The following is a 72,089-nucleotide window of genomic DNA, read 5'->3' on the forward strand; positions in this document are numbered from 1 at the left end:
CATTACAAATAGAGTGAACTATTTCAAGTATTTATTTCTGCTAATGTTGACAATTATGGCTTACAGCCAATGAAAACACAAAAGTCATTATCTCAGTAAATTAAAATAATTAACAAAAAACACCTGCAATGGCTTTCTAAGCATTTAAAAAGGCCCCTTGGTCTGTTTCAGTAGGCTCCACAATCATGGGGAAGACTGCTGACTTGACAGATGTCCAGAAGGCAGTCATTGACACACTCCACAAGGTCCCAGAGTTCCAATTTTCATTTGGAAATCAAGGTCCCAGAGTCTGGAGGAAGAGTAGAGAGGCATACAATCCAAGCTGCTTGAGGTCTAGTGTGAAGTTTCCACAATCAGTGATGGTTTGGAGAGCCATGTCATCTGGTGGTGTAGGTCCACTGTGTTTTATCAAGACCAAGGTCAGCGCAGCCATATACCAGGAAATTTTAGAGTACTTCATGCTTCCCTCTGCCGACAAGCTTTTTAGAGATGAAAATTTCATTCTCCAGCAGTACTTGGCACCTGTTTATACTGCCAAAAGTACCAATATCTGGTTTAAAATCAACAGTATCACTGTGCTTGATTGGCCAGCAAACTCGCCTGACCTTAACCCCATAGAGAATCTATGAGGTATTGTCAAGAGGAAGATGAGAGACACCAGACCCAACAATGCAGACAAGCTGAAGGCTGCTATCAAAGCAACCTGGGCTTCCAAAACACCTCAGCAGTGCCACAGGCTGATTGCCTCCATGCCACGCCACATTGATACAGTAATTGATACAAAAGGAGCCCTGACCAAGTACTGAGTGCATTTACTGAACATACATTTCAGTAGGCCAGCATTTAGATTTTAAAAACATTTTTCAAGATGTTGTTATAAAGTATTCTAATTTACTGAGATAATGACTTTTGTGTTTTCATTGGCTGTAAGCCATAATCATCAATATTAACAGAAATAAACACTTGAAATAATTCACTCTGTTTGTAATGACTCTATATAATATATGAGTTTCACTTTTTGTATTGAAAAATGGAAATAAATTAACTTTTTGATGGTATTCTAATTTAGTGAGAAGCACCTGTATACAGTGAGTACGGAAAGCATTCAGACCCCTTTAAATTTTTCACTGTTTGTTTCATTGCAGCCATTTGGTTAATTCGAAAAATTTAATTTTTTTCTCATTAAAGTACACTCTGCACCCCATCTTGACTGAAAAAAAAACAGAAATGTAGAAATTTTTGCAAATTTATTAAAAAAGAAAAACTGAAATATCACATGGTCATAAGTATTCTGACCCTTTGCTTAGAAACTCACATTTAAGTCACATGCTGCCTGCAATAAAACAAAGAGTGAAAAATTTAAAGGGGTCTGAATACTTTCCGTATCCACTGTATGTTTTAAGCATAATCTTATAATGGATGAAATCTTAGGCCAAAAGGGATTTTATCCACGGACATTCAGCACACCAGAAGCATTGCTGGAGAAACAAGTTTGCAGCGTGTGCCAGGTTTGCTGCTGTCTGTGCTGAGTTGTTCTGTACGCAAGGTGGAGCTTCATCAATGGCATTTTCCAGTGTCTTATGATAATGTGACAATGCTAAGACTAGACAGGGGAGGGAGAAGATTGAAACTAATGATGACTGTAGATTGTTCGTAACTACTGAGTTTTGTAGATTTCTGTATGTGTGGTAAGTGGGAGTTTCCTGAACAGTTCTTGACAAGTTCTTGACAAAGAATGAAAAAAGGTTGTGGTCAGAAAGCAGGAAAGAGGAGTTAATAAGATAATGCACTGAGCAGAGCTGGGAGAAGACCGAGTCCAGTGTATTCCTATCTTCATGTGTATGACAGTTAGTAAGCAGTGAAAGGCCAAAAGAGGAGGTTAGAGACAGAAAATGAGTGTCAGATAGGTAGAGGGGAATCATCAATTGGTATGTTCAAGTCTCCCAGGATGAGAGTGTGGATGCCCAGGATAGAAAGTGAGGAAGCCTGGAACTGGTCGAAGGGGCCCAGATTACGGTACACAACTGCCACTCGCAGGAAGAAGGGGTGAAAAAGTCTGACAGTGTGAACCTCAAATGAAGGGAAGATAAGTGAGGGTACTAGTAGGGTTAACCGGAAAACCACATTTTGATGAAATAATCAAACCAACCTCCACCTTGTGTGTTCCCAGATCTTGGGGTATGTGAAAAATGTAAGTCACCATACAAGAGAACAGCAGTGGAAATGTCGGAGTACTGGATCGAGGTTTCAGTGAGAGCCAGAAGGTTATGAGATTTTAAAAAAAAATCATTCATCTAGCAAGGGTTGAATAATTGGCATCTAAAAGATTGTCAGAAGTTAATTATAGTGTTGTACAAAATGTATGGTAAAACAAAAAGTGTCAATGACAATGGACGGGATAGTGTAAAAGGAAAAACATCGCTCTACCATGGCTAAAAATTTGTGATCTGCTAGCAGCAGAAGCACCACCACCAACACTGACACCAGTCATCTGAGCAGTAGTAATGACAAACACAGGCCACAATTGGCCTCATTGCTTCCAGTAAGTATATTACTGGGTAGGAAACAGAGAGCGTTATGGAATATATGGCACCTCATGTGTGTCAGTCACAGCAGCATGATGTTACCTCTATTTGCGACACCATCAGTTTGAGTCAGTATTCTAGACAGAATGATCCATCTAATCAAAAAATGACAAAATTTTTAATAAAAAACATGAAAAGTTTCAGTGAGCTGTTTTATTAAGTGGGCTTCTGGCTACCTTTAGTATCTATGGTGAGTCACTTTGCCTTAAATAAGGCCGTGTTTGTATTAAAGAACTTGAAAGTGTTAGGCTATGTGCCCACGATGCAGAAATGCTCCGGATTTTTCCTGAGTGTTTCTGCATCTCCCTGGTAGAAAAAACGCATGCGGATTTCACATGAGTTTTTCCTGCCAGGGACATGTGGAAGTGAAGCGTTTTTCACATGTATTTCCGCATGCGGGTTGTCAAGCGCTTTCCAAGCGATTTTAGCATCACTTGGAAAGTGCTTGACAACTTGGTCACACTATATAAATCCATTCAAACGGTATGGATTTATATAGTGTGACCGAAAGTGGTAAAAAATAAAAAATAAATATTATACTTATCTTCTGATGGCCCCTGGTGTCCTTGTCCTGGCTTGCCGGCAGCTCGCGGTAGACTAAAAGGACCTGTCATGAAGTCATTTAGTCATGTGATGGGTAACGCGACCACCGGCGTCAGTGGTCGCGTGACCCGTCACATGACTAAATGATGTCACCGCAGGTCCTTTAGTCTACCGCGAGCTTCCGGCAAGCCAGGACAAGGAGACCGGGGGCCATCAGAAGGTAAGTATAGTGTATATTTTTTATTTTATTCTTTTTTTTTTTACAGGTACTATGGTACCCGAGTCTGGAGGAGAGTCTCCTCTTCTCCAAACCCGGGTACCATCCGCACATTGAAATGCATGTTATCCGCATGTACAGATGCAGTGATGCGGACAACATGCGGTCCAATGCAAGTCAATGGCGGCGAAAACGCCGCGATTCAGCAAAATAATTGGTAGTGCTGCGGATTTTTCCGCAATGATAATCCGCAGTGGAAATTTCCGCAGCATGTGCACAGCACATACGGATTATCATTGGGGAACATGGCAGACCTTCTACCAAGCATGTTTTAAGCATTTCTGCAGCAGAATTGTCGCTGCGGAAACGCTTAAAAAACGCATAGTGGTCACACAGCCTTACACATGTCTTTTCAAGGTGGTTGGAGGCTTTAGGCTATGTGCCCACGATGCAGAAATGCTCAGGATTTTTTCCTGAGCGTTTCTGCATCTCCCTGGCCGAAAAAACGCATGCAGATTGTACATGCGTTTTCCTGCCAGGGACATGAAGAAATGAAGCGTTCTTCACTTGCATTTCCGCATGCGGGTGTCAAGCGCTTTCCAAGCGATTTTAGCATCACTTGGAAAGTGCTTGACAACTCGGTCACACTATATAAATCCATGCAAGCAGCATGGGTTTATATAGTGTGACCCGAGAGAATGTCAAAAAATAAAAAATAAACCTAAACTTACCTTCCGATGGCCCCCGAGACTTGCTGCGCTCCTGTGCTGGCTGTCGGCAGATCGCGGTACGTGTCACATGACTTTGACGTCACCGCAGATCCATCAGTCCTGCGCGATCTGTAGGCAAGCACAGGGAAGGAGTCCGGGGGCCATCGGAAGGTGAATGTAATCTTTATTTTTTATTTTATTCTTTTTTTCAGCTTTTATGGTACCTGGGTGTGGAGGAGAGTCTCCTGTCCTCCACACCCGGGTACCATCCGCACATTAGAATGTGCCAATTACGCAAGTACAGATGCAGTCTTGCGGAATTGGCACTTTCTAATGCAAGTCAATGGCGGTGAAAATGCAGCACTTCCGCAAAATAATTGGTAGTACTGCGTTTTTTTCCGCAATGATAATCTGCAGCGGAAATTTCCGCAGCATGTGCACAGCACATGCGGATTATCATTAGGGAACATGGCATGCCTTCTACCATGCATTTTTTAAGCGTTTCTGCAGCGCTTTTTGCTGCTGCGGAAACGCTTAAAAAACGCATCGTGGGCACACAGCCTTACAGTTATGTGATTAGTGACATTGTCTCAAGCAAAAAAAAGAAGAAAGAGACAATGTAATATAGAAATGCACACCTATGAGTCAATAGTGTTAAATCAAAAAATTCCAAAATGTATTAATGTGCACTGACACAAACATGCTAAAACCAATTAAAAACAGAAACCAGACAAAAAGACCATGTCCACAAGTAATCAATAACCTGAAAGTACAGTTAATGACATAGATCAATTGCTAGGTACACTCTCCCATAACAACATGTTACAAATAACCGCCATACATCAAATACTGCAGTTTGGTTAAACAAAATGGCAGGTATAGAGGCTCATATAGGCAGAAACATGTAGGTATATAGTATAATAAAGATATAGAACTCAAAACCAGGCGTCCCTGGAGAAAATATTTAACCTCAGTATAGCACCTATATAATGGCTCATATAACACATATATAACTATACAAATCCAGTGTGTGGGCAAAAAAACTGAAATGCAGACTAGTGTAGCCATTCCAACCTGTCAAAGGCAGTGTTACTCATATAGATCCCCTTTCACCTTTTAGGTGCTTCACAGGAATAAATGTAATATGGAGGAAAAAATGAAAATTTAACTGTGTTTCACAAAAATATTACTTTAGACTCAATTTTTTATTTACACAAGGGCAAGTGGAGAAAATTAACCACAAAATGTATTGTGCAATTTCTCCTGAGTATGCTGAAACCCAATAAGTAGAGGAAAACTACTGTTTGGGTGCACGGCAGGGCTCGGAAGGGAAGCATCATTTGACTTTTTGAACTGAAAATATGCTGGAGAGCCTCTGATGTGCCTAAACAGTCAAAACCCCATTTTGCAAAGTAGACCCATGAAGGAATATATTTAGAGTTGTGGTGAGTACCTTAAACCACCAAGATTCTTCAAAGAAGTTTGTAACGTTGAGCTGTGGAAATAATAATAACAAATAAATAAATAAATTACATCATATTTTTTCCACACAGATTTTATTTTAGCCCCAATTTTTTTAATTTCACAAGGGTAACAGGATAAATTGCACCATATACTTTGTTGTGCAATTTCTCCTGAGTTCCGCTATGCCCCATTTGTGGTCAAAAACTACTTTTGAGACACAGTGCAAAGCTCAGAAGGGAAGAAGTGCAATATTGGAGCTCAGATTTTGCTGGAATGGTTTGAGGGTGCCATATAACAGGGTTCCCCAACTCCAGTCCTCAAGGCCCACCAACAGGTCATGTTTTCAGGATTTCCTTAGTATTGCACAGGTGATAATCCCATCACCTGCACAGGCAACAATCCCATCACCTGTGCAATACTAAGGAAATCCTGAAAACATGACCTGTTGGTGGGCCTTGAGGACTGGAGTTGGGGAACCCTGCCATATAACATTGGCAGAGCCCCTGAGGTGTTAGGACATCAGAATCCCCAATAAGTGAAGTCATTTTACAAACTACACCTGTAAATGGATTCATCTAGTGCAGTGAGCAAGCTCACACCACGTGCCTCACAGAAATTAATACAATTGGGCGGTCAAGAAAACATAATTACATTTTTGCCACTAAAATGTTGATTTATTCTCAATTTTTTTTATTTTTATAAGGGCTAATAGGAAAAAAATGGACCTCTCAGTTTGTTGTGCAATTTCTCCTTAGTATGCCAATAGCCTACATGTAATCGGGAAGGGAAGGAGTGCCATAATTTGGTGCAGATTTTACTGTTATGGTTTATGGGTTCCATGACCCACTAGGAAGAGTCCCTGAGGTATCAGGACAGAAGAACCCCCATAAGTGACCCCATTTTACAAACTATACATCTCAATGAATTTATCTAAGGATGCAGTGATCATATTGACATCACAGGTGTGTCACAGAATTTTATACCAATTGGGCAGTGAAGAAAAAATAATTACATTTTTACACCAAAAATTTTGTTTTAGCCACAGACTTTACATTTTCACAAGGGGAAATGGGTAAAAATTGCACCAAAATGTGTGGCAAAATTTCTGCTGAACATGGAATTGCTCCATATGTGGCTGTACAGTGCTGCTTACCCACACAGTGAGACTCTGCAGGGACGGAGCGCAATTTGTGGCCTGGTGCACTATTTGCCTCCTGGAATGCTGATTTTCCTAGAATAGTTTGCAGACTTCATATACACAGCTCCTAAGTGCTAAAAGAGCAGTGATGTCATTTTGGAAATTATACCCCCTTGGGCACTTATGTACAGGTTTAGTGATGATTTTGACTCCATGGGTGTTTTTCAGAAACAAGCAGCAGTGGATGTTGCTGAGTGAAAATTGCAAATCTGCTATTGTAGTGCCAATACAATATAGTGCCCAGTACATTGTAGTGCCCAGTATGTTATGCTCAGCTTGTGCTTCTGAATGCATGCACCCATAAATTAGGCGGGCTTTCATCGCTACAGAAATGCCAAACATGTTGAAGCTAAATGTTGTTTAGGCACACTGTGGGGTTCAGAAGGGTGGCGGGCATTTGGATTTGGCAGTGAAGAATTCACTGGATTTCTTTTGGGGGGGGGGGGGGCCATAATGCTTTTTCATAGCCTTTGTTCTACCTGTAACGTGGAACCCCCTATATTTCTGTTAACCGATGACAGACCTGAGTGGGGACTTGTTTTTTCGTGGATTGAGTTGAAGCTTTTATTGGGAACATTTTACATAACAGTTTGGATCACATTTATCCGGCGCTCTATGTTGAGCTTTTATGTTGGAGTTTACATCCAAATCTCTGAATGATGTGATTCAGATGAAACCCTGAGGAAACCATTCACTAAAATGAGGCGGCAGAGCTACTATGGACTCCGTTTGGTCATTGTTCAGCGGGGTGCTTCTTTTCAGAGGAGCACAGAACTGTGGCAGATGACGCTTTTATGAACGCCTAAAAAGACGGACACCGCCAGATCATAGGCCAGACGGCATCCACAGTGTCCCCATCTGCCTCATTATAGGAAATCTTCCATCAGGGTTCCGTCTGAATCATGTATTTCAGAGATTTACACAGAAACCCCGGTGTAAACGCTCAGCTCAGAGCGCATGATCAATGTGAGCCGAGCCATACTGCGATCTATGGGAGGCAGAAAGAACAAATCAACATCAGGTAAAAATTAGTTTTATTTATTTTTACGCTGTTCCTTGTGTGTTATAAGTGATTACATGACTTTATTCTTTGGGTTAGTGTGATTACAGCGATACCAGATTTATTTCTAGTTTTTATTTTTGACTGCCGTCACACACTAAAAGACGCTTTTTTTCTGCAAAAACAAGTTTTTTGCATCATCGTGGTTTGAGAGCTATAATTTTTTCCATATTTCTGCCTACAAAGTCATGTGAGGACTTGTTTTTTGGGGAACGATTGACGTTTTATTGGTACCATTTTCAGGCACATGATATTTTTGCTTTTTATTCCAATTTTTGGAAGGCAGAATGAACAAAACCAGCAATTCAGGAAGGCTTTTTTTTATGCTGTTCCATGTGTCGTAAATTGATAAGTCAACTTTATTCTTTGGGTCAGTACGATTACAGCGATACTACATTTATATTTTTTTATGTTTTGACGCTTTTACACAATAAATACTATTTTATAGAAAAAATAATTATTGTTGCACAGCTTTATTCTGAGATCTATAAGTTTTTTATTTTTCCACTTATGGAGCTGTATGGCTGCTTGTTTTTTGCAGGACACAATGACACTTTCAGCAAAACCATTTTAATTTACACTAGGTTTTATTTATCACATTTTATTCTACTTTTTGTTTGGTAGTATGATGAAAAAGCATAGTTTTTGCCTCGTATTTTATTTATTTTTTTACGGTGTTCACTGAACGGGTTAACTAGTAGGACAGTTTTATAGGTTGGGCCATTCTGAACATGGCGATACCAAATATGTTTACTCTTTTTTTTCACAAAAATATTTATTTATGGGTGCAATATATTTTTATTTTATTATTTTGTGATTTTTCAAAAAATATTAACTTTTCTTTTTACTTTGTCCCACTATGGGACTTTAATTTTTTGCAGTCTCATTGCAGATATAAAGCATAACAGTGCAGAAACTTTGCTATGCTTTATAACTAGTGTTGAGCGAACATGCTCAACACTGCTCGGTACTCGCCCGAGCATCACGCTACTTGGGATGTTCGGCGAGCACCGAGCATTTCCGGGTTACTCGGGCGGGAGCTCGGGTCTCCGCCCTGCATATTTGGCGCTCTTTACAGAGCCAGTGAACATGCAGGGATTGCCAGCCAGTCACTGGAATGCCGCAGCCATGTTGTTTGTGGGCATTACAGTGATTGGCTGGCCGCACAGCGTCACCTCGAGTATTTAAAACCAGGCGCCGCCATCTTGGACACAGTCGCTCCAGATCAGACAGTGTAGGGACAGCGCTGCTGATTTAGGGAGAGATATATCCTGCAAAATAGTTAGTGTAGGGTCTGTAAAGGCTGCCAGATCAAACAAACAGTCCTTCTCAGGACTAATATCCATCCCAGGTATATCAGGCAGGCAGGCAGGCAGGCTGTATAGGAGACGCAGTGGTTATACCAGCAAACGCTGCATTACAGTCCTGTGTGCTGCTCCTGTTGCTGAAATTGCTGGACTTAGCTCCAGGTCCCGGGGGCCAGGAAAAATCCTTTTTTTTTATCTAAGTCCTCTTTTTTTTTCCTCCTTCACAATGTACAAATACCCATCTTATTAACCTTTTGGTGCCCCCCCCCCCCCCCAAAAAAAAGGTGTGCCTCTGATTTTTCAGACACAAATATATCTGTTGAAAATAGTCTGGTGTAGGCCCGAGAAATACAAGTGTGGTTTTGCAGTTCTATGGGCCATTTGTATCTAGAAAAAACAGTTTGGGTGTGTCGCTCACTGTTCAGCCGCAAATATATATATATTTTAAAAAGCCTGGTATACACCAGTAAATTATTACTGTGGTTTTGATGTTCCACGGTAAAACATCTCTATTATCCTGTTTTTGGCATTTTTTGCTGTATAAAAATAATAATAGTGTCTCCCTGATTTTTCAGACACAAATATATCTGTTGAAAACAGTCTGGTGTAGGCCAGAGAGACAGAAGTGAGCTTTTGCTGTTCCACGGTAAAAAATCTCTATTATCCTGCTTTTTGCATTTTTTGCTGTAAAAAAAAAAAAAAAAATAGTGTCTCCCTGATTTTTCAGGCACAAATATATCTGTTGAAAATAGTCTGGTGTAGGCCCAAGAAATACAAGTGTGGTTTTGCAGTTCCACGGTACAAACCTCTGTATTATCCACTTTTGGGCCATTTGTATCTAAAAAAAACAGTTTGAGTGTGTCGCTCACTGTTCAGCCGCAAATATATATATATTTTAAAAAGCCTGGGATACACCAGTAAATTATTACTGTGCTTTTGCTGTTCCACGGTAAAAAATCTCTATTATCCTGCTTTTTGCATTTTTTGCTGTAAAAAAAAAAAAAAATAGTGTCTCCCTGATTTTTGAGACACAAATATATCTGTTGAAAATAGTCTGGTGTAGGCCCGAGAAATACAAGTGTGGTTTTGCAGTTCCACGGTACAAACCTCTGTATTATCCACTTTTGGGCCATTTGTATCTAAACAAAACAGTTTGAGTGTGTCGCTCACTGTTCAGCCGCAAATATATATATATTTTAAAAAGCCTGGTATACACCAGTAAATTATTACTGTGGTTTTGATGTTCCACGGTAAAACATCTCTATTATCCTGTTTTGGGCATTTTTTGCTGTATAAAAATAATAGTGTCTCCCTGATTTTTCAGGCACAAATATATCTGTTGAAAATAGTCTGGTGTAGGCCCGAGAAATACAAGTGTGGTTTTGCAGTTCCACGGTACAAACCTCTGTACTATCCAGTTTTGGGCCTATGGTATCTAAAAAAAAAGCAGTTTGAGTGTGTCGCTCACTGTTCAGCCGCAAATATCTCTATTTAAAAAAGTGTGGTATACCCCAGTAAACAATAACTGTGGTTTTCCTCTTCCACGGTTCTAATCTACTCTTTATTACCCTTTTTCCATTGATAGTGCAAGTGTAAGCTATTTTACTTCATTTACAATGGGCAAGGCGCGTGGCAAGGGATGTGGAAGTGGACGTTCTGGTGATGGTTCGTGCAGAGGACGGGGCTGTGGCCAAGGTGAAAATATGCCACAACCAACAGCCACATCTTCTCGCTCCCACTTCTTGACCGAATTACTAGGGAAGCACAGAACAACACCAGTATTGAGAACTGATCAGTGTGAACAGGTTATTAATTGGATAGCAGACAATACTTCCAGTTACATGGGCACCACCACCTCCGGTCTGTCTTCCACACGGTCAACTCTTAGTAGCCGTGAGTCTCGACCGCATACTCCTCCTCACCCTGATGCTCCTTCCTCCCACCATGCCGAGTGTCGTCAGACAGCAAGTGATCCCACACTTGGACACTCTGAAGAGCTGTTCACTGGTCCATTTCCATATTTGGGCCCCTCGCCTGATACGCTTGAAGTGGTGGAAGAGGAGATCCCATGTTGCGATGCCCAAATATTTGAACAGCCACGGCCACAGGAAGTCGACATTGGCAATCTGTCACAAGAGGTGGACGATGACGAGACACAATTGCCAGGAAGTGAGGAGGAGGATCGTGGTGCGCAAGTGGAAGAGGAGGAGGTGGTGGATGATCTAGTAACTGACACAACGTGGAAGGAGGACATGCAGAGTGAGGCCAGCAGCACACAGGGGGAGGGAGGCAGAGTACCCCAACAGGCAGGAAGAAGCAGTGTGGTGGCCGCAGACAGAAGGCAGGCAACCGTTCCCCGTAACACCAACACGAGGGACGTTGCCAGTACAAGCGGTAGGTCTCCCAGAGTCTGGAATTTTTTTAAAGACTCTGCTGATAACCCCAAAAAGGCCATATGTTCCACCTGCCATGCCAGCATCAGCAGGGGTGACAAAACTACCAGCCTGACCACCACCAGCATGATCAGGCACATGGCAGCAAAGCACCCGACTTTGTGGGGAGAAACCCAGGGTCCACGACCAGTGTCAGCGGATGTCACCACTGCTTCTTCCACTGTTGTGCGTGCAATAGAACCCCCTGTTGTGTGTGCAAGGCAATCCCCTGTCCATACTGGATGTAAAGATGCCCCCTCCTCTCAGTCTTCACTTGTTATGGCAGTTTCTCAAGAAACAGCATCAACGTCCACGTCCACGTCCACACCGCAGTGTTCAAATGTCCATATCCCTGACCTTTGAACGAAAGAGGAAATTCGCAGCTAACGCCCCACAGGCCACAGTCCTAAATTCGCACATTTCACAACTGCTTGCATTGGAAATGCTGCCTTTTAGGCTGGTGGAGACGGAATCCTTCCGCAATCTTATGGTGGTGGCCGTCCCTCGGTACTCGGTCCCCAGCCGACACTGTTTTGCCCGGTGTGCCATCCCCGCACTACAAAAGCACGTGTCCCAAAGCATCTGCCGTGCCCTCAACAACGCAGTTACTGGGAGAGTCCACCTGACAACGGACACGTGGACAAGTGCTTGTGGCCAGGGACGGTACATCTCTCTGACGGCACACTGGGTAAACATAGTGGAAGCAGGGACCCAGTTGGACCGTGGGACGGAACACATCCTCCCCACACCGAGGATTGCGGGCCCTAAGTCAGTCAGAGTTGCCCCCACAATGTACAGCTCCTGCGCATCCTCCTCCTCCTCCTCCTCATGTTCAGCCTCCATCTCAGATATCACCACATCAGTTACAAGCTGTAAGCATTGCAGTACTGCCTCCGCCAAGCGGCAACAGGCTGTGCTGAAACTCATAAGCTTAGGTGATAAACCTCACACTGCTTGTGAGTTGTGGACAGCTGTGAAAGAGCAGGCAGATCTGTGGCTGAGACCGCTGAACCTACATCCCGGCATGGTCGTGTGTGACAATGGCCGTAACCTGGTGGCGGCTCTGAGGCGAGGTGAGATCACACAAGTACCATGCCTGGCTCATGTGCTTAACCTCGTGGTTCAGCGGTTTCTTAAATCGTACCCCGAGTTGCCAGATCTGCTCGTGAAAGTACGCCGCCTGTCAGCTCATTTTCGCAAGTCGGCTACAGCTTCCGCCGCCCTTGCTGTGTTGCAGCAGCGTTTGCAGCTTCCGGCACACCGACTGGTGTGTGATGTCCCCACAGGTTGGAACTCTACCCTCCACATGTTGCAAAGGATTTGTGAGCAGAAGAGAGCAGTTGTGGAGTACCAGTTGCAACAAGGCCGTCGATATTCAAGTCAGACTCCACACATAAGACCTCAGGAGTGGACCTGGATGTCTGACATATGTACCATCCTGACAAACTTTGAGGAGGCCACCAAGATGGTGAGTGGCGATGACGCCATCATTAGTGTCAGCATCCCACTTGTCTGTCTTTTGCAACGCTCTCTGCAGAGAATTAAAGAGGAGGCATTGCTGCCAGAGTATGATGAGATGGATCAAGAAGCCGTAGCAGGCGATTACACACAGCCCAGCCTCATCTCATCCCAATGTGCATTGGGGGACAATGAGGGAGAGGAGGAGGAGGAGGAGGAAGAACAGGAGCTGCTATCATGCGTTGTAGACGGTAGTACCTGTACAAGTGTCATACCGTCGGTTCAGCGTGGGTGGCCTGAGGACAGGGGGGAGAAGGAAGAGGAGGAGGAGGAGGAGGAGAGCATGGTCAGTCGTCATCTTGGTGAGGACATGGAAATCTTGCCCGTTACCAGTCTGGCACGCATGGCTGACTTTATGTTACGCTGCCTTAACCGTGACCCTCGCGTTGTCAAAATGTTGGGTGACAGTCATTACTGGTTGGTGACACTTGTAGACCCCCGCTACAAGGAGAACTTTCACTCTCTTATTCCTGAGGTGGAGAGGTCTACAAAAATGGGGCAATACCAGAAGGCCCTTGCTGCAGAACTTCCCATCTGAACACGCTAGCGGCAGAGGTCACAGTTCGTTGCCCAACCAAGGCGTACAGGCGAGAGAGATACAACTTCAATCCAGCAGAGGCAGGGGAACAATGTCAATGTTTTGGGACAGTTTTCTGACACCCGCCCAGCCTACAGGCCCTGAGGCGCAGGGTACTCTCACAAGGAGTGGAAAGTTTCAAAAGATGGTGAGGGAGTACATTGCCTATCGTACCAGCGTCCTCCGTGATTCCTCTGTGCCTTTTAGTTATTCGGTATCCAAGCTGGACACTTAGAATGAACTCGCTCTGTACGCCTTGGAGGTCCTGGCCTGCCCTGCCGCTAGCGTGTTATCGGAGCGTGTTTTTAGTGCCGCTGGGGGAATTATAACTGATAAGCGCACTCGCCTGTCAACTGACAATGCTGACAGGCTGACCCTTATCAAAATGAACAAGGGCTGGATTGGGCCAGACTTCTCATCACCACAAAATGAGAGCAGAGTAACATAAAGTCAAATCCACTGTGTTATTTCGGGAGGTGTATTCCCATGCATCGCTTCACACCCACACATGGGTATACGCTTCCTCATTTCGGCTGTTTTTTGCTCTTCTCCTTATCCTCAGCCTCCACGACCACTATACCACCAGGGTGACCGTGGTCCATGTTGCCAGCATTGCAATTTCCTCTGTCCTAATTTTTGGCAGCTTTTGCTTGGAAGGCATAGGCAAAGAGTATGGGAGACCCACTCCCCAATAATGAGGATAATGTTTTTAATATGCTGTACTGCATGGCTCTTGTAAGGGACATTGCAAGTTCCCCCTTCCTAATTTTTGGCAGCTTTGCATTCACATGCACCGATTCGCACCCACACATGGGTATACGCTTCCTTGTTTCGGCTGTTTAATCTTCTTCTCCTTATCCTCAGCCTCCACCACCACTATACCACAAGGGTGCCAGCATTGCAAGTTCCTCCGTCCTAATTTTTGGCAGCTTTTTCTGGGAAAGCATAAGCAAATACCATGGGACACCCACTCCCCAATAATGGGACTTATGTTTGTAATATGCTGTACTGCATGGCTCTTGTAAGGGGCATTGCAAGTTGCTCCGTCCTAATTTTTGGCAGCTTTTGCTGGGAAAGCATAAGCAAATACTATGGGAGACCCACTCCCCAATAATGGGACTTATGTTTGTAATATGCTGTACTGCATGGCTCTTGTAAGGGACATTGCAAGTTGCTCCGTCCTAATTTTTGGCAGCTTTTGCTTGCAAGGCATAAGCAAATACTATGGGACACCCACTCCCCAATAATGGGACTTATGTTTGTAATATGCTGTACTGCATGGCTCTTGTAAGGGGCATTGCAAGTTGCTCCGTCTTAATTTTTGGCAGCTTTTGCTTGCAAGGCATAAGCAAATACTATGGGAGACCCACTCCCCAATAATGGGACTTATGTTTGTAATATGCTGTACTGCATGGCTCTTGTAAGGGGCATTGCAAGTTGCTCCGTCCTAATTTTTGGCAGCTTTTGCTTGCAAGGCATAAGCAAATACTATGGGAGACCCTCTCCCCAATAATGGGACTTATGTTTGTAATATGCTGTACTGCATGGCTCTTGTAAGGGGCATTGCAAGTTGCTCCGTCCTAATTTTTGGCAGCTTTTGCTTGCAAGGCATAAGCAAATACTATGGGAGACCCACCCCCCAATAATAGGACTTATGTTTGTAATATGCTGTACTGCATGGCTCTTGTAAGGGGCATTGCAAGTTGCTCCGTCCTAATTTTTGGCAGCTTTTGCTTGCAAGGCATAAGCAAATACTATGGGACACCCACTCCCCAATAATGGGATTTATGTTTGTAATATGCTGTACTGCATGTGATGCACCCCCTGGGCCGTGTGTACACGTGTGTGGGATACCCGGTGCCGGGTCTCTTGGGTCTGTAGTCTCCCGTGGCGGTGACCCGGTCCCGTGGCTCAGGCTGGTCAAACCAGTGGCAGCCTTTCTTAGGTTTTGAGGTTAATTGTCCGACTGCGCCACCCGTGGATTGCGATCAGGGAGTACCACCGCTGCGAGGCAGACTGCTGAGGCTGGTGTTGTGTGCGCAGCATAGAATGGGATAACTCCCCTCGGGAGGAGTATAGCCTCAGGGCAGTGAGTGTGGATGATGGGGGTGATGGTGCACGAGCGCAGCAGGAACGACTCAGAGTCTTTGCAGTGCAGTTCAGGGTCTTTACTGATGATTATAAGGTAGACCCTCCCGGGAGTACTGGCTAGCATAAGAGGCCTGGTCAGTCTGTGAGCAAGCAGGAGTTCCCCTGGCCAGGTGGAGTTGTAGGCCTCCCCGTCTGTCTGCACTCTTCCTGGCTACCTTGCTGTAAGCGGGTAGAAGTAGCCCACGTCCCTGAGTGTACCGTGTAGTGCTCACCCATATGGCTGGTGACTTGGGGCCTTCTGTTAGCCTCCGCTCCACGACGGCGGTGCTGGTCCCTTGCTTGTGACTGAGCCTCCGGGCTTCTATGGCCAGAGGACCTGAAATCCCCTGCCGGCTGGTTTCTGCTGCTGGATATATAAGTCCTCAAAGCTTCGGACTCCTGTGTCCGGTTCCTATTGTCTTCTGCCAGGGCGAGCTCTGCTCAGCTTCCAGCCCCTGGTCTTTAGCTCCTAGCTCCTACAGAGCTCCTTGCTGTTAGTTTCCCTTGCTCTCACTCTGACTCTGACTGTTCTCTGACTCACTCAACCCCGCCCCAGATCCAGTTTATAAGGGCAGAATTCTCCCCTCCCAGGACTGGGGCAGGAGGATGTTGCATGTTTAAGGGATTCAGACCAGGAAACCTCCCACTTGCTCTCCGACGTAATATCTCTATTACTGTGGTGAACAGACCCCTGGGGTGCCACACATGGCTCTTGTAAGGGGCATTGCAGTTCCTCATAATTTTTGGAAAGCCTTCCATTCACTGCTTAGGACAACAGTGCACGGGAGACCCAGTTGCTATAAATCGAAAAAAAGGTTTAGTTAACGCCCTCTGACCTCCATGTCATTTCCAAGGGGCATTGGAGTGGCTCGAAATTTTTGGTAGGCATTGCACTCACTGTATGCCCTATAACAGTGTAGCCGAACTGCTCCTTTTGTTATAGAAACATATCCTACAAGACATATCTGGTTGACTGGCCTGATATTGATGTGAATGGTCCCTGTTCCTCCTGCTCTTTCTCCTTTGCCACCACCTCATCCATCATTTATCACATGAAGCTTTGTTTTAACGGGAGTCATAGAACTGGGATAGTAGCAGGAAAACATCCAGCAATCCTCGGAGGAGGTAGGATATGCGCCAAAACGCGGACCACCTCAGGCCTAGCCGCTACTACATACATGCGCTTGCATTCCAAGAAAACAAAGCAGATGCTAACTTCTATCATCATCATGATGCTCCTCACCTAGGCACTCTCAACTCCCCTGATGGAGAAGCCAGGGCCCACCGGAGGAGTCTGGTTCTCTGGTGGGCTCGTCCAATGCTGCCCTAAAGCAGGCCAGGCTAAGAAAAGTGTGGGGGAAGGTGACAGGAGAAATCAGGGCGGCTGGGGACCGAGTATGGACACCTGGCCGCCACCTGGCGGCTGGGGACCGAGCGTGGACACCCGGCCGCCGGGCGGCTGGGGACAGAGTATGGATACCTCGCTGCCGAAGCGGCCATGAGGTAGTGGCCAGCTTCGGCCTCCTCCAAACTAAAAGGCCCCATTTCAAGTGAAAGCTAGCAGTATGGTATTGCAGCCTGTGGGTGGGTGGGTGGTTGGCTGCATATTTTCGCTTGCATTGCAAGGAATGGGGGAGGTACAATTGAACACTGCCCTGGGACAAGGACTTGCACGGGGATAGTTGCAAGTCTGCATCTTCTGATGCGGCAAGGATCACTTCTAATGGGCACACTTTTAGACAGTGACCTGGGGGTCAGAGATGCTTCCAGGGGTCTTCCCCATGCTGATCCCTTGTCTTTTCAGCACTGTATGCATGTGTCACACAGCACATGGCCAGATAAGGTTGTAAAATGTTAAAATGACATTTCCCGGTGAACGCATTTGTCACGGTTGAAAGCAATACAAAAGTGCAAAAACGCATGAAAAATGCTACTTGTGAACATAGCCCAAGGTGTGGAGGAGTATATTTGTTTTTGGTTATTTATTTTACCTTATACACAAGTTTTTACCCTGGAAAGGAAATTCCTTAACATATTTCACAGGAAAACCGTTTCAGTTTCGTTTTTGAACGTTTTATTGTGAGCCCGCAAAAGTGGCTTAATACCTCTGACCACGTTGTTGACAGCAGTGACCTGGGGGTCAGAAATGCTTCCAGGGGCGATCCCCATGCTGCCCCCATGTCTTTTGAGCACTGTCACTATCGTTTTGGGCACTTTTTAGGCTTTCTACAGACTGCCGGGGGTGCTGCCGCAAAAATGCTCGGGTCTCTCATAGACTAACATTGGGCTCGTTGCTCGGGTCGAGCATCCGAGTATCACGGTAAGCTCGGCCCAAGCTTCGAGTACCCGAGCATTATAGTAATCGCTCAACACTATCAGTCGTCATCTTGTTGAGGACACGGAAGTCTTGCCCGTTACCAGTCTGGCACCCATGGCTGACTTTATGTTACGCTGCCTTAACCGTGACCCTCGCATTGTCAAAATGTTGGGTGACAGTCATTACTGGTTGATGACACTTTTAGACCCCCTCTACAAGGAGAACTTTCACTCTCTTATTCCTGAGTTGGAGAGGTCTACAAAAATGGGGCAGTACCAGAAGGCCCTTGCTGCAGAACTATTAAAAAAATTCCCATCTGAACACGGTAGCGGCAGAGGTCACAGTTCGCTGCCCAACTAAGGCATACAGGCGAGAGAGACACAACTCCAATCCAGCAGAGGCAGGGGAACACTGTCAATGTTCTAGGACAGTTTTCTGAGACCTGCCCACCTTACAGGCCCTGAGGCGCAGGGTACTCTCACAAGGAGTGGAAAGTTTCAAAAGATAGTGAGGGAGTACCAGCTTCCTCCGTGATTCCTCTGTGCCTTTTAATTATTGGGTATCCAAGCTGGACACTTGGAATGAACTCATTCTGTATGCCTTGGAGGTCCTGGCCTGCCCTGCCGCTAGCATGTTATCGGAGCGTGTTTTTAGTGCCGCTGGGGGAATTATAACTGATAAGCGCACTCGCCTGTCAACTGACAATGCTGACAAGCTGACCCTTATCAAAATGAACAAGGGCTGGATTGGGCCAGACTTCTCATCACCACCAAATGACAGCAGAGTAACATAAAGTCAAATCCACTGTGTTATTTCGGGAGGTGTATTCCTATGCATCGCTTCACACCCACACATGGGTATACGCTTCCTCATTTCGGCTGTTTTTTGCTCTTCTCCTTATCCTCAGCCTCCACGACCACTATACCACCAGGGTGACCATGGTCCATGTTGCCAGCATTGCAAGTTCCTCTGTCCTAATTTTTGGCAGCTTTTGCTTGGAAGGCATAGGCAAAGACTATGGGAGACCCACTCCCCAATAATTGGAATAATGTTTTTAATATGCTGTACTGCATGGCTCTTGTAAGGGACATTGCAAGTTCCCCCTTCCTAATTTTTGGCAGCTTTTGCTTGGAAGGCATAGGCAAAGACTATGGGAGACCCACTCCCCAATAATGGGAATAATGTTTTTAATATGCTGTACTGCATGGCTCTTGTAAGGGGCATTAAAATCGTCTTGTTAAGCTACTGTGACCTCCACGTCTCTTCCAGGGGTCGTTAATATTGTCTTTTTATTCCACTGCGACCTCCACCACTCTTCCAAGGGGCATTAAAAGAGTCTTGTTAAGCTACTGTGACCTCCACGTCTCTTCCACAGGGCGTTGATATTGTCTTTTTATTCCACTGTAACCTCCACCACTCTTCCAAGGGGCATTGATATTGTCTTTTTATTCCACTGCGACCTCCACCACTCTTCCAAGGGGCATTAAAACTGTCTTGTTAAACCACTCTGAACTCCACGTCTCTTCCAAGGGGCATTAAAACCATCTTGTTAAGCTACTGTGACCTCCACATCTCTTCCAAGGGGCATTAAAACTGTCTTGTTAAACCACTCTGAACTCCACGTCTCTTCTAAGGGGCATTAAAACCGTCTTCTTAAACCACTCTGAACTCCACAGCTCTTCCAAGGGGCATTGACATGTTGTTTTTAATTACCTCTAACCTCCATGACTCTTGCAACGGGCATTGCATTTCCTCCTAATTTTTGTCAGCTTTTGCTTTTCAATGCATAGGCGAACACTAAGGGAGACCCACTCCCCAATAATGGGTAGAAGGTTTTTAATACGCTGTAATCCACGTCTGTTTCAAGGGGCATTGCAGTGCCTAATAATTTAAGGAAAGCCTTCCATTCCCTGCTTAGGCCAACAGTGTACAGGAGACCCAGTTGCTATAAATGGAAAAAACGGTTTAGTTAAGGCCCTCTGACCTCCATGTCACTTCCAAGGGGCATTGGAGTGCCTCGAAATTTTTGGCAGGCATTGCATTCACTGTATGCCTTATAACTGTGTAGCTGAACCGCTCCTTTTGGTACAGAAACATATCCTACAAGACATGTGTGGTTGGCTGGCCTGATATTGAAGTGAATGGTCCCTGTTCCTCCTGCTCTTTCTCCTTTGCCACCACCTCATCCATCATTCATCACCTGAAGCTTTGTTTTAACGGGAGTCATAGAACTGGGATAGTAGCAGGAAAACATCCAGCAATCCTCGAAGGAGGTAGAATATGCGCCAAAACGCTGACCACCTCAGACCTAGCTGCTACTACATACATGCGCTTGCATTCCAAGGAACAGAAAGCTACGGAGGTGGATGGCCTCATGATCATGAATAATTTACTCGTTGTGTAGGAGGCCGACCATTGCTGCTGTCTACCTTCTGAACTTTGTGTTGAAGCCTGATTGACCCAGGACCCGCAATCCTCTATGTCTGGAGGACGTGTTGCATCCCAGTGTCCAACTGTGTTCCGGCTTCCACAATATTAACCCAGTGTGAAGGCGTCAGTGAGATGGACCATTCCTGGCCACATTCACTTGTCCACGTGTTTGTGGTTAGGCTGTCCTTTCCACTAAATGCACTGGGGAGGGCACAGGTAATGTTTTGGTATGCGCACTTGTGTATAAGGCACACTGGGACAAATAGGGGCGGCTGGAGACCGTTTATGGACACCCGGCCACCCCCACGCGGCTGGGGACTGTGTGTGGCACCCGGCCGCGGGGCGGCTGGGGACTGAGCATGGACACCCGGCCGCCCCCTGGCGGCTGGGGACCAAGCGTGGACACCCGGCCGCCGGGCGGCTGGGGACTGAGTATGAATACCAGGTTACCGACGCAGCCATGACGTGGTGGCCAGATTCCACCTCCACATGCCTAAAAGGCCCAATTTCAAGTGCAAGCAAGCTAGCAGTATGGTATTGCAGCCTGGGGGTGGGTGGGTGGCAGGCTGCATACTTGCGCTTGTATTGCAAGTTATGGGGGAGGTACAATTGAACACTGCCCTGGGACAAGGACTTGCACGGGGATAGTTGCAAGTCTGCATCTTCTGATGTGGCAAGGATCACTTCTGATGGGCACACTTTTTGGCAGTGACCTGGGTGTCAGAAATGCTTCCAGGGGTCTTCCCCATGCTGTTCCCATGTCTTTTTAGCACTGTATGCATGTGTCACACAGCACATGGCCAGATAAGGTTGCAAAATGTTAAAATGACATTTCCCGGTGAATACATTTGTCACAGTTGAAAGCAATACAAACATGAAAAAACGCATAAAAAATGCTACTTGTGAACATAGCCCAAGGTGTGGAGGAGTATTTTTGTTTTTGGTTATTTATTTTACCTTATACACAAGTCTTTACCCTGGAAAGGATGTTCCTTAACCCCTTTCCGACCTGGTCAGTAATAGTACGCACCAGGTCGGGAAGGCCGGTTCAGAGGGGGCTCCGGCGGTGAGGCCGCACTGAAGCGAGCACATGTCAGCTGATTATTGGAATCGCAATCCATCCGCGGCTGTTAACATGTTAAATCTCTGACAGTGGCATTTAACTCGCGCTTCCGGGAGTCCTAAGCCCCGCCCATCAGTGACCCCGTCACGTGATCGCGGGTCACCAATGGGTGGGCATGACAACTCAGGGTCTGCAGCAGACGCCTGTGGTTGTCATGTCTCAATTGCTATGAGTGCCACCTAGTGTTCAGCGCTCATAGCAAGAGAGCATTTCTCCTGCATACAAGCGATCTGCTCATCGCTTGTATGTAGTAGAAGCAATCAGACAACTGCTGCTTCTAGTCTCCTCTGGAGACTATAGAAGCAAGCAGAAAGTGTAAAAAAAAAGTTTTTAGAAAAATAAAAAAAATAAAAAATATATAAAGGTTTAAGTCACCCCCCTTTCGCCCCATTCAAAATAAAATATATATATATATAAAAAAAAAGCCACATACACATATTTGGTATCGCCGCGTTCAGAATCGCCCGATCTATCAATATAAAAGAAGAATTAATACAATCAGTAAATGGCGTAACGAGAAAAAAATTTTGCAATAAAATGCAATAACGGGCGATCAAAACATTGGATCTACCCCAAAATGGTATCAATAAAAACGTCAGCCCGGCACGCAAAATATAAGCCCTCACCTGGCCCCAGATCCCGAAAAATGGAGAAGCTAAGGGTCTCGGAAAATGGCGTCATTTTTTTTGTTTTTTTAGCAAGCTTTGGATTTTTTTTTCACCACTTAAATAAAAAAGAACCTATACATGTTTGGTGTCTATGAATTCATAACGACCTGGAAAATAATCATGGCAGGTCAGTTTTAGCAATCTGTGAACGTGGTAAAAAAAGGACCCAAGAAACAACTGTGGAATTGCATTTTTTTTGCAGTTTCACTGCACTTGGAATTTTTGTTCCCATTTTTCCAGCACACGATATGGTAAAACCAGTGACGGCGTTTAAAAGTACAACTCGTCCCGCAAAAAATAAGCCCTCACATGGCCATATTGAACGAAAATTAAAAAAGTTCTGGCTCTGGGAAGAAGGGGAGCTAAAAAGGAAAACACAAAAACAGAAAGACCCATGGTCGTTAAGGGGTTAATATATTTCACAGGAAAGCACTTTCACTTTCGTTTTTGAACGTTTTATTGTGAGCCTGTAAAAGTGGCTTAATACCTCTGACCACGTTGTTGACAGCAGTGACCTGGGGGTCAGAAATGCTTCCAGGGGCGATCCCCATGCTGTCCCCATGTCATTTGAGCACTGTCACTATCGTTTTGGGCACTTTTTAGGCTTTCTACAGACTGCCGGGGGAGCCGCCGCAAAAATGTTCGGGTCTCCCATAGACTAACATTGGGCTCGTTGCTCGGGTCGAGCACCCGAGTATCACAGTGAGCTCGGCCCGAGCTTCGAGCACCCGAGCATTTTAGTGCTCGCTCAACACTATTTATAACCTATTAGTGCTGCAGACACAAGTTAGTTAGATCATGCACTGCGCATGATCTAACTAACTTGCTAGTGCCTTGTGACCCGGATGTCATCATGGTGACATCTTGTTACCATGGCAACGATTGGGCCTCTGCGGTGACGTCGCGGGGGTGCTGATCCGAGAACAGAGTGAGCCCCCTCCCTTTGTCTAACTTCTACATCCTGTGATCAATATTGATCACGGCATTTGCAGGGTTAAATTGCCAGGAGCGGTGCAGGCTCTGCTCCTGGTAGTCAGTGTCGGGTGTCAGCTGTCATGTCAGCTGAACACCCTGTTGCGATCGCGTGCGCACACCCTGTGCGCGCAAAATCGCTATGATGTATCTGTACGTCCAAGGTCGGTAAGTACTAGAGATGAGCGTTGTTCTACTCGAACTGTTCGCCAATCTCAAATTCGAGCTGTTTTGGGCGGTGTTCGAGCCGTTCGGCGAACACGAACGATTTGAGAAAAATTCGGCTGTTCGAGGTTATGTTCGATAACTGTTCGTGCACCAAAATCGTAACTGGATTTTTTCTCAGTAATGATTAAAATTAATGTTAATACGCAGTTTGAGTGTACTCCGGGGTGGGGGGAGGGGCAGGGGATGGATCTCTGCAGGAATAATGAAGATCTCCATTTTTTTTTCTCTTTCCCACATTTACAGTGGGGAGGTGCAATCTGTCAGCCTATCAGCAGCGCACACACAGAGCGAAGTGCTTTTTTTCACACAAGCAAGGGCATGTGTCATTGGCAGTGTATGTCACATGTCCTTGCCCTATAAGACCAAGCCATTTTCCCCGTCGCCACCATTTTCTCACTGCTGCAGCTGCGTGTTAGACGGCACCGCTGTTGCTGTGTGCGCTATACCTTGTTAATTTCAAGCCAATTTTCGCACAAATCTACAGATAGCTTGGGAGTAGGGAATAGTTGTGATTGCAGTCCTTTTAAGGACTAGGTTACAGCATTTCCTATGACTTTTATCAGGCAGGTCTGTGCTCTTAAATAGATAGGTTGTGGGAGTAAAGACTAATTGTAATTGGAGTCCTTTTCAGGACTAGGTTACATCAGTTCCTATCAGTTTTTGCCAGGCAGGTCTGTGCCAGTGCTGTGCAAGTTTTTTTCACAGCATTTGGCTGAATCTAGCAAAGCTAATCCTTTTTGGCCTATTGCAGAGTGTGTTAGTTAGTGGAGTAGCCTATCTGTGTTGCAAGATTTACCACCTGTGTATAGAATACCAATTTTTTTACTGCACCTAGTGAAGTAAAATCTTTTGGGCATAGCATCATTCTATTAGTCCATCTATACTGACCTCCATCAGGTTGCAAATTGAATATAATTTTTTTCTGCATCTAGCTCTGAAAAAATATTTGGCCTTCTAGCAGTGTGTGGGACTCTCTCTATTAGTCCATCTATACTGACCTCCATCAGGTTGCAAATTGAATATATTTTTTTCTGCATCTACCTCTGAAAAAATATTGGGCTTGTAGCTGTGTGTGGGACTTGTTCTATTAATCCATCTATACAGACCTCCATCAGGTTGCAAACTGAATATAATTTTTTTCTGCATCTACCTCTGAAAAAATATTTGGGATTCTAGCTGTGTGTGGGACTTGTTCTATTACTCCATCTATACTGACCTCCATCAGGTTGCAAATTGAATATAATTTTTTTCTGCATCTAGCTCTGAAAAAATATTGGGCTTCTAGCTGTGTGTGGGACTTGTTGTATTAGTCCATCTATACTGACCTCCATCAGGTTGCAAACTGAATATATTTTTTTCTGCATCTACCTCTGAAAAAATATTGGGCTTCTAGCTGTGTGTGGGACTTGTTCTATTAATCCATCTATACAGACCTCCATCAGGTTGCAAACTGAATATAATTTTTTTCTGCATCTAGCTCTGAAAAAATATTTGGCCTTCTAGCAGTGTGTGGGACTTTCTCTATTAGTCCATCTATACTGACCTCCATCAGGTTGCAAACTGAATATAATTTTTTTCTGCATCTAGCTCTGAAAAAATATTTGGCCTTCTAGCAGTGTGTGGGACTTTCTCTATTAGTCCATCTATACTGACCTCCATCAGGTTGCAAATTAAAAATAATTTTTATCTGCATCTAGCTCTGAAAAAATATTTGGGCTTCTAGCTGTGTGTGGGACTTGTTCTATTACTCCATCTATACTGACCTCCATCAGGTTGCAAATTGAATATAATTTTTTTCTGCATCTAGCTCTGAAAAAATATTGGGCTTCTAGCTGTGTGTGGGACTTGTTGTATTAGTCCATCTATACTGACCTCCATCAGGTTGCAAACTGAATATATTTTTTTCTGCATCTACCTCTGAAAAAATTTTGGTCTTCTAGATGTGTGTGGGACTTGTTCTATTAATCCATCTATACAGACCTCCATCAGGTTGCAAACTGAATATAATTTTTTTCTGCATCTAGCTCTGAAAAAATATTTGGCCTTCTAGCAGTGTGTGGGACTTTCTCTATTAGTCCATCTATACTGACCTCCATCAGGTTGCAAATTAAAAATAATTTTTATCTGCATCTAGCTCTGAAAAAATATTTGGGCTTCTAGCTGTGTGTGGGACTTATTCTATTACTCCATCTATACTGACCTCCATCAGGTTGCAAATTGAATATAATTTTTTTCTGCATCTAGCTCTGAAAAAATATTGGGCTTCTAGCTGTGTGTGGGACTTGCTGTATTAGTCCATCTATACTGACCTCCATCAGGTTGCAAACTGAATATATTTTTTTCTGCATCTACCTCTGAAAAAATATTGGGCTTCTAGCTGTGTGTGGGACTTGTTCTATTAATCCATCTATACAGACCTCCATCAGGTTGCAAACTGAATATAATTTTTTTCTGCATCTAGCTCTGAAAAAATATTTGGCCTTCTAGCAGTGTGTGGGACTTTCTCTATTAGTCCATCTATACTGACCTCCATCAGGTTGCAAATTGAATATAATTTTTTTCTGCATCTAACCCAGCCAATAGTTTTGGCCTAATACCACAGTTTGGCCACTCAGCTGTGCTCGGTTCCCATCCATTGTTTTTTTGTGCAAACAACTCCAGAGTTGTGAATTAGTTAACCACCAAAATGAGTGGAAAAAGGCCTGCTGCTGGTGGAAAGGGGAATAGGCGTGTTGGGAAGGGGAAAAAAGGTTGTGTCCGTGGGGTAGGTGTTAAAGCAACAGTAACATCTGCAGAAGAAAGACCATCTTCCAGCCAAACTAAAATGTCTACTTCTTTTAGCGGACAATGTGATAAGATCCCTTTCTTACGGCCACGCCAATCGCTACAAATTCCAGATGAGGCACAAAAACAGCAGGTGCTTCAACGGATATCAAGTGCTCCTTTAAGTGGGCTCTCCTCCACATCAACTTCAACATCACAAATACTCCAGTCCTCAAAGGTGTCACCCCAATCGCACTTGCTTCCTCACAGCTCCCAAATCTCCAGCTGCCCGTCTGAGTATGAGGTAGAACAGATGGTTGAGTCTGCAGAGCTGTTTACTCATACTATAGCCTGGGAATCAGAGGTCGACTCCAGCGCTTCTGTGAATCCAGACGAGGAAATGATCTGCACTGATGCCCAGAATCTTTATGAGTCGGATCCAGGACCAGACGCAGAAGGTTCTGACCATAATGTAGACCCTCATTCCCAAACTGTAACTCCTGTTGGTGGAGACAATGAGGAAGACGATGATGAGACTCAAATACCTGATTGGAGCGACAACTTTAGTTTTTTGTCAGGGCAGGAACAGGTTGGCTCTGAGGACGACGGGTGTGATAACGCACAGGGTGATGATGATGAGGTTGGAGATCCCACTTGCTGTCAACCCACAGTCAGCCAAGAGATGAGGTCAGCAGAGGAGGTGGAGGAAGATGCTAGTGACGACGAGGTCAGGTTGCGCCTTCCTGGACAGAGACGTAGTAGTGGAAGCACGTCAACAACTGCATCCTCAAACACAACTCTGCCTCTCACCACAAGTCGTGGTGGCTCTTCAGGTCGCATGGGTGCTAAGCCTTGCATAGCCTGGGCATTTTTTCAGATCGATAAAGATGACCCAACTCGTGTTATCTGTAACATTTGTCAGCAAAAGCTAAGTAGAGGCCAAAAAATACATAGTTTGAGTACTTCATGCATGAACCGACACATGGACATGAAGCATAAGTTGCAGTGGGAAGCTCAGTGTGCTACAATGCGTCCTAGCCGGCCGGGCCAACCACCGTCTGCCATATCTTGTGCATCCGCGGCCTCTTCATCCTCTGTGACTGGGGGGACAGCAGTCACACCTGTTTTGGGGCGCAGACCTGCCACCTCTATACCCGCAACAGCCAGCGTGATTGGCAGGTCATCATTTTCTTTGGAGGTGGTAACACCAGCTGGTGTTGAGCGCTGTCCGACATCGATAGCACCACCTTTGGATCAAGGCAACCTAACATGTCTGCCTGCATCTTCCTCTCAGACCGGCAGTTTGCCGGGGACACCCTTATCAACCCCGTCTAAGCACAATAGCCAGCCCTCGGTCCCTCAGATGTGGACAAGTAAAAGACCATTTCCTCCTAGCCATGAGAAAGCTAAGAGGTTGAATTTCACCATCTGCAAGCTCTTGGCTACAGAAATGCTGCCTTTCCGCCTGGTGGACACAGAGGATTTTCGAGACCTTATGTCCGTCGCAGTGCCCCAGTACCAGATGCCCAGTCGGCACTACTTCTCAAAGAAAGGTGTGCCTGCGCTCCACCAGCATGTCGCACACAACATCACCGCTTCTTTGAGAAACTCTGTGTGTGACAGGGTGCATTTCACCACAGACACTTGGACGAGTAGGCATGGACAGGGGCGTTACATGTCGCTGACTGGGCACTGGGTAACTATGGTGACAGCAGGACAAGGGGCTGCTGCCCAAGTCTTGCCGTCCCCACGAGTTGTGCGTCAATCCTCTTTATGTCAAAGTTCCTCCACTGCTTCTGCCTCCTCAACCTCCTCTCGGTCTTCCACCTGCACCCAAAGCCTGTCTGGTCATGCCACAAGCTTTCTAACTGCGCAGAAGGGATCCTGCACACCTCCTTACTATGCTGGCAGTAGGGCTCAACGTCATCAGGCGGTTTTTACTTTGAAATGTCTGGGAAATGTGAGTCACACAGCTGAGGAGTTGTGGTCAGCTCTGGAGAACCAATTTCATGAATGGTTGTCTCCACTGGACCTGAAACCAGGGAAGGCCGTGTGCGACAATGCTGCAAACCTGGGTGCGGCCCTTCGCCGGGGCAATGTCACACACGTGCCTTGTATGACTCACGTGTTGAACCTGGTTGTCCAGCAATTTTTAGCCCACTATCCCAGACTAGATGGCCTTCTGCAGAGGGCACAGTCGCTGTGTGCTCACTTCCGCCGTTCGCATCCCGCAGCTCAGCGACTTACATCTCTACAGAAGTCGTTGGGCCTGCCACTTCACCGGCTAAAATGCGATGTGCCTACCCGGTGGAATTCAACTCTGCACATGTTGCAGCGACTGTGGCAGCACCGACACGCCCTGGTGCAATACGTTCTGACGTATAGCCTGGGCCAACGAGATCCAGACGTGGGGCAAATCACTCTGGAGGAGTGGTCTCAGATCAGGGGCCTATGCACCCTTCTGCACAGTTTTGAAATGGCGACGAAGATGTTTAGTGCTGACGATGCCATTATCAGCATGACTATTCCGGTGATTTACATGCTGGAGCACATGATAAACAGAATTCGGAGTCAGGTGGTGGCACAAGAGGAGGTGGAGGAAGTAGAGGAGGAGGAGTGTATGCGGAAGGGCTAACATCTGCAAGGTCCAGACGGTCGGCAGCACCAAGGCGGCAGGCATGTGAGGGTGGGGGAGATGGTTTTACCAGGGCGCATGGTAGCAGCCAAACTAGTGAGGAAGGTGCAGGAGCCCAGGAAGAAGTGGAGGACGAACTGATGGAAGACTCATCAGGTGAGGGAGACCTTGATCACATTTCTGTTGTGCGAGGTTGGGGGGAGAGGACAGAGGAAGGAAGCATGATTGTTACCTCGCCACCAACACAACAGGGACTTGGTGCTCCTGGATGCGCAACACACATGAGTGCCTTCTTGCTGCACTACCTGCAACATGACCCTCGAATTGTGAGAATTAGAAATAATCCTGACTACTGGGTTGCCACACTGTTAGATCCCCGGTACAAAAGTAAATTTGCAGAAATTATTCCTGCCATAGAAAGGGATGCACGCATGCAGGAGTATCAGCAGAGACTGTTGCAGAATCTTACATGTGCTTTTCCACAAAACACCAGTGGTGCACGTAGTGAATCTCACAGTTCCAACTTGCCAACCGTGGGACCGTCAAGTGTTCAGCACTCAAGCCATAACAGAACCACAGTATCTGCTGGTAACATCAATTTTGCGCAATCATTTCACCACTTTTTTAGCCCATCCTTTGCAAGGCCACAGGAGACAAGAAGTCTGACACATAGTCAACGCCTAGAGACGATGGTACAGGAGTATCTCCAAGTAAACATTGAAGCCATGACTGTGTCACTGGACCCTTGCTCTTTTTGGGCTTCCAATCTGGATAAATGGCCGGAGCTAGCCACTTACGCCTTGGAGATCTTGTCATGCCCCGCAGCCAGCGTTCTGTCTGAACGTGTGTTCAGCGCTGCTGGTGGTGTGCTGACAGATAAGCGCACGCGGCTCTCCACTGATAATGTAGACAGACTCACGTTCATAAAGATGAACAAATCATGGATCCGAAACGACTTTTCTACCCCTGTGTCATCCTGGGGAGAGTAAAAGCTTGATGATTGGTTAAAATCACCCTACCAAGCGTTTTAAACTTTCAAATTACTAATCATGTTTATCTGTATCTTGGCTGGAAAATAATTTGGGCTTTGTAGCAGTGTGCAGCACTGATTCTATTAGGCCATCTATAATAAGCTCCACCAGATTTAAAATTACTAATCATGTTTATCTGTATCTTGGCTGGAAAATAATTTGGGCTTTGTAGCAGTGTGCAGCACTGATCCTATTAGGCCATCTATACTAAGCTCCACCAGATTTAAAATTAATAATAATTTTTAGCTGCATCTAGCCCGGAAAATAATTTTGGGGCTCCGAGATGCGCAAGACACATAAGTGCCTTCTTTCTGCACTACCTGCAACATGACCCTCATATTGTCAGAATTCGAAGTAATCATGACTACTGGGTTGCCACACTCTTAGATCCCCCAAACTTTTCGATCAACCTTTTCATTTTAATAAAGACCAAAAAAATGGTAATTTTTGAAATTATAAGCATTAGCAGATTATTAGAAACTGAAATCAAACAGTTTTCAACTCAAAACTTTATTCTAGGTGATGTTACATTTTCACATAGGACCCCTTGTTCGAAAGGAGCTTCTGAACTCTCTCGTCCATTGAATTTGTCAGGTTTTGGATGGTTTCTGCTTCAATTGTTTTGCATGAGGACAGAATACCCTCCCAGAGCTGTTGCTTAGATGTGAACTGCCTCCCACCATCATAGACACTCCTTTTGATGATGCTCCAGAGGTTCTGAATGGGGTAGAGGTCAGGGGAGCATGGGGGTCACACCATAAGTTTGTCCCCTTTTATGCCCATATCAGCCAGAGATGCAGATGTTTTATGTGCAGCATGAGATGGTGCATTATCATGCAAAAAAATGATCTTGCTGTGAAATACACGGTTCTTCTTCTTGAACCATGGCAGGAAGTGCTGTTTGAGAAAATCCACATACATTATGGAGTTCATCTTTAGCGCCTTCAGGGATCCTAAAGGGGCCGACAATCTCTCTCCCCATGATTCCAGCCCAAAACATTACTCCACCTCCTCCTTGTTGGCTCTGTAGCCGTGTTTGCATGGGGTGTCCATCAACCAGCCATCCTCCACTCCATCCATCTGGACCATCGAGCGCTGCACGGCACTCATCTGTGAACAAAACAGTTTTGAAATCAGTCTTCATGTAATGTTTGGCCCACTGGAGCCGTTTCTGCTTGTGTGAAGTGGATAGAGGAGGTCGACAGGATGGCGTATGCACAGCTGCAAACCTCTGAAGGACCCTGCATCTTGTTGTTCGGGGGACGTTGGAGGCACCAGCAGCTTCAAAAACTTGTCTGCTGCTATGACAAGGCTTTTTTGCCGCTGCTCTTTTAACCTGACGTAATTGCCTGTAGGAAAGAGTCCTCAATTTGCCCTTATCAGCACGCACACGTGTGTACTGTGAATCAGCTACATACTTCTTGATTGCCAAGACACTTCATCCTGATCATCGCACAATGTTGATTGTAGTCATGCCTTGACCTAAACACTCCACAATTTGTTGCTTCTCAGCAGCCGACACATCCTTTTTCTTTCCCATTTTGGCATAAAATGTAGGCTGCTTAATAATGTGAGACAGCCTTCTTAAGTAGTCTTGCCTTTCATTGGACACACCTGCCAAACTAATTAGCACAGGTGTCTGCAATTGCTTACAGTGATATAAAGAGCCCTGACACACATCACCATCAATGAGTTTAACTGACAAACAAACAAATTCTTCCCTTATCACTCCTAAACACTTTTTGCATAATAATTTGGAACACAGTGTACATGTGCTTTTCCACAAAACACCAGTGGTTCACGTAGTGAATCTTACAGTTCTAACTTGCCAACCGTGGTCTGTATGGAGTTGTTCAATAAAGGGCCCAAAATTAAGATAACATAGATGGGAGAGGTCTCTATGAATAGGAATTCCTAAGTATTTGATACCCTGTGAGGGCCAGGCAAAGGGAAAGTTGGACTGGATGGAATCCTATATGGATTTGGGGAGGGAGACATCGAGGGCCTCAGACTTCGCTGCATTGATTTTAAAATTTGACCATGTAACAAAGTGATCTATTTCAGCCATAACAGCATGGATGGATATATGTGATTGAGTGATATATACTAGGACATCATCAGCAAATAGAGAGCACTTGTACTCGGTGCCTCCCACCTCAATCCACCTAATATTGGGGTTATGGCGAATTGATGAGAGCAGGTGCTCCGTCACTAGGATGTATAAGAGAGGGGACAGAGAACATCCCTGCCTTGTCCCATTGGTGATTGTGAAAGGTGATGAAAATGTTCTGACGCGCCCCCTGGGCCTTGGGACACCCGGAGCCGGACCCTTTTTGGTGGATGCTGGTGGTTGTAGTCTCCGTGGCGGCGACCCGGTTCCGTGGCTCAGGGCGGTCAAACCAGTGGCGGAACTATTTATGTGGTTTTGATGTTTAAATGTCCGACTACGCCACCCGTGGATTGCGGTCAGAGTGAACCGCCGCTCCAGGGCAGACCGCTGAGGCTGGTGTTGTGGGTGCAGCAGAGCGTAGCATAACTCCCCACGGGAGGAGTATAGCCTCAGGGCAGTGTATGCGGAGGATGGGGGTGATGGTGCAGGGCAGCAGCAGTAACGACACGGAGTCAGTGATGCAGTCCAGGGCCTTTACTCTCCCTCTTCCAGGCCTGGGCCTCTGTTACTAGGCCCGCCTCCGGAGCAGAGCTCATGCAGAGCCCCTGCTCCCTGCCACTTCTGCTCAGACTTCTCTGCACTGAACTAAGATGGTGCCCACCTTTTATACTCCCTTCTCAATGCACCCAGGAACTGCTTCCACCCTGCTCCTGCACTACAGGGTTCCCCTTCCTCAGTGTTCCCTCCCCCCACTCCAGCCAGGGACAGGGACTGTCGTGCCCATCTCAGGGGCATATTGGTCGCCCTGCCCCACGGCAATGTGGTGTAATGCATGCAGGTGTCGGGTCCTGATCCACACTCCATCCTTACCTGAGAGTGAGATATCACACCTCTGGGTGAGGTGCAATACCTCTGTAGCAACCGAGCACTCAGGGTAATACAGTTCCATTTATCTTCAGCCTAGGTGACGTATTGCGATACAGGGCCGTGATTTTGGCTATAAAAGGGTCCCCTAGACCCCTACCCCAAGCTTTTTAAGAGAATCATATATGGCGTGCCAGGAGACTCTATGGAATGCTTTCTCAGCATCCAACGAGAGTATCTAATTACAAATTTTTAACTGCATCTAGCCCAGGAAATACTTTGTGCCTAGTAGCAGTGTCTGCTAGCCAGCGGATTAAGCAAGCTACACCACCTGTAGTTTGGACACTTAATTTTTTCAAAGGAAATGCTTCGGGACCGCGGGATACTCAGTGAAGAGCATCAGGAGGGACCCCAAGGCATAGGGGCTGGGACTGGCAGTAGGATGCCTTGCGGTGGACAGCCGAGCTCGATCCTTATAAAAGCTTTTTAACTGCAGCAGCTTTAGTGGACGCTACTGGAGCTGGAATTACGCGGCTGCTGGCATGAGACTTGCCCTCCAATAGATCCTTGTAAATGGATTTAAAGTGTATTCATTCAAATTAGAGAGACAATTTAAATTAAAAAGCTTAGAGCTGCCTCCACCACAGGGGGGCTCGCTCGACCCACCAGCGGACAGGCACCAGTATTGGGAGAGGGGGGCTGGCCGTCAGGGTTCACCGCGGCTCTGGCACAAACCCGGCGACACGGAGGTGGCACGGGCAGGAGCGGACTGAACGTGTCGGCTTCTCACTTTTTGGATTTTAGAAGGGCATGACATGTCTATATCTGTGTCTCCCCCTCCTTTTACTCCTCCACCTCTTTTCTTTTCGCATGACTATATGTACTTGTCACTTTTCCATGTGTTAGTTGTGTCTTCAGAGCAGTTTGTCAGCTTTTGGACACCTTTGAAGGTGTTTTCTATGTGTTTCTATGTGTTTTTGTTTGCCTGCCATTGGTTTTAACGGTGTTCGAAGGTGTTCGACGAACAGTTCGGCGAACACACGGGTGTTCGACGAACCGAACTGAACTCGAACACTACGGGGGTGGCTCAACACTAGTAAGTACTTACCAACCTGGATATATGGATACATCCAAGGTTGTGAAACCATAAAAAAAAATATATATACTGTATATACCCACTGCTCAAAAAAATAAAGGGAACACTCAAATAACACATCCTAGATCTGAATAAATGAAATATTCTCATTGAATACTTTGTTCCATACAAAGTTAAATGTGCTGACAACAAAATCACACAAAAATCATTGATGGAAATCAAATTTATTAACCAATGGAGGCCTGAATTTAGAGTCACCCCCAAAATTAAAGTGGAAAAACACACTACAGGCTGATCCCACTTTGATGTAATGTCTGTAAAACAAGTCAAAATGAGGCTCAGTATTGTGTGTGGCCTCCACGTGCCTGTATAACCTCCCTACCATGCCTGGACATGCTCCTGATGAGGCTGCGGATGGTCTCCTGTGGGATCTCCTCCCAGACCTGGATTAAAGCATCCACCAACTCCTGGACACTCTGTGGTGTGTTACGCTCGTGTCTGGACTGACTGGCGTGAGCATGATTAGTGATCCCACTGTACCATGAACCGTGGAGTGCCTGGAGGGGCGTAACTAAGTATCAACCCGATCCGACCAAGGTCACACGGCGGCTCAGTCAACTCCGTGAACCAGGGAGGAACCGAGTAGAGGGACCAGGTGCTACTCCAGGTCAGACCCTGGTCACAGCTGTTGACCCACACCGGGAAATGCAGGAACAGGCAGGTTAGCTGGTATGCAGACAGGTGGGCACTGGCAGGCACGGCTGGTATGAAGGCAGGTGGGTACTAGCAGGCACGGCTGGTATGAAGGCAGGCGGGTGCTGACAGGCATGGCTGGAATGCAGACAGGCAGATACTGGCAGGTATGAACGCAGGCTGGATAGGGACCAGTACAAACTGGGATACAGGAACAGAGCCGCATGTGCGGAAGACCAGCAGGGCAAAACCGCAGAAGCGGTGAACAAGCAGAGCGGAATAAATCTGCAGGTGCGGTGAACAATCAGAGCGGAGCAAAACCACAGGTGCGATGAACAAGCAGAGCTGAGCAAAACTGCAGGTGCGGAGAACAAGCAGATCGGAGCAAAACTGCAGGTGCGGAGAACAAGCAGAGTGGAGCAAAACCGCAGGTGCGGTGAACAAGCAGAGCTGAGCGGAACTGCAGGTGCGGTAAACAAGCGGAGCAGTGCGGAACCGCCGGAGCGGTGAACAAGCAGAGCAGAGCGGAACCGCAGGCGCGGTAAACAAGCAGAGCAGAGCGGAACCGCAGATGCGGTAAACAAGCGGAGCAGAGCGGACCGCAGGTGCAGTAAACAAGCAGAGCAGAGCAAAACCGCCAGAGCGGTGAACAAGCAGAGCAGAGCGGAACCGCAGGTGTGGTAAACAAGCGGAGCAGAGCGGAAATGCCGGAGCGGTGAGCAAGCAGAGCAGAACAGAGCAGAAGGTGAAGGCAGACAGGACAGGGCTCTGTTCAGATGGAACGGACTGGAAGATACAGGAAGATCGCTAGAACACAGAAGGTAAATACGGAGGCAGGGAAACAGAATGAGCAGAACCAGATACACACAAGGTACTTACAATGAAGTAGAGAGTGGACACAAAACTCACAGACAGAAGTACAGAGACAACGAGTTGGAGTTAGGTGCAGGTTCAGACACTGCAGGAAAAGGGAAGGTACAAACATAGAAACAAACAAGAAACGGGCTAGGACACTGTTCAGACAGGAACTGAAACAGAAACAAAATACAGAAACGATCCTGGGAACTCCGCCCCCAGGGTGGCGGAAACAAACAGGTAACAGGCCTGGGTATACAGCCCCCAGGGTGGCAGAACAGACGGGTAACAGGCCTGGGTATACAGCCCCCAGGGTGGCGGAACAGACTAGATACAGGACAGGACCTGGTAATTCAGTTGCAAAGGACAAACTGAGAGAAAGTGTTGCTCAGGCCCCTCCTATTGGGGGAGGGGGTTTAAGTATCCAGTGACTCACAGCAATAGGCAGGGGACGCATTAGGACTGTGCACACAGTAGCTATAAGAAACAAGCAGAAAGCCACGCCGACGCCCTAAGCAATCAGACAAGAGACATGGACAGAGCAGGTACTGGAGCAAAGAGTGCAGCATGGACTGACAGGTAAGATTGTAGTCTTGCATGGTGGGAGGTGGTGCACCATGCAAGCATGCCGGCAGGGATGTTACAGTACCCCCCCCCCCCTTTACGCCCCCTCTTCCTCCAGCCAGCAAGGATTTTCTGCGGAGAATTTGGAGGCCGATCCTTCTCCTCAAGAAGATTTCCTCTTCTGTCCACTAGAGGGAACAAAGCTGGTCTCATCATCCTGGTAACTAGGATGCTTCCTTCCATCGGGCCATCCTCAGCAACAGACGAAGTGGGTGAGGTACCAGGAACAGGACACAGGAAAGTCTCTCTCCACTTATTAATATCGGGTAGCACCCCAAAGGATTCATGGGACAACTGGAGATCCTCCACCGGGTTGGAGGGGTGCAGAGACTTGGGGGAGACCACCGCTTTAACGTACACTTTGCCAAGCTTACTGGATGAAGTGGGCGAAGTACCAGGTACAGGGTGCAGAAAAGTCTCTCTCCATTTGTTATCAGGTAGCACCCCGGAGGATTCAGGAGACAACTGGAAGTCCTCCACCTCGTTTGAGGGGTGCAGAGACTCGGGGGTAACCACCGCCTTGACTGACACTTTGTCAAGCTTACTGGATGAAGTGGGCGAAGTACCAGGTACTCGGTGCAGAAAAGTCTCTCTCCATTTGTTATCAGGTAGCACCCCGGAGGATTCAGGAGACAACTGGAAGTTCTCCGCCTGGTTGTAGGGGTGCAGAGACTTGGAGGTAGCCACCGCCTTGATGGACTTATTGCCAGATTTGTTAGAGATGGAGGATCCTTGCTTAGGGACCAACCTCAGTCTGGTCTCTGAGATGACACGTCTGCGAGGCGGGGCGGTGACTAAAAAAAGCCAGATCATTGGTACAATCGTCGAGACTGTGTGGGGACAATGCCTCCGCTTCCCTTCCTTCGGAGACTTCAGCGCACAGCGAGTCAGAGACTAGCAGATCTGGTGAAGAAGAAGATGCTGCTGACTGTCCTGCAGATATGGGGACAGGACACTCCTTGCACCTCAGCAGTCCCCCAGGAAACACCATGCAGGATTTCCAGACCTGAGCGGGCACTAGATCTCTCGGCTCTGGACGAACTGTGGGTAAACCAGACAGCACCTGGAATGTGAACTTCTTCATTTGTAATGCTCCAATCTGTAGCTTAATTTGTACAGACATATTTTGACTGTTTCTGAGTAGGGCTTGTCCTTCCGCAAACAATGCCAAAACCAGCTTCTGGAGTTGTCGGACGGGAATCAGACACTGACTCTTCAAGGCTTTATGCCCGAAACTTCCAGTTAATCCGAGGGCTTCACTTGCCACGGAGACAGTCATGGTCATCTGTGGAAAGGAAACACTAACGCCAAGGGCAGCCTCTCCTACAGGTCTAATGTCTTGGGATTCTCCAACCTTCGCTGGACAAAGACCATCAGGGGGTCCCAAACAACCGCAGCGGGACCGCAATCCGATTTTGTGACTGAGTTCTGGCCTCTACTTTGCCTGACGAACATAGTCATCCTTCATGGATTCTGTGCCGAGACCTGCCTCTACAGGCTGGGGAACAGGAGGTCTTTGGGAGGACAGAACCTGGCGTGACAGTTTACCTCTACGCCTTGCACGTCTGGACTGCCTCTTGAGGTTGGGAAGGGAAGTATTCTGTGGAGCATTGTAATCCTGTGTGGATTCTGTGTGGGCAGCAGTCTCTTCAGGCTGGAGAACTGGTAGGCTGCCTACACACATCACCGATCGGGGCTGCTCCAGGATATTGGGAAGGGAAGCTTTAGCAGAAGCTTCTGGATTAGGGTCATCGAAGACCATTAGAAAGGCCACCAGGAAGGCCTGCAGGTCAGAGACGATAGGATCCCATGCTTCCCATAGGGGGGTGATCCATTTCAAGGCAACACCCGCTAGGTAGGACATCATGAGTGCTACTTTAACCCAATCAGTAGGAAAATAGTGAGCATAGAACTTGAAATGCAGCATGCATTGCTCCAGAAATGCACGGCTTTGCTTTGGATCCCCAGAGTACCGTGGTGGATCCGCAGGAACGAGTGCTGATAGCTCCATTTGGGCTGGTGCATAAATCGCCTGTGCCACAGCTTGAGAAAATTTTTTTTCTTAGTGCACGTATTCGCCAGACAAGGATTCAAAATGTCTCTAAGAGCGAAGGGCCGTGGGGCTCAACAGGAACCATGGCATGAGCAAGAACCGAGGAGTGCCTGGAGGGGCGTAAATAAGTATCAACCCGATCCGACCACGGTCACACGGCGGCTCAGTCGACTCCGTGAACCAGGGAGGAACTGAGCTGAGGGACCAGGTGCTACTCCAGGTCAGACTCCGGTCACAGCTGTTGACCCACACCGGGGAATGCAGGAACAGGCAGGTTAGCTGGTATGCAGACAGGTGGGCACTGGCAGGCACAGCTGGTATGAAGGCCGGCGGGTGCTGACAGGCACGGCTGGAATGGAGACAGGCAGATACTGGCAGGTATGAACGCAGGCTGGATAGAGACCAGTACAGACTGGGATACAGGAACAGAGCCGCAGGTGCGGTGGACTAGCAGGGCAAAACCGCAGTAGCGGTGAACAAGCATAGCAGAGCAAAACCGCAGGTGCGGTGAACAAGCAGAGCGGAGCAAAACGGCAGGTGCGGTGAACAAGCAGAGCGGAGCAAAACCGCAGGTGCGGTGAACAAGCAGAGCAGTGCGGAACCGCCGGAGCAGTGAACAAGCGGAGCAGAGCGGAACCGCAGGTGCAGTAAACAAGCAGAGCAGAGCGGAACCGCAGGTGCGGTAAACAAGCGGAGCAGAGTGGAACCGCAGGTGCGGTAAACAAGCAGAGCAGAGCGGAACCGCAGGTGCGGTAAACAAGCAGAGCAGAGCGGAACCGCCGGAGCGGTGAACAAGCAGAGCAGAGCAGAACCACAGGGGTGGTAAACAAGCAGAACAGACCGGAACCACAGGAGCGATAAACAAGCGACAGAACCTGCAGAAGTTGCTCAGGTAGTGCAGCTCATCCAGGATGGCACATCAATGCGAGCTGTGGCAAGAAGGTTTGCTATGTCTGTCAGCGTAGTGTCCAGAGGCTGGAGGCGCTACCAGGAGACAGGCCAGTACACGAGAAGACGTGGAGGGGGCCGTAGGAGGGGAACAACCCAGCAGCAGGACCGCTACCTCCGCCTTTGTGCAATGAGGAACAGGAGGAGCACTGCCAGAGCCCTGCAAAATGACCTCCAGCAGGCCACAAATGTGCATGTGTCTGCACAAACGGTTAGAAACCAACTCCATGAGGGTGGTATGAGGGCCCGACATCCACAGATGGGGGTTGTGCTCATAGCCCAACACTGTGCAGGACACTTGGCATTTGCCACAGAACACCAGGATTGGCAAAGTCGCCACTGGCACCCTGTGCTCTTCACAGATGAAAGCAGGTTCACACTGAGCACATGTGACAGACGTGACAGAGGCTGGAGACGCCGTGGAGAGCAATCTGCTGCCTGCAACATCCTTCAGCATGACCGATTTGGCAGTGGGTCAGTAAAGGTGTGTGGTGGCATTTCTTTGGATGTCCGCACAGCCCACCATGTGCTCGCCAGAGGTAGCCTGACTGCCATTAGGTACCTAGATGAGCTCCTCAGACCCCTTGTGAAACCATATGCTGGTGCGGTTGGCTCTGGGTTCCTCCTAATGCAGGACAATGCCAGACCTCATGTGGCTGGAGTGTGTCAGCAGTTCCTGCAAGATGAAGGCATTGAAGCTATGGACTGGCCCGCCCGTTCCCCAGATCTGAATCCGATTGAGTACATCTGTGACATCATGTCTCGCTCCATCCACCAACGTCACGTTGCACCACAGACTGTCCAGGAGTTGGTGGAGTTGGGAGGAGATCCCACAGGAGACCATCTGCAACCTCATCAGGAGCATGCCCAGGCGTTGTAGGGCACGTACAGGCACGTGGAGGCCACACACAATACTGAGCCTCATTTTGACTTGTTTTACAGACATTACATCAAAGTTGGATCAGCCTGTAGTGTGTTTTTCCTCTTTCATTTCGGGGGTGACTCCAAATCCAGGCCTCCATTGGTTAATAAATTTGATTTCCATTGATGATTTTTGTGTGATTTTGTTGTCAGCACATTCAACTTTGTACAGAACAAAGTATTCAATGAGAATATTTCATTCATTCAGGTCTAGGATGTATTATTTGAGTGTTCCCTTTATTTTTTTGAGCAGTGTATATAAATATATGTATATATGTATATTCACACGTTTATTTTTTGGGAAGTCATGTAAACACTAACAATTACCATATAAACCAATATGACGCAGAATCATCAGTGTTTAGCAGGACACGCTGGAAAGTTCACTATAAATATTTATTTTACTTTTGTTTTCTTTATAAAAGGTACTTGATAAATAAGATAGAAATATAAGATAAATGGTTATGCATTGTCAATTTTGCACATCAGTACTTCACCTGATAAACAGCCTCTTTAAACTCTGCTCCTTCTGGCACATCCTTAGTTGATATATATAACTGTCTCTTAACTGCAATAAAATCTTCTGGCATGTATAACAGGCCTGTCATCTCTAATCTATGAATCAATGGAACAGGCTTGTTATTTAATCACTAACAACTATAAATCATTTTCTTGTTTGCTTCTTTAATAATCACAAGTAGCTGCTTTAGGATAAAAGAGTGGGGGGATAATTTTGATCTTTTTCATACAAGACAAAAAAAAAGTGATAAACATCCCGTACAAAAATTAAGAGTGAAAAATGTTGCTGTCCTTGTACAAACCCAGAAAATTGCATAGATAGTAAATGTTCTTATAAAGCAGATACCTGTGGAATTTTTAGAGGTTATGCACACCTTTGACATTTAAAATATTTACATGTTACTAAATTCCTTAGTTAAAAAAAGTTGCAAGGAATGTTTGATTGTAATAATCATTTCACTTTTAAACCCTCTTTTATTGATTTTGTAACCAGTTTCTAGTTTTACACTAGAATGCTGCTACCTTTACTAGCTTGCATGTATCAATACTGCTTCTTTCTTGGGGCTCGTGCAGCCAAGCACATTTTCTGTCCAAGTCCAATCCGACAAAACATTGTATTTTACTCAAATCAATGTTAATCTATGGGGCCGTGAACATGCCTGATTTTTGACAGAATGGAGAAGATGGAGACATTTTTTTCTCTATCTTCTCCTCAGGAGAGAGAATCTGATCACACTATGATCACACTCTGATCAAACTCTAATCAGAGTGTGACCAAAGTGTGGTTAATATAATTGACCCGATTCTCTCAGGTGAGAGAATCTACAGCCATCTTCATTTACTCTTGTACTGATTTCGTCTTTTACAGCTCATAAGTGATCTTCTTTGTTAGTAACAGATACTAAAGCCACGGCCCCACTATCAGTATTTGATCAGTATTCGGTCACTATTTTTTCTCAAGAGTGGGAGCCAGAACCAGGTGAGAAACAATCGGAGAAAAGGTATAATAGAAACAAGTCACCAATTCTGCATTTATCACCCACTACTGGTTTTGGCTCCCACTCCTGAGAAAAAATACTGACCGAATACTGACCAAGTACTGATAGTGGGGCCATGGCCTAATACTAAGGAGTGCTGCCCTAGCACTAAGTTCAAATGCGCAAGTGTGAATGCCGCCTGAGATGTCTAATAGAGGGGGGTGTTCTTTGAAGGCTTTTAACCGCTTTCTGCCTCGTTGTGTACAGGTTCCATAAAAGACTAATTCTACCCATTTTTTCCTTTACTACAAAACTACTGACAGACTCTCCTCCAATATCCTATTACAAGATGCAGGTGCATAGGTGATAATACCACTGAGGCTGGATTTAATTCAACACAAATTTATTGTTAGCTGGTGTCAGGAAAAATTGCAGTAGTCATAAACAATATGAAAATAAACTTTTGAAGGTTAACTTGCTATTAACAGAATAAGTTCTGAACACTGACAATGGATCCACAATAGAAATAACTCACAATTAGGGATGAATGAACCCAAACTGTAAAGTTTGGGGTTCATACTCTGAACACAATCTTTTTTCCGGAAGTCCGTTTTACTGTTCGGGTTCAATGCCGAATAAAGATTGTTGAAAGGCTGTGTCTGATGATGTCTCACACACCACATGGGAAGATAAGGTAGTAAAATGTTAAAATGACATTTACTGGTAAATATTTTTTTCACCATTGAAAGCAATGCAAAAGTGCAAAAATGCATCAAAAACTCTACGTGTGAACATAGCCCAAGGTGTGGAGGAAAATTTTTGGTTTTGATTATTTATTTTGCCTTATATACAAGTCATTACCCTGGAAAGGATGTTCCTTAACATTTTTCCCATGAAAATCCATTTTGGTTTTGTTTTTGTATGTTTTATTGTGAGCCCGTACAAGTGGCATAATACTCTGACAATATTGTTCACAGCAGTGACCTGGGAGTCAGAAATGCTTCCAGGGGACTTCCCCATGCTGTTCCCATGCCATTAAAGCACTAGTCCCATCGATTTTGGCAATTTTTAGCCCCCCTGCAGACCTCCGGAGGTGCTGCCAGAAAAATGCTGAAGTTTCCCATAGACTTACATAGGGCTCGTTGCTCAGGTCGAACACTTGAGCATTTCAATTAGCTCGACTCGAGCAACGAGTACTTGAGCATTTTAGTGCTCGCTCATCACTACTTGTAACTACTTTTTGTAGCCAGACAAGAGTCTTTCTATTCTTGTTTGAGGGATTTTCATCTATTCTTCCTTGGAAAATTCTTCCAGTTCAGGTGTATACAAGTGTAACTAATGACTGAATTATTTTTTTGCCATTATTCTAATCCACTGGGATCTTATCGGTTGAGGGTGTGGATAAAAAAAGATACTTGTTGGGTAATGCCATTCTATATACTAGTAGCAGCCTCTCCTCATCAGGGTATGCAAAAATCATAGCTTCTGTGGCTTCATTGTCATTATTAACATTAGACATCTTGTGGTCTTCTAATTGCATAATGTGATACATGCAAAAAAGGGGAGAAAGGTGGGAAAACTTACAAGGTCTGTAATGGTTGTTCTCATTGCACCACTCCACAGGCTCTGTGTTTACATGGAGCAACTTCCCAGCAAGTTACCAGCAAATTCAAAGACAAATTGTTTCCAAGGCACCAGAGAGATGATTCTATTCCTTTTTTCAGCCAAATTCATTATAAAAGCAATGTTTTGGCCAGCAAGAGGCCTTTTTCAAGCATAAACAAAATGGCAGATGAAGCTAACATACAGTGCTGGCCAAAAGTATTCGCACCCCTGCAATTCTGTCAGATAATACTCAGTTTCTTCCTGAAAATGATTGCAATCACAAATTCTTTGGTATTATTATCTTCATTTAATTTATCTTCAATGAAAAAACACAAAAAGAATTGTCCTAAAGCCAAATTGGATATAATTCCACACCAAACCTTAAAAAGTGGGTGGACAAAAGTTTTGGAACCTTTTTAAAAATCATGTGATTCTTCTCTAATTCGTGTAATTAACAGCACCTGTAACTTACCTGTGGCACCTAACTAAATCACACTTGCAGCCAGTTAACATGGATTAAAGTTGACTCAACCTCTGTAATGTGTCCTTGTGTGTAACACATTGAGCATGGAGAAAAGAAAGAAGACCAAAGAACTGTCTGAGGAATTGAGAAACCAAATTGTGAGGAAGCATGAGCAATCTCAAGGCTACAAGTCCATCTCCAAAGACCTGAATGTTCCTGTGTCTTCCGTGCGCAGTGTCATCAAGAAGTTTAAAGCCCATGGCACTGTGGCTAACCTCCCTAGATGTGGACGGAAAAGAAAAATTGACGAGAGATTTCAACGCAAGATTGTGCGGATGGTGGATAAAGAACCTCGACTAACATCCAAACAAGTTCAAGCTGCCCTGCAGTCCGAGGGTACGACAGTGTCAACCCGTACTATCCGTCGGCATCTGAATGAAAAGGGACTGTATGGTAGGATACCCAGGAAGACCCCACTTCTTACCCCGAGACATAAAAAAGCCAGGCTGGAGTTTGCCAAAACTTACTTGAGAAAGCCTAAAACGTTTTGGAAGAATGTTCTCTGGTCAGATGAGACAAAAGTAGAGCTTTTTGGGAAAAAGCATCAACATAGAGTGTACAGGAAAAAAAAAGACGCATTCAAAGAAAAGAACACGGTCCCTACAGTCAAACATGGCGGAGGTTCCCTGATGTTTTGGGGTTGCTTTGCTGCCTCTGGCACTGGACTGCTTGACCGTGTGCATGGCATTATGAAGTCTGAAGACTACCAACAAATTTTGCAGCATAATGTAGGGCCCAGTGTGAGAAAGCTGGGTCTCCCTCAGCGGTCATGGGTCTTCCAGCAGGACAATGACCCAAAACACACTTCCAAAAGCACTATAAAATGGTTTTAGAGAAAGCACTGGAGACTTCTAAGGTGGCCAACATTGAGTCCAGACCTGAATCCCATAGAACACCTGTGGAGAGATCTCAAAATGGCAGTTTGGAGAAGGCACCCTTCAAATATCAGGGACCTGGAGCAGTTTGCCAAAGAAGAATGGTCTACAATTCCAGCAGAGCATTGTAAGAAACTCATTGATGGTTACCGGAAGCGGTTGTTCGCAGTTATTTTGGCTAAAGGTTGTGCAACTAAGAATTAGGCTGAGGGTGCCAATGCTTTTGTCTGGCCCTTTTTTGGAGTTTTGTGTGAAATGATCAATGATTTGATTTTTGCTTCATTCTCTTTTGTGTTTTTTCCTTGCAAGCAAATTAAATTAAGAGAATAATACCATAGAATTTGTGATTGCAATCATTTTCAGGAAGAAACTGAGTATTATCTGACAGAATTCACCTTATTATCTGACAGAATCACCCAGAAGCGACAAGAAAAAGGACAGCCAAGAAGGAAAGAAGAGTGGTGGTGGTGGGAGACTCACTACTGAGAGGAACAGAAGCAGCTATCTGCAGACCGGACATAACCGCAAGAGAAGTATGCTGCCTCCCAGGGGCGAAGATCAAGGATGTTACCGATAGGATACCGAAGCTCATCAGTTCCAAGGATGTCCACCCATTTCTTCTGATACATGTTGGCACCAATGACACAGCAAAGAAGGACCTACCGACAATCTGCAAGGACTTTGAAGCATTGGGGAAGAAAGTAAAAGAACTGGATGCGCAGGTAGTTTTTTCTTCTATCCTTCTAGTAGACGGGCATGGCGTCAGGAGATGGAACAGGATCCTTGATGTGAACAACTGGCTGAGACGATGGTGCAGACAACAAGGATTTGGATTCCTGGACCACAGTGTGAATTACCTCTATGACGGACTCCTTGCCAGAGACGGACTACACCTCAACAAACCCGGGAAACACACATTCGCCAGGAGACTCGCAACACTCATCAGGAGGGCGTTAAACTAGAAGAAGAAGAGGGGATGGGAAGAAAAACGCCGGACACGAACATGCAACCAGAGAACATACTAATGAAAGATATGAAGTGCGACAAAGAAGGTCCAAGACAAGATGCTTGGAAGGGAGGTAAGAAAATTTCTAATACAATCCACAGGGAGAAGATTGGAACAAAACAAAATTGTGTAAACTGCGTGCTAGCAAATGCCAGGAGCCTGACAAACAAGATGGAAGAACTGGAAGCAGAAATATCTACAGGTAACTATGACATAGTGGGAATAACCGAGACATGGTTAGATGAAAGCTATGACTGGGCAGTTAACTTACAGGGTTACAGTCTGTTTAGAAGGGATCGAAGAAGTCGGAAAGGGGGTGGAGTCTGTCTATATGTAAAGACGTGTCTAAAGCCTACAATACGGGAGGATGTATGGGAGGGAAATGAGGAGGTCGAGTCCTTATGGGTGGAGATAGATGGGGCAAAAAACAATAATAAAATTATCATAGGAGTCTGTTATAAACCACCAAATATAGCAGAAGCCACGGAAAGTCTATTAATGAGACAAATAGACAAAGTAGCAAAAAATAACGAGGTGATTATTATGGGGGACTTCAACTACCCCGATATAGACTGGGAAACCGAAAGCTGTAGATCTCAGAAAGGAAGCAGGTTTCTGTCAATTATCAAAGACAATTATTTGTCACAACTTGTGCAGGAACCAACTAGAGGGACGGCCCTTTTAGACTTAATATTAACTAACAAGCCAGACAGAATAACTGAGGTGCAGGTCGGGGGGCACCTGGGAAATAGTGACCACAACATTATAGAATTCCACATGTGCTTCAGTAGGGTGCCCAGCAAGGGAGTCACAAAAACACTGAACTTCAGGAGGGCAAAGTTTGATCAGCTAAGAGATGCCCTTCACCTTATAGACTGGGATAGTATCTTCAGTAATAGGAGCACGGATAGAAAATGGGAAATTTTCAAAACAGTCCTACATAGTCACTGTAGAAGGTACATACCTTATGGGAATAAAAGGGCTAGGAATAGGAGGAAGCCAATGTGGCTAAATAAGGAAGTCAAGAGGGCAATGAAAAACAAAAAAAGGGCTTTTGGTAAACTTAAACAAGAAGGCAGCGAGGAAGCGCTAATATCTTATAGGGAAAAAAACAAAATCTGTAAGAAACAAATAAGAATAGCAAAAGAGGAGACAGAGAGACTAATTGCCAAGGAAAGTAAAACGAATACCAAACTGTTCTTTAACTATATAAACAGTAAAAGGATTAAAACTGATGGTGTTGGCCCATTGAAAAATAACCTGGGTAAAATCATAGAGGGCGATGAGGGTAAAGCAAACCTACTCAATAGCTTCTTCTCCACTGTTTTCACAAAAGAAAACAATTTATCGGAGGAAATGCAGAGTGATAAAGTAAACCCTCCGCTAAATATCACCCACCTAACCCAGGAGGAAGTTCAGAAACGCCTAAATAATATCAAAATAGACAAGTCACCAGGCCCAGATGACATACACCCCCGGGTACTAAAAGAATTAAGTAATGTGATAGACAGGCCGCTGTATCTTATATTCAAGCACTCTTTATGGACAGGGACTGTCCCACTAGACTGGTGCCAAGCAAATGTGGTACCAATATTCAAAAAGGGGTCTAAAAGTGACCCTGGGACCTATAGACCAGTCAGCTTAACATCTGTTGTGGGTAAATTGCTTGAAGGATTTCTTAGAGATGCTATTGTAGAATATCTTAATGATAATAACTGTCTAACTCCATATCAACATGGATTCATGAGGGATCGCTCCTGCCAAACAAACCTGATCGCCTTCTACGAGGAGGTGAGCTCACAGCTGGACCGGGGAGAGTCAGTGGATGTTGTATACCTTGACTTCTCCAAAGCGTTTGATACTGTGCCACACAAAAGGTTGGTATATAAAATGAGAATGCTTGGTCTGGGGGATAATGTGTGCAAGTGGGTAAATAGCTGGCTGAGTGATAGAAAGCAGAGGGTGGTTATCAATGGTGTAAGCTCAGGGTGTGTCAGGGTTACTAGCGGGGTGCCTCAAGGGTCTGTCTTGGGCCCTATATTATTTAATATATTTATTAATGATCTAGTGGAAGGGTTGCATAGTAAAATAGCAATATTTGCAGATGATACTAAACTTTGTAAAGTAGTTAATACAGATGAGGATAGGGCACAGCTACAGGAGGATTTAGATAAATTGGGGAGTTGGGCCAAGAAATGGCAAATGGGGTTCAATGCCGATAAATGTAAGGTCATGCACATGGGAAAGAAAAACAGCAGTCACCCATACATATTAAATGGGAAACCGTTGGGGAAATCTGACATGGAGAAGGACCTGGGCGTCTTGGTTAATAGCAAATTAAATTGGAGTGCCCAGTGTCAGGCAGCAGCTGCGAAGGCAAATAGAGTCATGGCATGCATCAGAAGAGGAATAGGGGCATATGATGAGAACATTGTTCTTCCTTTGTATAAAGCGCTGGTAAGGCCGCACTTAGAATATTGTGCACAGTTCTGGGCTCCGGTGCTCAGGAAAGACATATTGGAGCTAGAGAGGGTACAAAGGAGGGCGACTAAGGTAATAAAGGGAATGGAGGGACTAGAATACCCAGAGAGGTTGTCAAAATTAGGCCTATTTACATTGGAAAAGAGAAGGCTTAGGGGAGACCTCATAAACATGTATAAATACATCAGGGGGCAGTACAGAGATCTCTCCCATGACCTGTTTATACCAAGGATGGTGACAAAGACGAGGGGGCACACTATGCGTCTGGAGGAAAGGAGGTTCCTGCACCAGCATAGAAGGGGATTCTTTACGGTCAGAGCCGTGAGACTCTGGAACTCTCTGGGAGAGGAAGTGGTGATGTCCAACTCACTTAATGAGTTCAAGAGAGGCCTGGACGCCTTTCTTGAGAACAATAAAATTACATCTTATGCTTAGTTAATTAATCCAGGATTTAATCTGACTGCCAGATTGGTGTCGGGAAGTGAATTTTTCCTCAATGATGTAAATTGGCCTATACCGCATGGTATAGGAATAGCGGAATAGCTGCAGTGCACAAGAAATAGGCTGAACTGGATGGACGCTTGTCTTTTTTCGGCCTTATAAACTATGTAACTATGTAACTATGTATAAGAATTGCAGGGGTGCCAATACTTTTGGCCAGCACTGTACATGCAGTACACAGAGCCATTTTATATCTGGGAACCATTGGACCACTCTTTCCGACTCCTCCCTCGGGTCCCTCCCATGTTACCATGGAGATTGTATACAATTAAAAGACTTAGCGTTCAAACACAATACAATTTAAAAACACTTACTTAAAATCACATAGCGAAGTAAGAAGAGTATCAGTGATGTGCAGTGCCATGTCATCTTGATAATATGCTCATAATCATGTTGTTTTAGTATATTGGTCAAAAGAGGAATAGAGAACGCCCCTATCATGGAAACACCAATCAGGAAATATCTCTCAAACTTAGGTGTAACTCCCCATGTCAGTGTATCAGGCATAGGTGCATAGTATATGGATGTATCCAATTAGGGGTTAATAGCTCCTCCTATCCTATAATCAAAGTTCCAAAGAGGGGATCCTGGATGGGTGAGAGCCGTGAACCTAAACTTGTAGAGACTATAGAAGGAGTCTGCTTGGCCTATAGGCTTGAATACTGTACCTGGTAAAGGCCACTAAACAATGTACGCAGGCTCTGATGTTCTACTCTGTACAATGATTACATGGAGCTACTGCAATACTGCAATAGGTAGTAACAGCTGTTCAGTGGGAAGGAGAAATCAAGCGTCGGAGCACCACTGATCTAATATTGATGATCTATCCCAAGAATAGGTCATTAGTAGTGGAATACCCTTTTAAGAAGGGCTTGCATTTATCAGTTACACATTATAGAGTATTTCTCTAGTTCTTTTATTTAACTAAAGTAAGTTTAGAAATTTAAGTGTATTTTTCTGGAATTTATAGAACTGGCAGACAAATGTGTAGTATTTTACATCCAGCTGTTTTAGCTACCTTTACAGGCTTGTAAATAGAGATGCAACTGCAGAAATGAGCTTCAAGCAGAGTCTGTTTTTATGTCAGCTTAATAGTGCCAATGGTCTTGGATGAGTGAACACAGAAACACAGCTGGTTAGTATGTTATTGATTTCATCCTAAAACATACACATTTATATTACATTGATTTTAATTGTTTTATCCATGCTGGAAACCTATGACAAATGTAATTAATAAAAGATTATCATTTATTAAAATTACAACCATATGAAACATTTGAACTAGAATATAAACATAAGTAGGGCAATGACCCAGACCAGCATCCATGCACCCATATACAAATAAGAAGGAATAAATACCTATATGCAGGGCTGTATTTGGTGTTCATGCTGTCCTAGGCACTCTGAGTGGTCACACCCCATACTGATAGGTTAGACTAAAGGTGCCCATACCCTTTAGATAGTATTTAAAGTCCCCCTTACACACCAGACAAATGTCAGCCAAACTCGCCAGTATTACTGGGTTTGGCTGACAGTCTAAGGGCACCTGCAGACAAGTGGCATGCCAAAGCCACAAGGAGAAATGGTACCCCTTAGACCCCAGTCCAGAGCCTCTCACCTAGCCAAATCAGTGCTCATACTTTGCACTGAGGAGGGCCAATAGCCTGAAACTTTGTGTCTGCAAATTGAGATTCTGATTTAGCTTTTATCCTAAGTCATTTTGCAAGACTTGTTAAAGGGTCGATTGTGACGTGTAGAATTGCTGCTTCCAACAGGTGGCACTTGTCACGCACAATGTAGGAAAGACAAAGTGCGACATGAAGGGATGAGGGGAAAGGAGCCCAGACATTAGGGAATGGGAGAAATGGAGACCTCCTAGGCTGATCTGCAATCACCCTGTCTCCCCTACCGTCCCTATATTGGTTCAGCACCAATCACCGCACACGAACCTATTTCTGTATTTCCCTAGCGCTTGGCTCTGGATAGGGAAGGGGGAAATGAGCGCTAGTCGATCCCCACTGACAACTAAAGACAGCAAATGGAGACAGACATGGGAGAAGTAGCTTAGCTTGAGTCAACTTCAGAGAGATGACACACACGTCCTCTTAGCACCAAAGAGGAAGTAAAAACTGCACTTGCTCCAAGCGTTCACAAGGGGTCAGGTAAATATCACTGGCACCTCCCTCTAGCAACAGCCAGTATTTAAACACCCAACCTGGGTGTCAATTAGCTGGAGGGAGGTAGCCTCTGGGTCCTAGAGTGAGACAGCTAAGAAGGTGTCTGTAATTCCAAACAAAAAGATCTTCTGCAACCAACTGCAGGGTGACTGTCTGTCACTTCTGACACACCCGTGACAGTACCCCCCATCTACCATGAGATGAGAATCTACAATCCTCAAAATCTAAAACTCCAGATTGCTATCAACCAATATTAGGGGTGGCAGTAGGGGTGAGAGCTCAAGAGGCTCCACATATTTCTTGAGTAAGGACCTGTGAAAAACATTGAGGACCTTAAGGTCCCGAGGAAGCTCAAGACGAAATGCTGCTGGGTTAATGGCGGTTATTTTATAGGGACCAATAAACCTAGGTCTCAGCTTCCAAAAAAGAACTTTAAACTTAATATTCCAGGTAAACAACCACACAAAGTCATTGTGACGATACAGCTTAAAATCTTAATAAGCCAGACGATTAGATTTGTTAATTTAAGAGAAATACACTATTCTCTTTGTGTTGACTTTTTAACCTGTGTTCTTCTTTAGTTGAATAACACAGACCAGTTTGTATAACTTTGATTGTTGTCTCCTCTTTGATTTTGAAACAATGATGTTGATTTAAAGAGCCTCCTACTATACCAACTATGTAAATAGATTAGCTCAAACAATGATAACTGAGCCCTGTGAGTAATGCCCTCCCTAACCCCAACCTGTGACTGATGACCTTTATATGTAAGTGGAAAAAGGGTTTATCTATCCAGCTGAAAAGAGACTTGGAAAAGAGAATCAAGGAGAAGCAAGAGGACACTGAGACTCTCTCAGACCATCAGCTTGGAAGGATGGCTTTACCCAAAGAGACACTGATTTGGATTCTATATGATTCTAGCCTAAGGGTATATAGCCCTGACTGGAAAGATTCAGATCTGCTCCATTAATCATCAGAGAGCACATGGATACATTTGGGGAGACCCGGTTGGGACGATGAAGTTGCCTTGTGCCATGGATATGTTGTTTGGAGTTGCCAGAAGGGACCCACTGGTTGCTTGGAACTCGTGGAGACATTCGTAGAAGCCAGATTGGGACCCCCCAGTCATCTGGCCCCATGGAAACTCTCAGAGAGGCCAGGGTGGGACTCTCGAGTCTCCTGGTCTTGTACCTTGATGGACTGCTAGCTTCCTAAGCTTGCCACTACCGTCTCTCTGTGGGGGCCCGCCAGAAGCGGGGAGCCATTAGATGAGGTAGTTGGCCCCAGAAGTCCCAAAGTCACAGCTGTTCTATCCCAGGCGAGCGGAAGGGTGAGACTGTGTAATGTTATACCATCTTGGATATTTGCTGAGACTTCTATCTGTTTATTGTCCGCTTTGTGGTTCAATAAAGTAATGCCACACTATTTTACCCTCACCCTGTGTTGTCTGAGTAGCTTTACGTCCACGAAAGACCCCTGGTCTTCACAGTCATTCACATTCATGTCTGGACCTGGCTAGCGTTTTCTGTCAGCCATGCGTTTATGCCTGTCTCCCATAATCTTTAAGTTACTCAGAACCCCCAGCCACACCGAAGAGAGCGATGAAGCAAAACGTTCATCCTCAGGAACTCACAAAGCTCCTCTCCCACTATAGGTACCAAACTGTGGGTGGTAACCGTATGCACCAAAGCACGGTGACCTGCCACTGGATTCTTGACAATGATTATTAATTGCAAATTCTGCCAGCGGTAAGTAGGATGCCTAATCCTCCTGATTTTCGGATATGAAACACCTGAAGTAGGTCTTCAAATTCTGATTGACACGCTCGGTCTGTCCATTCGACTAAGTGTGGAAGGCAGCGGAAAAGGACAGCTGCACCCCCAGTCGAGAACAGAATGCCTTCCAGAACTTGAAAACATACTGGGTCCCCCAATCTGACACCACATCGGAGGGAACCCTGTGAAGCTTCACAATCTCATTTATGAACACCTGAGCAAGTGTCTTGGAATTTGGAAGTGCAGGTAATGCGACGAAGTGTACCATTTTATTGAACCTATCTACAACCACCATAACCACAATTTTGCCTGCAGAAACCGGTAGGTCAGTAATAAAATCCATGGACAAGTGTGTCCTTGGCCTACTAGGGATAGGTAGTGGAAGAAGAGTATCAGATGGACGGGTATGCAAAACCTTAGAACGCGCGCAAATACTACAAGCAGCTATGTGTTCAATCACATCCCAATTCAACCCTGGCCACCAAAAACGACGAGAGAGAAGTCCCGCAGTTGCCTTACCACCTGGATGACCAGCAAGCACAGAGTTAAGATGTTCCTTAATTACTTTGCGGTGCAGATTAGATGGTATAAATAACCTTCCTGAAGGGCAGGAGGCAGGGGCGTCTCCCTGGGCCTCCGACACTTCACCCTCCAGTTCAGGATATAATGCTGAAATCACTACCCTCTTCAAGGTCACCGCCACCAGGGAAGCTCCGGGACAAAGCATCAGCCTTGACATTTTTGACCCCTGGACGAAAAGTGACAATAAAATTGAACCTAATGAAAAACAGGGACTTTCTGGCTTGCCTAGGGTTGAGACGTTTAGCTGACTGGAGATATGACATGTTCTTATGGTCAGCAATAACAGTAATAGGATGGACAGCCCCCTCCAAACAATGTCGCCATTCATGGAATGCCAGTTTGATCACTAAAAGTTCTCTATTGCCTACATCACAATTTCTCTCAGCCGAAGACAATATTTTAGAAAAGAAGGCACATGAACACCATTTACCAGGGGACGAACCCTGAGACAACACAGCCTCTCAACCCCCACATCTGACCCATCAACTTCCACAATAAAGGGTTTGGAAACATGGGGTTGACTGAGTATAGGTGCAGTGGCAAAATAATTCTTTAAGGAAGAAAAAGCCTGGAGGGAGGCATCCGACCATTTGGAAAAATCAGACCCCTTCTTAGTCATGTCAGTAAGGGGTTTCACAATTACTGAGTAATTTTGGATGAACTTCCAGTAAAAATTAGTAAAGCCCAGAAAATGTTGTAGAGCCTTCAGGTTCTCGGGATGGTCCCAATCAAGGACTACACGGATATTCTCCGGATCCATCCGAAAACCCAAAGATGACAAGATGTACCCCAAAAACTGCACCTTCTGAACAGCGAAAACACATTTTTCCAGCTTGGCATAAAGTTTGTTATCCCTTAATATCTGGAGCACCTGTTTAACATGTCCCAGATGTGTCTCAAAATCAGGTGAGTAAACCAAAATATTGTCCAGATAGACCAGTACAAGTCTCCCCACCAAATGATGGAAAATGTAATATATGAAATGCTGGAATATCACACGTGCATTGGTCAAACCGAAAGGCATAACCAGACTCTCGAAATGCCCTTCAGGGGTATTGAACACTGTTTTCCATTTGTTCCCTTCTTTGATTCTAACCAGATTGTAGGCTCCCCTAGAATCCAACTTGGAGCTCCTACAACCTGGCTGAACAAATCAGGAATCAGAGGTAGAGGGTATGGATCTCGGATGGTAATTTGATTTAATTCCCGGAAATCTAAACAGGGACGTAGGCTGCCATCTTTTTCTTCACAAAGAAGAACCCTGCCACCACAGGTGAAGATGAGGGCCTAATGTGTCCCTTCTTCAGACTCTCCACAATGAAATCCTTCATGGTTTCTTTTTCAGGGCCAGAAAGATTATACAGTCTGGACTTCGGTAGTTTAGCTCTGGGGGTCAGGTTAATATCACCAGCACCCCCCTCTAGCAACAGCCAGTATTTTAGTGTCAATTAGCCGGAGAGAGATAGCCGCTGGGTCCTAGAGTGAGGCAGCTAAGAAGGTGTCTGTAATGCCAAACGAAGAGATCTTCTGCAACCAACTGCAGGGCGACTGTCTGTCACTTCTGACACACCCGTGACAGAGCTATAGCGTTCAAATCCTCTTCCACTCTGAAGAGGAAATTTACATATTAGATTTCCTAGAGGAGCATTGCATGGCGAATAAGCCTCCTTACCTTGGCATGGCAGAGCCGGTATGTCACTCTCCACAAGGAGAAACTTTACCCCTTACACCTCTGACCAGAGCCTCTCACCTAGCCAAATCAGTTTTCATACTTTGCACTGATGAGGGCAAATAGACTGGAACATCATGTCAGAAAATTGAGATTCTGATTTGGCTTTTTATTAGTGATGAGCGAGCACTAAAATGCTTGGGTACTCATTGCTCGGGTCGAGCAAATTGGAATACTCGGGTGCTCGACCCAAGCGACGAGCCCAATGTAAGTCTATGGAAAACTCGAGCATTTTTCAGGCCGCTCCTCCCAGCGGTCTGCAGAGGGCCTAAAAATTGCCCAAGTCGATGTGAACAGTGCTCAAATGACATGGGAACAGCATGAGAAGACCTTTGGAAGCATTTCTGACTCCCAGGTCACTGTGTTAACAACGTTGTCAGAGTATTACGCCACTTTTATGAATTCACAATAAAACATACAAAAACAAAACCAAAATGGATTTTCCTGGGAAATATATTAAGGAACTGGGTAATGACTTGTATATAAGGCAAAATAAATAACCAAAACCAAAAATACTCCTCCACACCTTGGGCTATGTTCACACATAGCATTTTTGATGCATTTTTGCACTTTTGCATTGCTTTCAACAAAGACAAATGCATTCACTGGGAAATGTAATTTTAACATTTTACAACCTTATCTGGCCATGTGGTGTGTGACACATCATCAGACACATGCATACAGTGCTGAAACGACATGGGAACAGCATGGGGAAGACCTCTGGAAACATTTCTGACTCCCAGGTCACTGCCTAAAAGTATGCCCATCATAAGTGATCCTTGGTGCATGGTAGAGGCCTCCCGCCATGCACCTGTCATTGCAGACTTGCAACAATCACCGTCCACGTCCTTGTCCCAGTGCAGCGTTCAGTTGTCCCTACCCCATTCCTTAGAATGCAAGCGCAAGTATGCAGCCAGCCACCCACCCACAGGCTGCAATACTATACTGCCAATTTTTTGACAGCTGCTTGCACTTGAAATGTGGCCTTTTAGGCTCGTGGAGGCGGAAGGTTTTCACAACCTCATGTCAGTGGTTGGCGGGTGTCCATACTCGGTCCCCAGCCGCCACTGTTTCTCCCAGTGTCGTCTCCGCCTTCCACAAGCACGGGTCCCACAACATTACCCATGCCCTCCCAAGTGCATTTACTGGGAAGGATCGCCTAACCACAAATATGTGGACAGGTGAATGTGGCCAGGGACGGTACGGAGCCAGTCCACAGCTATTTTTGCTGAGTTGTATTTCACCACAGCAGTATTCTTTAGCTTGGTGAAAGAATTGGGAAACCATATCTACCCAGCTGTCATTTCTTCCAGGAAGTCCTCTAAAGCTGCTTTCACTTGAAATGTGGCCTTTTAGGCTCGTGGAGGCGGAAGCTTTTCATGACCTCATGCCGGCTGCGGCCAGGTGTCCATACTTGGTCCCCAGCCGCCACTATTTCTCGCGGTATCGTCACCACCTTCCACAAGCACGGGTCCCGCAACATTACCAGTGTCCTCCCCAGTGCACTTACTGGGAAGGACCACCTAACCACAAACCCGTGGACAGGTGAATGTGGCCATGGATGGTATCTTGCCAGTCCAAAGCTTTTTTTGCTGAGTTGTATTTCACCATAGCCATATTCTTTAGCTTGGTGAAAGTACTTGGGAAACCATATCTACCCAGCTTTCATTTCTCCCAGGAAGTCCTCTAAAGCTGCTTTCACTTGAAATGTGGCCTTTTAGGCTCGTGGAGGCGGAAGCTTTTCATAACCGCATGCCGGCGGCTGGGTGTCCATACTTGGACCCAGCCGCCACTATTTCTCCCGGTATCGTCTCCGCCTTCTACAAGCACTGGTCCCACAACATTTCCCGTGCCCTCCCCAGTGCACTAACTGGGAAAGACTGCCTAACTGCAGCGGTGAGAGCCACAGATCAGACTGCTGTGTTACAGCTTTCAACAACTCTGCAGCGCTGGGCGGTTTGTCAGTTAAGCATTAAGCATGTTATCTTCAACACAGCCTGTTGCCGCTTGGCCAAGGCAGTGCTGCAGTGCTGTCAGCTTGTGACTGATGTGGTCATTTCGGAGATGCAGGAGGAGGTGCAGGAGCTGAACAATGTGACTACATTGTGGATAAATTGGTGACGCTGTTTTTTATACTAAAGAAAGATCCTATTGTTTTGGTTTTTTTACGTTAGTTTTTAAGACAAATGCATTCACCAGGAAATGTCATTTTAACATTTTACAACCTTACCTGGCGATGTGGTGTGTGACACATTATCAGACACATCCTGTTTTATTTATGATGGAGGGACTCTGAAAGTCATAAAGCCTATTTTTATAGGGCCATCAGACGCCCCTTACTATTCTTAAAAGGCCAGCAGTTGGCCCTTGCTATTGTTAGAGAGCCATCAGCCGGCTATGCTTTGTTGTTCCGATTATTAACAAGTGGGTCTCCTATACTGTTATTGCATATTCAGTGACTGCAAGGGCTGCCAAAAAATTGAACGCAACCCAATGCCCCTTTGAAGAGACATAGAGGAGGGATTCAGTAAAAAAAAAATGTTCCCATTATAAAGGAGCGGATCTCCTACAGTGGTAATGCCGATGCTGTGACTGCAAGGACTGCCAAAATTTGGGAAAAACCCCACTAAGAATTTAAAGACACATAGAGCAGGGCCACAGTAACGACAAATTCCCATAAGAAAGGAGAGAGTCTGCTATACAGTTATAGGGTATGCAGTGAGTCCAACGGCTGACCAATTTTAGGAAAAACCCCACTAAGAATTTAAAGACGGATAGAGCAGGGCCACAGTAACGACAAATTCCAATTACAAAGGAGAGAGTATGCTATACAGTTATAGAGTGTGCAGTGAGTCCAAAGGCTGACCAATTTTAGGAAAAAACCCACTAAGAATTTAAAGACACACAGAGCAGGGCCACAGTAACAAGTACGAAATGTTCCCATAAGAAAGGAGAGGGTCTGCTATACAGTTATAGGGTATGCAATGAGTCCAACGGCTGAACAATTTTAGAAAGAGCCCAATTAAGAATTTAAAGACACATAGAGCAGGACCACAGTAACGACAGATTCCCATAAGAAAGGAGATAGTCTGCTATACAATTATAGGGTATGCAGTGAGTCCAAAGGCTGACCAATTTTAGGAAAAACCCCACTAAGAATTTAAAGACACATAGAGTAGGGCCACAGTAACAAGTACGACATGTTCACATTAGAAAGGAGATGGTCTGCTATACAGTTATAGGGTATGCAGTGAGTTCAACGGCTCACCAATTTTAGGAAAAACCCCACTAAGAATTTAAAGACACACAGAGCAGGGCCACAGTAATGACAAATTCCCTTAAGAAAGGAGAGTCTGCTATACAGTTATAGGGTATGCAGTGAGTCCAAAGGCTGACAAATTTTAGGAAAAACGCCACTAAGAATTTAAGGACACATAGAGCAGGGCCACAGAAACAAGTACGACATGTTCCCATTAGAAAGGAGAGGGTCTGCTATGCAGTTATAGGGTACGCATTGAGTCCAATGGCTGAAAAATTTTAGGAAAAGCCCCACCAAGAGTTTAAAGATACATAGAGCAGGGCCACAGTAATGACAAATTCCCATTAGAAAGGAGAGAGTCTGCTATACAGATATAGGGTATGCAGTGAGTCCAACGGCTGACCAATTTTAGGAAAAACCCCACTAAGAATTTAAAGACACACAGAGCAGGGCCACAGTAATGACAAATTCCCATAAGAAAGGAGAGAGTCTGCTATACAGTTATAGGGTATGCAGTGAGTCCAAAAGCTGACCAATTTTAAGAAAAACACCACTAAGAATTTAAAGACACAGAGAGCAGGGCCACAGTAACAAGTACGACATGTGTCCATAAGAAAGGAAAGGGTCTGACATACAGTTATAGGGTATGCAGTGAGTCCAACGGCTGACCAATTTTAGGACAACCCCCACTAAGAATTTAAAGATACATAGAGCAGGGCCACAGTAACGACAAATTCCCATTAGAAAGGAGAGAGTCTGCTATACAGTTATAGGGTATGCAGTGAGTCCAAAGGCTGACAAATTTTAGGAAAAATGCCACTAAGAATTTAAGGACACATAGAGAAGGGCCACAGAAACAAGTACGACATGTTCCCATTAGAAAGAGAGGGTCTGCTATGCAGTTATAGGGTACGCATTGAGTCCAATGGCTGAAAAATTTTAGGAAAAGCCCCACCAAGAGTTTAAAGATACATAGAGCAGGGCCACAGTAATGACAAATTCCCATTAGGAAGGAGAGAGTCTGCTATACAGATATAGGGTATGCAGTGAGTCCAACGGCTGACCAATTTTAGGAAAAACCCCACTAAGAATTTAAAGACACACAGAGCAGGGCCACAGTAATGACAAATTCCCATAAGAAAGGAGAGAGTCTGCTATACAGTTATAGGGTATGCAGTGAGTCCAAAAGCTGACCAATTTAAAGAAAAACACCACAAAGAATATAAAGACACAGAGAGCAGGGCCACAGTAACAAGTACGACATGTGTCCATAAGAAAGGAAAGGGTCTGACATACAGTTATAGGGTATGCAGTGAGTCCAACGGCTGACCAATTTTAGGACAACCCCCACTAAGAATTTAAAGATACATAGAGCAGGGCCACAGTAACGACAAATTCCCATTAGAAAGGAGAGAGTCTGCTATACAGTTATAGCGTATCCAGTGAGTCCAAAGGCTGACCAATTTTAGGAAAAACCCCACTAAGAATTTAAGACACACAGAGCAGGGCCACAGTAATGACAAATTCCCATACGAAAGGAGAGAGTCTGCTATACAGTTATAGGGTATGCAGTGAGTCCAAAGGCTGACCAATCTTAAGAAAAACCCCAATAAGAATTTAAAGACACAGAGAGCAGGGCCACAGTAACAAGTACGACATGTGTACATAAGAAAGGAAAGGGTCTGACATACAGTTATAGGGTATGCAGTGAGTCCAACGGCTGACCAATTTTAGGAAAAACCCCACTAAGAATTTAAAGATACATAGAGCAGGGCCACAGTAGCGACAAATTCCCATTAGAAAGGAGAGACTCTGCTATACAGTTATAGGGTATGCAGTGAGTCCAAAGGCTGACCAATTTTAGGAAAAACCCCGCTAAGAATTTAAAGACACACAGAGCAGGGCCACAGTAATGACAAATTCCCATACGAAAGGAGAGAGTCTGCTATACAGTTATAGGGTATGCAGTGAGTCCAAAGGCTGACCAATCTTAAGAAAAACCCCAATAAGAATTTAAAGACACATAGAGCAGGGCCACAGTAACAAGTACGACATGTTCCCATTAGAAAGGAGTGGGTCTGCTATACAGTTATAGGGTACGCAGTGAGTTCAACAGCTGAACAATCTTAGGAAAAGCCCTACTAAGAATTTAAAGATAAATAGAGCAGGACCACAGTATCGACAAATTTTCATTAGAAAAAAGAGAGTCTGCTATACAGTTATAGGGTATGCAGTGAGTCCAACGGCTGACCAATTTTAGGAAAAACCCCACTAAGAATTTAGAGACACACAGAGTAGGGCCACAGTAATGACAAATTCCCATAAGAAAGGAGAGAGTCAGCTATACAGTTATAGGGTATGCAGTGAGTCCAAAGGCTGACCAATTTTAAGAAAAACCCCACTAAGAATTTAAAGACACAGAGAGCAGGGCCACAGTAACAAGTACGACATGTGTCCATAAGAAAGGAAAGGGTCTGCTATACAGTTTTAGGGTATGCAGTGAGTCCAACGACTGACCAATTTTAGGAAAACCCCCACTAAGAATTTAAAGATACATAGAGCAGGGCCACAGTAACGACAAATTCCCATTAGAAAAGAGAGAGTCTGCTATACAGTTATAGGGTATGCAGTGAGTCCAAAGGCTGACCAATTTTAGGAAAAACCCCACTAAGAAATTAAAGACACACAAAGCAGGGCCACAGTAATGACAAATTCCCATACGAAAGGAGAGAGTCTGCTATACATTTATAGGGTATGCAGTGAGTCCAAAGCCTGACCAATTTTAAGAAAAACCCCACTAAGAATTTAAAGACACATAGAGCAGGGCCACAGTAACAAGTACGACATGTGTCCATAAGAAAGGAAAGGGTCTGACATACAGTTATAGGGTATGCAGTGAGTCCAACGGCTGACCAATTTTAGGAAAACCCCCACTAAGAATTTAAAGATACATAGAGCAGGGCCACAGTGGCGACAAATTCCCATTAGAAAGGAGAGACTCTGCTATACAGTTATAGGGTATGCAGTGAGTCCAAAGGCTGACCAATTTTAGGAAAAACCCCACTAAGAATTTAAAGACACACAGAGCAGGGCCACAGTAATGACAAATTCCCATACGAAAGGAGAGAGTCTGCTATACAGTTATAGGGTATGCAGAGAGTCCAAAGGCTGACCAATTTTAAGAAAAACCCCACTAAGAATTTAAAGAAACAGAGGGCAAGGCCACAGTAACAAGTACAACATGTGTACATAAGAAAGGAGAGGGTCTGAAATACAGTTATAGGGTATGCAGTGAGTCCAACGGCTGACCAATTTTAGGAAAAACCCCACTAAGAATTTAAAAACACATAGAGCAGGGCCACAGAAACAACAAATTCCCATTAGAAAGGAGAGAGTCTGCTATACAGTTATAGGGTATGCAGTGAGTCCAAAGGCTGACCAATTTTAAGAAAAACCCCACTAAGAATTTAAAGACACACAGAGCAGGGCCACAGTAATGACAAATTCCCATAAGAAAGGAGAGAGTCTGCTATACAGTTATAGGGTATGCAGTGAGTCCAAAGGCTGACCTATCTTAAGAAAAACCCCACTAAGAATTTAAAGACACAGAGTGCAGGGCCACAGTAACAAGAACGACATGTGTCCATAAGAAAGGAAAGGGTCTGACATACAGTTATAGGGTATGCAGTGAGTCCAACGGCTGACCAATTTTAGGAAAAACCCCACTAAGAATTTAAGACACACAGAGCAGGGCCACAGTAATGACAAATTCCCATGCGAAAGGAGAGAGTCTGCTATACAGTTAGAGGGTATGCAGTGAGTCCAAAGGCTGACCAATTTTAAGAAAAACCCCACTAAGAATTTAAAGACACAGAGAGCACGGCCACAGTAACAAGTACAACATGCGTCCATAAGAAAGGAGAGGGTCTGAAATACAGTTATAGGGTATACAGTGAGTCCAACAGCTGACCAATTTTAGGAAAAACCCCACTAAGAATTTAAAAACACATAGAGCAGGGCCACAGAGACAACAAATTCCGATTAGAAAGGAGAGAGTCTGCTATACAGTTATAGGGTATGCAGTGAGTCCAAAGGCTGACCAATTTTAGGAAAAACCCCACTAAGAATTTAAAGACACAGAGAGCAGGGCAACAGTAACAAGTACGACATTTTCCCATTAGAAAGGAGAGGGTCTGCTATACAGTTATAGGGTACGCAGAGAGTTCAACAGCTGACCAATTTTAGGAAAACCCCCACTAAGAATTGAAAGATACATAGAGCAGGGCCACAGTAACGACAAATTCCCATTAGAAAGGAGAGAGTCTGCTATACAGTTATAGGGTATGCAGTGAGTCCAAAGGCTGACCAATTTTAGGAAAAACCCCACTAAGAATTTAAAGACACACAGAGCAGGGCCACAGTAATGACAAATTCCCATACGAAAGGAGAGAGTCTGCTATACATTTATAGAGTATGCAGTGAGTCCAAAGGCTGACCAATTTTAAGATAAACCCCATTAAGAATTTAAAGACACAGAGAGCAGGGCCACAGTAACAAGTACGACATGTGTCCATAAGAAAGGAAAGGGTCTGACATACAGTTATAGGGTATGCAGTGAGTCCAACGGCTGACCAATTTTAGGAAAACCCCCACTAAGAATTTAAAGATACATAGAGCAGGGCCACAGTGGCGACAAATTCCCATTAGAAAGGAGAGACTCTGCTATACAGTTATAGGGTATGCAGTGAGTCCAAAGGCTGACCAATTTTAGGAAAAACCCCACTAAGAATTTAAAGACACACAGAGCAGGGCCACAGTAATGACAAATTCCCATACGAAAGGAGAGAGTCTGCTATACAGTTATAGGGTATGCAGAGAGTCCAAAGGCTGACCAATTTTAAGAAAAACCCCACTAAGAATTTAAAGAAACAGAGGGCAAGGCCACAGTAACAAGTACAACATGTGTCCATAAGAAAGGAGAGGGTCTGAAATACAGTTACAGGGTATGCAGTGAGTCCAACGGCTGACCAATTTTAGGAAAAACCGCACTAAGAATTTAAAAACACATAGAGCAGGGCCACAGAAACAACAAATTCCCATTAGAAAGGAGAGAGTCTGCTATACAGTTATAGGGTATGCAGTGAGTCCAAAGGCTGACCAATTTTAGGAAAAACCCCACTAAGAATTTAAAGACACATAGAGCAGGGCCACAGTAACAAGTACGACATTTTCCCATTAGAAAGGAGAGGGTCTGCTTTACAGTTATAGGGTACGCAGTGAGTTCAACAGCTGAACAATTTTAGGAAAAGCCCCACTAAGAATTTAAAGCTACATAGAGCAGGACCACAGTAACGACAAATTTCCATTAGAAAAGAGAGAGTCTGCTATACAGTTATAGGGTATGCAGTGAGTCCAACGGCTGACCAATTTTAGGAAAAACCCCACTAAGAATTTAGAGACGCACAGAGTAGGGCCACAGTAATGACAAATTCCCATAAGAAAGGAGAGAGTTTGCTATACAGTTATAGGGTATGCAGTGAGTCCAAAGGCTGACCAATTTTAAGAAAAACCCCACTAAGTATTTAAAGACACAGAGAGCAGGGCCACAGTTACAAGTACGACATGTTCCTATTAGAAGGAGAGGGTCAGCTATACAGTAATAGGGTATGCAGTGAGTCCAACGGCTGACCAATTTTAGGAAAACCCCTACTAAGAATTTAAAGACACACAGAACAGGGCCAATGTAACAAGTACGACGTGTTCCAATATGAAAAGAGAGAGTCTGCTATACAGTTATAGGGTATGCAGTGAATTCAACGGCTGACCAATTTTAGGAAAAACCCCACTATGAATTTAAGGACATATAGAGCAGGGCCACAGTAATGACAAATTTCCATTAGAAAGGAGAGAGTCTGCTATAGAGTTATAGGGTATGCAGTGAGTCCAAAGGCTGACCAATTTTAGGAAAAACCCCACTAAGAATTTAAAGACACACAGAGCAGGGCTGCAGTAACGACAAATTCCCATAAGAAAGGAGGGGATCTGCTTTACAGTTATAGGGTATACAGTGAGTCCAAAGGCTGACCAATTTTAGGAAAAACCCCACTAAGAATTTAAAGACACACAGAGCAGGGCCACAGTAACGACAAATTCCCATTAGAAAGGAGAGAGTCTCCCATAGTGTTGGCCTATGCAGTGAATGCAAGGCCTGCCAAAAATTTGGAGGCACTTCAATTCCCCTTGGAAGGGACATGGAGGAGGGCCTCATAAAAAAATGTTCCCATTAGAAAGGATTGGGCCTCCTATACTTGTAATGCCCATGCTCAAGTATATGGACTGACAAACATTTACCACCGGGGGGTAAACATGAACATATTATATACATTTTTTTTTTTTACGGGCATCACAAACACCCTTTAAAAAAATTATGCGGGTGTTGCATCACCCCGGTGATATGGTGGTGGAGGATGAGGAGAAGGAGGAGGACAAGAGCAAATAGCCAAAATTAGGAATCGTATACCCATGTGTGGGTGTGAAAAGGTGCATGGGAATACACCTCCCAAAAAAAGAAACTGAATTTGAGTTTATGTTACGCTGCTATTATTCGGTGATGTTGAGAAGTCTGGCCCAATCCAGCCCTTGTTCATTTTTATAAGAGTCAGCCTGTCAGCATTTTCAGTTGACAGGCGGATGCGCTTATCAGTTATAATTAGTGTTGAGTGAGCATGCTCAACACTGCTCGGTACTCGCCCGAGCATCTCACTACTCGGGATGTTCGGCGAGCACTGAGCATTTCCGGGTTACTCGGGCGGGAGCTCGGGTCTCTGCCCTGCATGTTTGGCGCTCTTTACAGAGCCAATGAACATTCAGGGATTGTCAGCCAGTCACTGTAATGCCGCAGCCATGTTGGTTGGGGGCATTACATTGATTGGCTGGCCGCACAGCGTCACCTCGAGTATTTAAAACCGGGCGCCGCCATCTTGGACACAGTTGCTCAAGATCACACAGTGTAGGGAGACTGCTGCTGAGCTAGGGAGAGATTTATACTGCAAAATAGGTAGTGTAGGGTCTCTAAAGCCTGCTAAATCAAATCTCTAAAGCCTGCAAAATCAAACAAGCAGTCCTTCTTAGGGCTAATATCCATCTCAGATATCAGGCAGGCAGGCAGGCAGGCTGTATAGGAGACGCAGTGGTTATACCAACAAACACTGCATTACAGTCCTGTGTGCTGCTTCTCAAATTGCTAGACTTAGCCCCAAGTCTCAGGGGCCAGGAAAAATCCTTTTTTTTTCATCTAAATCCTCTTTCTTTTTTTTTCCCTCAGTCAGACTGTACAAATAACCGTCTTATTAACCTTTTGGTATTCCCCACCCACCAAAAAAAAAAAATTTAGTGTATCTGTGATTGTTCAGACACAGATATATCTGTTTAAAAGAGTCTGGTTGCAGACAGATAACTAAAACTGTGGTTTTGCTGTTCCACGGTTCAAATCTCTGTATTATCCACTTTTTTGCCTTTTTTCCATAAAAAAAAAACAGTTTGAGTGTCTCGCTGACTGTTCAGACACAAATATATCTGTTTAAAAGATTCTGGTGTAGGCCAGAGAGATAGAACTGTGGTTTTCCTCTTCCACGGTTCAAATCTGGGTGTAATCCACCTTTTTGCATTAAAAAAAAAACAGTTTGAGTGTCTCGCTGACTGTTCAGACACAAATCTATCTGTTTAAAAGATTCTGGTGTAGGCCAGAGAAAAAGAACTGTGGTTTTCCTCTTCCACGGTTCAAATCTGGGTGTAATCCACCTTTTTGCCTTTTTTACATAAAAAAAAAACTGTTTGAGTGTCTCGCTGACTGTTTAGACACAAATATATCTGTTTAAAAGATTCTGGTGTAGGCCAGAGAAATAGAACTGTGGTTTTCCTCTTCCACGGTTCTAATCTTCTTTTTATTACCCTTTTGCCATTGATAGTGCGAGTATAAGCTATTTTACTTAATTTACAATGGGCAAGGCACGTGACAAGGGACGTGGAACTGGACGTTCTGGTGATGGTGCGTGCAGAGGACGGGGCCGTGGCCAAGGTGAAAATGTGCCACAACCAACAGCCACATCTTCTCGCTCCCAGTTCTTGACCGAATTACTAGGGAAGCACACAACAACACCACTATTGCGAACTGATCAGTGTGAACAGGTTATTAATTGGATAGCAGATAATACTTCCAGTCACCTGGGCACCACCACCTCCGGTCTGTCTTCCACACGGTTAAGTGTTAGTAGCCGTGAGTCTCGACCGCCTACTCCTCCTCACCCTGATGTTCCTTCCTCCCACCATGCCGAGTGTCGTCAGACAGCAACTGATCCCACAGTTGGACACTCTGAGGAGCTGTACACTGGTCCATTTCCATGTTTGGGCCCCTCGCCTGCTCTGCTTGAAGTGGTGGAAGAGGAGACCCATGTAGTGATGGCCAAATATTTGAACAGCCACGGCCACAGGAAGGCGACGCTGGCAATTTGTCACAAGAGGTGGACGATGACGAGACACAATTGCCACGAAGTGAGGAGGAGGACCGTGGTGCGGAAGTGGAAGAGGAGGAGGTGGTGGATGATCTAGTAACTGAACCAACGTGGCAGGAGGACACGCAGAGCGAGGCCAGGAGCACACAGGGGGAGGGAGGCAGAGTACCCCAACAGGCAGGAAGAAGCAGTGTGGTGGCCGCACACAGAAGGCAGGCAACAGTTCCCCGTAACACCAAAACAAGGGACGTTGCCAGTACAACCGGTAGGTCTTCCAGAGTCTGGAATTTTTTTAAAGACTCTGCTGATAACCCCAAAAAGGCCATTTGCAACACTTGCCAGGCCAGCATCAGCAGGGGTGACAAAACTACCAGCCTGACCACCACCAGCATGATCAGGCACATGTCAGCAAAGCACCCGACTTTGTGGGGCAAACCCCAGGGTCCATGACCAGTGTCAGCGGGTGTCACCACTGCTTCTTCCGCTGTTGTGCATGTAAGAGAACCCGCTGTTGTGCGTGCAAGGCAATCCCCTGTCCATACTGCATGCAAAGATGCCCCCTCCTCTCAGTCTTCACTTGTTATGGCAGTTTCTCAAGAAACAGCATCAACGTCCACGTCCACATCCCACCGCAGCGTTCAATTGTCCATATCCCAGATCTTTGAACGAAAGTGCAAATTCGCAGCCAACGCCCCACAGGCCACAGTCCTAAATTCGCACATTTCACGACTGCTTGCGTTGGAAATGCTGCCTTTTAGGCTGGTGGAGACGGAATCCTTCCGCATCCTTATGTTGGTGGCCGTCCCTCGGTACTTGGTCCCCAGCCGACACTATTTTGCCCGGTGCGCCATCAACGCACTACACAAGCACGTGTCCCAAAACATCTGCCGTGCCCTCAATTGCACAGTTACTGGGAGAGTCCATCTGACAACGGACACGTGGACAAGTGCTTGTGGCCAGGGACAGTACATCTCCCTGACGGCACACTGGGTAAACATAGTGGAAGCCGGGACCCAGTCGGACCTTGGGAAGGAACACATCCTTCCCACACCGAGGATTGCGGGCCCTATGTCAGTCAGAGTTTCCCCCACTGTGTACAGCTCCTTTGCATCATCCTCCTCCTCCTCCTCATGTTCAGCCTCCATCTCAGATATCACCACATCAGTTACAAGCTGGAAGCACTGCAGTACTGCCTCAGCCAAGCGGCAACAGGCTGTGCTGAAACTCATAAGCTTAGGTGATAAACCTCACACTGCTTGTGAGTAGTGGACAGCTTTGAAAGAGCAGGCAGATCTGTGGCTGAGACCGCTGAACCTACATCCAGGCATGGTCGTGTGTGACAATGGTCGCAACCTGGTGGTGGCTCTGAGGCAAGGCGAGATCACACGTACCATGCCTGGTTCATGTGCTTAACCTCGTGGTTCAGCTGTTTCTTAAATCGTACCCCGAGTTGCCAGATATGCTCGTCAAAGTACGCCGCCTGTCAGCACATTTTCGGAAGACGACTACAGCTTCCGCCGCCCTTGCTGTGTTGCAGCAGCGTTTGCAGCTTCCGGCACACCGACTGGTATGTGATGTCCCCACATGTTGGAACTCTACCCTCCACATGTTGCAAAGGATTTGTGAGTAGAAGAGAGCAGTTGTGGAGTACCAGCTGCAACAAGGCCGTCGATATTCTGGTCAGACTCCACACATAAGACCTCAGGAGTGGACATGGATGTCTGACCTATGTACCATCCTGACAAACTTTGAGGAGTCCACCAAGATGGTGAGTGGCGATGATGCCATCATTAGCATCAGCATCCCACTTGTCTGTCTTTTGCAACGCACTCTGCAGAGAATTAAAGAGGAGGCATTGCAGCCAGAGTATGATGAGATGGATCAAGAAGTCGTAGCGGGCGATTACACACTGCCCAGCCTCATCTCATCCCAATGTGCATTGGGGAACAATGAGGGAGAGGAGGAGGAAGAGGAGGAAGAACAGGAGCTGGTATCATGCGTGGTAGACGGTAGTACCTGTACAACTGTCATACCGTCGGTTCAGCATGGGTGGCCTAAGGACAGGGGGGAGGAGGAAGAGGAGGAGGAGGAGGAGGAGAGCATGGTCAGTCGTCATCTTGGTGAGGACATGGAAGTCTTGCCCGTTACCAGTCTGGCACGCATGGCTGACTTTATGTTACGCTGCCGTAACCGTGACCCTCGCATTGTCAAAATGTTGGGTGACAGTCATTACTGGTTGGTGACACTTTTAGACCCCCGCTACAAGGAGAACTTTCACTCTCTTATTCCTGAGGTGGAAAGGTCTACAAAAATGGGGCAGTACCAGAAGGCCCTTGCTGCAGAACTGTTAAAAAAATTCCCATCTGAACACACTAGCGGCAGAAGTCACAGTTCGTTGCCCAACCAAGGCGTACAGGTGAGAGAGAGGCAACTCCAATCGAGCAGAGGCAGGGGAACACTGTCAACGTTCTGGGACAGTTTTCTGAGACCCGCCCAGCTTACAGGCCCTGAGGCGTGGGGTACTCTCACAAGGAGTGGAAAGTTTCAAAAGATGGTGAGGGAGTACCTTGCCGACCATACCAGCGTCCTCCGTGATTCCTCTGTGCCTTTTAATTATTGGGTATTCAAGCTGGACACTTGGAATGAACTCGCTCTCTACGCCTTGGAGGTCCTGGCCTGCCCTGCCGCTAGCGTGTTATCGTAGTGTGTTTTTAGTGCCGCTGGGGGAAATATAACTGATAAGCGCACTCGCCTGTCAACTGACAATGCTGACAAGCTGACCCTTATCAAAATGAACAAGGGCTGGATTGGGCCAGACTTCTCATCACCACCAAATGACAGCTGAGTAACATAAAGTCAAACCCACAGTGTTATTTCAGGAGGTGTATTCCCATGCACCACTTCACACCCACACATGGGTATACGCTTCCTCATTTCGGCTGTTTTTTGCTCTTCTCCTTATCCTCAGCCTCCACCACCACTATACCACCATGGTGACCGTGGACCATGTTGCCAGCATTGCAAGTTCCTCCGTCCTAATTTTTGGCAGCTTTTGTTTGGAAATCATAGGCAAAGACTATGGGAGACGCACTCCCCAATAATGGGAATAATGTTTTTAATATGCTGTACTGCATGGCTCTTGTAAGGGGCATTGTAAGTTCCTCCATCCTAATTTTTGGCAGCTTTTGCTTGGAAGGCATAGGCAAAGGCTATGGGAGACCCACTCCCCAATAATGGGAATAATGATTTTAATATGCTGTACTGCATGGCTCTTGTAAGGGGCATTGCAAGTTCCTTCGTCCTAAATTTTTGCAGCTTTTGCTGGGAAGGCATAGGCAAAGACTATGGGAGACCCACTCCCCAATAATGGGAATAATGTTTTTAATATGCTGTACTGCATGGCTTTTGTAAGGGGCATTAAAATCGTCTTGTTAAGCTACTGTGACCTCCACGTCTCTTCCAAGGGTCATTGATATTGTCTTTTTATTCCACTGTGACCTCCACGTCTCTTCCAAGGGGCATTGATATTGTCTTTTTATTCCACTGTGACCTCCACGTCTCTTCCAAGGGGCATTAAAACCGTCTTGTTAAACCACTCTGAACTCCACGTCTCTTCCAAGGGGCATTAAAACCGTCATGTTAAGCTACTAAGACCTCCACGTCTCTTGCAAGGGGCCTTAAAACCGTCTTGTTAAACCCCTCTGAACTCCACGTCTCTTCCAAGGGGCATTAAAATTGTCTTGTTAAGCTACTGTGACGTCCACGGATCTTCTAAGGGGCATTTATATTGTCTTTTTATTCCACTGCGACCTCCACCACTCTTCCAAGGGACATTGATATTGTCTTTTTATTCCACTGTGACCTCCACGTCTCTTCCAAGGGGCATTAAAACTGTCTTGTTAAACCACTCTGAACTCCACGTCTCTTCCAAGGGGCATTAAAACCGTCTTGTTAAACCACTCTGAACTCCACGTCTCTTCCAAGTGGCATTAAAATCATCTGGTTAAGCTACTGTGACCTCCATGTATCTTCCTATGGGCATTGACATTGTCTTTTAATTCCACTGCGACCTCCACTTCTCTTCCAAGGGACATTAAAACCGTCTTGTTAAATCACTCTGAACTCCATGTCTCTTCCAAGGGGCATTAAAATTGTCTTGTTAAGCTACTGTGACCTCCACGTCTCTTCCAAGGGTCATTGATATTGTCTTTTTATTCCACTGGGACCTCCACCACTCTTCCAAGGGGTATTGATATTGTCTTTTTATTCCACTGCGACCTCCACCACTCTTCCAAGGGGCATTGATATTGTCTTTTTATTCCACTGGGACCTCCACGTCTCTTCCAAGGGGCATTAAAACCGTCTTGTTAAACCACTTTGAACTCCACGTCTCTTCCAAGGGCATTAAAATCGTCTTGTTAAGATACTGTGACCTCCACGTCTCTTCCAAGGGGCATTAAAACCGTCTTTTTAAACCACTTTGAACTCCACGTGTCTTCCAAGGGGCATTAAAATTGTCTTGCTAAGCTACTGTGACCTCCACGTCTCTTCCAAGGGTCATTGATATTGTCTTTTTATTCCACTGGGACCTCCACCACTCTTCCAAGGGGTATTGATATTGTCTTTTTATTCCACTGCGACCTCCACCACTCTTCCAAGGGGTATTGATATTGTCTTTTTATTCCACTGGGACCTCCACGTCTCTTCCAAGGGGCATTAAAACCGTCTTGTTAAACCACTCTGAACTCCACGTCTCTTCCAAGGGCATTAAAATCGTCTTGTTAAGCTACTGTGAACTCCACGTCTCTTCCAAGGGGCATTAAAACCGTCTTGTTAAACCAATTTGAACTTCACGTCTCTTCCAAGGGCCTTAAAACCATCTTGTTAAGCTACTGTGACCTCCATGTCTCTTCCAAGGGGCATTAAATCCATCTTGTTAAACCACTCTGAACTCCACAGCTCTTCCAAGGGGCATTGAAATGTTGTTTTTTATTACCTCTAATCTCCACGACTCTTCCAACAGGCATTGCATTTCCTCCTAATTTTAGTCAGCTTTTGCTTTTCAATGCAGAGACCCACTCCCCAATAATGGGTAGAAGGTTTTTAGTACGCTGTAATCCACGTCTGTTTCAAGGGGCATTGCAGTTCCTCATAATTTTTGGAAAACCTTCCATTCACTGCTTAGGCCAACAGTGTACAGGAGACCCAGTTGCTATAAATGGAAAAAACGGTTTAATTAAGGCCCTCTGACCTCCATGTCACTTCCAAGAGGCATTGGAGTGCCTCAAAATTTTTGGTAGGCATTGCACTCACTGTATGCCGTATAACTGTGTAGCCAAACCCCTCCTTTTGGTACTTGGTACAGAAACATATCATACAAGACATGTATGGTTGACTGGCCTGATATTGATGTGAATGGTCCCTGTTCCTCCTGCTCTTTCTCATATGCCACCACCTCATCCATAATTCATCACCTGAAGATTTGTTTTAACGGGAGT

This window comes from Phyllobates terribilis, unplaced genomic scaffold, assembly GCF_046119375.1.
Source record: "Phyllobates terribilis strain yellow unplaced genomic scaffold, ASM4611937v1 Scaffold_9__5_contigs__length_417890890, whole genome shotgun sequence".
NCBI lineage: Eukaryota > Metazoa > Chordata > Amphibia > Anura > Dendrobatidae > Phyllobates > Phyllobates terribilis.